General features: G+C 43.3%; 1 long non-coding RNA gene across 1 annotated transcript; it reads right to left on the reverse strand.

Moving 5' to 3' along the window:
- Nucleotides 1–2,731: 2,731 nt before the first annotated feature.
- On the reverse strand, nucleotides 2,732–15,099 carry LOC122190512. Its single transcript, XR_006182159.1, has 3 exons — nucleotides 15,015–15,099; nucleotides 14,534–14,628; nucleotides 2,732–5,264 (listed from the first exon to the last, which is right to left on the reverse strand). It is a non-coding gene; the product is annotated as an uncharacterized LOC122190512 (long non-coding RNA).
- Nucleotides 15,100–72,089: the final 56,990 nt, after the last annotated feature.

A 72,089-nucleotide genomic window follows, 5' to 3' on the forward strand; every position in this document is an offset into this window, starting at 1 on the left:
GCCCTGCTCCTCGTCGGCTTGGAGCAGGACATCCTGATGGAGAGGCTGGACCTCCACCTGCACGGCCACACAGGCAACTTGGTAAGGCAGTTCATCGCCTTCACCGTGCAGAAGTACGGCAGGGAGGCTCAGCGCTTGCTGGGCCTCAACGTCACCCCTGCTGCTGGGGCACAGGAGGTCACCGTGGAGCAGGCAGTGCCCCATGAGGAGCCAGGGCAGCCTGTGGCAGGGCCCTCTGGCCACAGCCTTCCTCAGTACTCCCAGCGAGCCCCAAAGAGGAAGGCCAGCGACTGCCTGGCCTCGGCATCGCCAAAGAAGAGGCCACCCAGCCGGCAGCAATAGAACAGCGGCCGAGCTGATGAGACTGGGGCCGGGCAACAGCTGGGACACACGCCGGCCCCAGTGGACCCTTGTCATCAGTGTCCATTTCCACCATGCAAATAAACTAGAAAGAAAGACCGCAAAAATACGTGTTGGTGTTGCTAACGGCACAGCCGTTGTTGCTTCCTCATCCTCGATGCTTTCTCCCTTTTTTCCTGGTGCCATGACGCTGCTGGCTTTGTTGTATCCCAGATAGGGACCCCACCAGCTTCAGAAGGGGAAAGGGCAAATTTCTGCACCTGGGGGGAACATCCCTGTATCGTATGACAGCTGGGGTTAGCCAGGTGGAGCGGACCTAGGAGTCCTGCTGGACACCAGGCTGAAGCAGCAAGCAGCCCAGGCTGCCTTGGTGAATGGTGTCCTGGGCTTCATGAGGCTGCATGCAGCCAGCAGATGAAGGGCGGTTATCCTGCCCCTCTGCTCTGCTCTGAGGAGGCCACAGCTGGAGAGCTGGGTTTGGTGGGATATGATGTATTTGGAGGGATGGAGGGTCAGTATGAGGAGCAGGGTTGTCCCCAGCCTTGGAGAAGAGCCCGTCCTCCACCCACGTGTGACATGCCCTCCAGCATCAGCATGACAGGCTGCACACAGCCTCTACATTATTGTGGGAGGTGTTTTCAAATCAAAATGGGACATTCCCCCCCTGACATACGTCGTACGGCCTTTTGTGGCTGCTGTGTTGTTTCAGGACTGTGCTCCGTTCGGGGCATTCTCAGACCCTGGACAGGGTGAGCATTTGTGGGTCAGTTTGTAGAAGTCATGCAGGGCTGGAGATGTTTCCTCGGCCTCTCCAGCTGTCAAAACCATGGAATTCCATGGCACTGTGACTCTTGTCATGCACCTTATCACCCTGCATCTGGTCTGTTCCAGATTTGCATAGGTTGTGCTCCATCCCTTCTGAGTGCTAGGAACCATCTCCAAGGGCTGAGTTCACCAGGGATCAGTGCAGAGTCCCCCCCTTCTCCTCCATTTAGGATGAAGCACCCCAGCACCAGTTCAGCCTGGGTGTATCCAGTCAGGTAAGCACTACGCAGAAATGGAACTGTGGTTCTGTTGGACATGGCAATGGTAGGGCCATGCTTAAGGCCATCTCCTGCTTGCCAGCTCAGTGTGGGTTTTTCACAGTCTCCACTGGTGCAAAGGCCACATCTGGCCCAGCATGCCTCTGCTTTGCAGCACGGCCATGGCTCCAGGTGACAGATTTTGAATTTCTGCCTCCCTTATGTTTCTCACCTGCCCAGGGGGATGCTGTTCTTGCCCTTGTTCCTCCTTACCCCACCATCCTGTGGTGACATTCTGGCCCTTCTTGGCCATCCCCAGAAACTGGACTTAGGAAACCCTTGGCAGTACCTCATGAGGGCAGTTGGCAGTGAGAAGCAGTTACCAATGAGACGCAGGCTTTTTCTTCACTGCGGCTGGTCCAAGCATCAATGCCAGTAGCAATGCTTCTCCATAAGCAAGAAGACCCATTTTTGTCCTCTTTCTGCTCCCCTCCCACTACTGCAGTGTACTGCTGCTTTTTAGGGATTCAGGAAATGTGGTGAGCATTGCCTAATATTTAATGTTCTTGATTCTTTCTACAGTCATTGACAAACAGGGCTGAGATGCTGGAATTAGTAAAAAATCTGAGGGCAAAGCAAGTCATGCCCTCTGGCCAGAGGAGACCAAAGTCTTGTGAACCTCCATGATTTGAGGGAAGTATAAGGGCTCAACTCTTTGGAGAAGGAATTTGGAACACCATGACTATAAGCAACTGCAGAGGGAATTTTAAATTAAATAATGATTTAAAATTTTAATATAATTTAAATTTTAAACATTTTAAAATATTTAAATAGATTGGCATCTAGTAAGAGTAGAGATTCAAGATGTTTTGACTACTCTGATTCTTTCCCAAATAATCTGAGTATAAATTTGCCACCTCATTTCCAAGTATCAACATCGTTGGTCAAAGAGGAAGTCACTAAACTACTACGTGCAGGTGATATGCTTGCAAGTTGAAGAAAGAGGGCAGCAAAAGGATAGCTCATTTTCATCCACAGGATTGAGGGAGTTTCAGCTCAGGGTTTTCTGTAATCAGTATAGGCCTACATAGTGCAAAGCTTTTCTTTACGGGGTGCTAACCAAAATAAATCTGTTCCGACACAGTACTCCAGACTGCTTTCACTTCAGAATAAAGGTTGCATGCCTAAAGCCAGAGGGATTTTTTCTGTGATGAAGTCACCATTCTCCTAAAACTGAATTTTCTTGGGGAGGAAGTCTGACATGGTTAATGATGGAAACAAAAATGTAGAAGTTCTGACACCACCCTGAACACCAACTCTGGAAAACAAAGCAAACAGTCTGTGTGCTGAGTTCTGCCAGTGTGACCTAAGACTGTGGGGTTGAGTATCTCCTGAGTGCTGCTTCACTCCAGCAAAAGCCACTGTTGCCTCACACAGCTGATGAAAACGTACTTTATAAAATGTTGTTTTTCTTTCACATGTTCATTCAGGAAGGATGATGAACATTACACTTTAAGGGATTCCGACATGCATGCTTTATTTCCTTACTATCCATTTCTCTGTTACGTACTCCGTTCTGGTATTATCAGAGGGATTACGTGGAGGCCCACATACTATCTGAACATGGAAGAGAGGGTTAGGGCACACAGATGGATGCCACGCTGTAGATAGAAGTGAATGGGCACAGATCCATTGGTTAAACTGCATCTATTTGTACTGACTGGGGAATAGGGATGTGAATGCTGCACAACTAGGTTTTATCTTTAGCTTTACAACTTGTTTATTTTGACAGCTTACAATGCAGTTGTCTCCACATAGTCTCAGTTCTGTAACTTATAATACATGATTTTTTGAGGCTTCTTGCCTTTTTACTTTCACTTATGGGGCCCATCTCACCTTTCAATATGGTTCAGTTTTATTTTCGTCAAACACACTCACATTTGTCAGTAGAGAGAAACTATGCTGTAGTGCATACAGATACCACATCCTTTTGTATTTCTTCTTCCCCTGGAGAAATAAATTACTTCATCTATTGTTGTCAATTATACTACAACCTTATTGTAAGTTTAGGTTGGTCCATAGCACTGAAGAAGCTACAACGAAGTAACCAAATGTTCAACATGTTTCTCACAGATATGTAGCCACCTAAAGACAGGTAACCTGTCCAAATTATTTATATAGGTTTCCCCTCTAGTCTGTGGATACAGAAAAATACCTCTGGTGGGAAAACAATCCAGTCAGTCTCAGACATCTAATTTTGGACAGGATGAATCATTTTCTAGAAGCACGTTTCCCTTCGCTGCCTACAAATAGAGCCCAGACCAAGACTAGACATCCAATTTTTGGATTTCTGAGGTTAAGTTAAGGAATCGTAGAATCGTTAAGGCTGGAAAAGATCTCTAACATCATCTGGTCCAACCATCAAGGGAGTCCTACTCAAAATTGCACTATCATTATGTTTCAATCCAAAAATTTGTTGCTGTATCTTCATGATATAAAACTGACACTTTGTCAAATAAAAGAAATCAGAGATAATGACAATGATCCTAGGAATAAAATGTGAAGCACTATTTATTCTAGAAATGCCAATTTTAAAATGGGATTTATCAAGCCTAGAGCAATCTCATGAAAACTAGGTGGCAATCTTAAGCTTGGCAATGCAAGTCATGCTGTGCTTTCACTTTCCCCTTGGAAATATGACAAAAGCTCTCGGTATACTCTGTACATTTCTTTGCCATGCCTCCTCCTTAGTGCCAAGTGTAGTCAACACAAATTATCTTTAAATATAAGATTCAAAGCTCTTCACATGCTACATTTATACAATTTCTTGGTGCTTCTTTGGCATGTAAAGTAAAGCCAATCAGCGTCTTGTAAACAGAGTCCCCTCTGAATTGCCTTCTTATGCAAAAAACAGAAACAATGTTGAATTTGTGTGCATCCCAAATAGGCATGCACAGTGTGATTGATGCACACTGCTTTTGTAACAGCCCATGCCACTGGGCAGGAGGCTCTGCTCCACACATATGTTGGCCAGGACAAATACAATCTGTGTATGGACACAGAAACAAGAAACAGCAAATCACGGCTTAGCAAAGGGACTGTGCAAAGCCAGGTGTTAGAAGCTCCCAAAGCTGCTGTGTGCCTCGTGACAGGAGCCTATGTGCAGCAGCTCTGCACCACCTGCTCTGGGGCTGGACCCTGGGTTTCTGTCTGTGGCTTCTGCAGGCTCTCTCCACCTCCATGGCAAAGGGGCTGCTTCAGCTGCCTTACTGAGACTCTGTATCACTAACAATAGTGGTGCCAACAATTTAAAAAAACCCACAGAAATGAAACAAAACACCTTGGCTCCAGTCACTCACTTAACAGACTCCTTCCATTCTTTCTGCCAGCTGAAGGCAACCTCAGAGCTGAAGCGTTTTCCCTTCCTCTCAGTACTGTCTTTTCTTGCCAGCTCTGCTGATTTTTTTCCTGTCTACCTGATCTCAAACTAAATGAAAAAACAGTCTTTGCAAATGCTCTCTGGAGGAACACCGAACTGGATGTGAGTTTTCAGGAGAAGGAATACAGTCCTCAAGTGTTTGACTTATATTCCAGTAGCAAATTCCCATTACTTTAGGTCAGGTCCTTTGATGGAGTAGTCTGGCAAGGTTCATTTCTGACAGCAGAGGTGCACTGGTTTATAGCAGCTCAAGGTTTCCTCCTGCCTTTGTTTACCAAATGACTGCTGAACTTCCAAAAGTTATGAGGTTAAGAGGCCATGCAGCTGCAGCCTGCTTTTGCTGGTAGAGAGGCAGAAGGGATGTCAACTTCAGCTTCTTCCTTTCCCAACAGAGTCCTGTCCCACTGATGGTGCAGAGATGGCGTTCATTGGATTTTCTACAGCTGGGGAATCATTAAATTTAAAACAAAAAATGGGTAGATCTTGTTTATTTGGTAATAAGTACACAAAAACAGGTATTGGTAAATTCCTGGAAGGTAAGTGCTGACGGTAACCATTCAGTATTTAGTAATGTCTTTCATGAGAATCAACAGGGCTGAAGAGAGATGATTTTTCTTTGAAATTAAAGAAACTCTGAAATTTGGACCGGTTGAAATAAAAAGTCCACATTTCTTCTTGAGTAGTCTGCTAAGTTCTGGGGAAAAAGTGGAGAAGACTACACCATGATTTTTCTGCTTCTTTTTAATTAAACTTGCAAACAGAGGAAGGTCAAATAAGCATCTGGCCTGTGCATTATTTATCTACTTGGAACACAAAGTCTGTTGCCTTGAAAACCACAAGTTTGTTTCTAGGTAAGAATTTCTTTATGTTAGGAGATTCTTGGAGTAAGAAGATTTATGTGCCTCACATCTCTCTTTGTGCAGCCTCACAGAGAAGGAGCAAATCAAGAGTGTGCGCATGTGCACCTGTGTGTATGCAATATCTCGGAGGATGCCCATTCAGAACAGCCAAATATATGACCCAGCATTAGTATACAGCATATCTTGTTATGTTGGTCACAAATTATAATGGAGGCGCAGAGCTACTGCAGCTGAGTGCAGATATTCACAGCCTTTGTTTACTGCCTCCCTGGCAGGAGATATATGTGGAACTATCTGTACAGCATGAGTGCACTATGCACCACCGTGCTCAGCTCGGCCATGAGAGTGCTCTAATATATTGAAATAGAGCAGCTGGGTAGCATGAAAACTAATGAAGTGAGTGATCCCACTGCTTCCTGGAACAAATCACCCCCCTGATTCACCATATCTCCATTTAGCCCATTCCTCCACCATTTAGAAACCACCTCAGTGCTATCTAAATGTAATAGGAAATGGCACTTGAAACTGAAGTTCACTGTTCTCCCATGGAATAGATCTAACTAAGACGTGTCAATGTATTTCCAACCCTGCAATGAGACTTTGTGTTATTCCTGCCAACAGAAGCAACATTCAAATTTCCCTTTCCTCCAGACAGGCTGTGCCATGAAGGGAATCCAGGCAATTTCAGCTTCACTGCAGAGCACAGCCCTCAAGAATGAACCACACTGATCGAGGCTGTTCTGCTTCCTCTAGGAAAAGCAGCTCTGCCAAGAGCTGATCTGCTAAATCCCCACAAACCTAAGCTGGTTTCAGTCAGTGCCAATGTTAGTGGCTGTGCACCATGTGCCTAATGAAGAGGACAGGCAGCAGGTACTGGGATGGCTCAGGGAAAAGCACTCCTGAGACCAGCAGAGCTCATGTGTCAATGCCCAGCATCGCTCTAAGACAACCCAGGCTGGTTCCCTGCTCACAACTTGGCCATCTGCCCAACATCCTCCCCATCAAGACCTGGCATCCAATGGGACAGGATGAAGATGTTTAAGCTGCATTCACCATGAGAAGGAGGTTTACACTAAACAGAAGTGCTATAGGCCTGTGCATTTAAAGGAGCTGGAAAATAAGAGTTTGTAGAAGTGCTCTACGGTGTTCCAGCTTAGCATTTCCTATGGTGAAAGTGGCAGAAGGGCCAAAGGATATGGTTAAGACAAAACCAGTGAAATCACGGAAACAACGTCAGTTCACTGTGGTTTGTGGTTATAGTGAGTGATGCCATCATACAATCACAGCAAACCACAGAGCATGTAATTTAGTGGAATGTGGCATAGTTATAAGGTGAATATATTTGTCATGCAGTAGCAATGGTTGAAACAATATCATGGTTTTCTGTGTGCTGAGGTTTCTCTGCAGCCCAGCACCCTGCTTGTTGGATCAATGAACTCTGCACCCACAGGTTCCTAACACAACATCCTTACAGGATGAACAGGACTAGGTGCATCCCAGCTACACAGTAGTTTTCATCTGCAATATTTTTTATGGGCCCAGACTTCGCTGAGGACACAGTGCTTTGGCCCCTAAGGACATTTCTTCGCAGTACATTTCAAGTGAGATTGCATTTGCTCTTTGGGAGAGACATAAGTCTAATTTATGTACATTAGGCATGATTAGAATATGGATAAGATTCTCATTCATTACCTACTTTCTTTGAAATGATGATCCTGGTACGTTTGTTATGAAATCCCAAACCAAGAGTAAAAGCACATTTTCAAGTTTTGTTTTAAGCCTGTATTTAGCAAATCCTTTTTTGTTTTTGTTCACCAGGCCTATGAGAATGCTGTAGATTTTTTCTTTTCTTCCTCAACAGCTCGTGTTTTTTGTTTTTTTTTCCCCACATTACATAATCTTTTGTTTCAAGCATTCCAAAAACATGCATCATTTAAACTTCACAAAGACACTGTGCCCTGGATTCAAATGGGTAAACTGAGGTAAATAGGAATCTGAGCAATTTCCTTGAGATGCTGAGCTGAACGCAGAAATCCAGAGCTTCAGAACTTCCATTCTGTTAACAAGTACATTGCAGATCCTTAAGCATCCTCCATTTTTCTGGAGTATAAAACCATCATCATAATGCCATCCTCGTAATATGCTGTAAGAAAATAGTCTGCTGTTGACACAGGCACGTTGTCCAGAGACTTTATGAAGGTGCTCTGAAGAAACGAAAACCAATACTTGAAGAGCATGAAGGCTCTCTGACTGGGGAGAACCTTTATACAAGGGATGTTTAGGAGCTGTTCTAAACTCCACCAAAATTTCCCATTGGATTAAATTAAGCTTGGCTCAGGACCTAATCTGCTATATTGTGCAGATATTTCTTGAGTTTAGGAAGTGACAAATCATCTGTGCAGAGCTTAAATGAAAGGATAAGGGCAGCAAAGGGAAATGGTAGCTGCAAAAACAGAACAAGGAAATGACAGAAGATCATTAATTGCCACTTTCTCTTTTAAAAGAAGACAGAGAAAAATTGGAAAGCGGTAACTGGGAAATGAAGTGTGCTCCATACCTGAAAAGGCAGTGTCCATAAAAGACAAGAAATCTAACAATATTCATGGATAATTAACCTCTCTCTCCCTGCCAACTTCTCTGTAAGTATATGTAAAACTTTATCTACCTGACATAAAATATACATACTTTTATGCCATTAGGAATTATAAAGAAGAGTTTCACAATTTGCCTATTCATCCACTGAGGCAAAACAGCGAACGAAACCAGACAAACATCACAGGCTTACATGAGAACAAGATCCCATGATGTTGGATGCACGACTGCCACTTTGCAGAATTCAGGGGTGCTGCAGAGCACAGCATTAGCACACTCCTGGATGAAGTGGGGAGGGACTGCAGCATTTGGGAAGGGAAGAGAGTATGCCATATATCTATGTCACCACTGGGACAATTGCTTTGAGATTAGAGGGGAGATAGATAGTAGAAGACTTTTTTAGCTGATTTAAAACTTCTGATCCTCCACTGCTAAGACATACCCAAACTTTTCCCAAAGTTTCAGTAATATAGTCTGAGATCTTTTTCTTTAAGGACAGATATTTTCCTTAGAGGGAGTATGGTCAATAGAAATATGCCTTGATAAATGATACTGCATACCATGGGGAGTTCTTTGCTTCTCCTTTAGCTGATGCTATGGTCAAGGTCACTGGTTACTTTATGGTTGTTTTTACATACACTGAATATAATGCAGAATTTATACAAGACAGAAGCAACAGCTTTTTTCAGAGAAAGAGCTGGAACTGTCAAATTCAGAGCCAGGCTCCCAGCTGGCACACAGCATACACTGAAGGCAGTCCGTTTTCAGCCAAGAATCACAGCCTTGGGTTTTTGCTTCCTTCAGGAAAGAAGAGGGGAGATGATCCGTGTCTTGTTTCTGCTACAGCGAGGGATGTATTAACTTCGCTTTGGGTTTCTCTTTATCCTGTTTTGGCAACTCCACGCTGCAGTTATAGAGCAAGACTCACCATGAGCGAACAGGACAAGATGGGATCAGGGAGCTTGCTGAAATCACCTTGGGTTTGAGTGGCTGCCCTGTGGATGGCAATATTGCCAGGACTCCCCAAAGCATGGCGAGTAACATTCTGGCCCATCACTTTCAATTAAAAGTTTGATCACAGTTTGAAACTCTCATGAACAGACTCCCTGGAGCATAAGAATAAAAGGCAAAAGCTCACAGACCATCTATAAATTGTAGGTGGCAATGCACCAGTGCATTTTTACCACACACATAATATCCTCTTGATAGTGTACCCTGCAATTCATCTATGTGTGTGACGTATCTGTGGAAATTAGGACCCGTTCTCAAATTAGTCAAGGCTGTAATTCACTGGATAATTCACTCAGAGCAAATAACTCAGGATTATGAACACATGATGCAAAAGGCTCATTTGATGACCTCTGTGGATGATCAGCAGCCCTTAACCCCACTCTTACTGCGACGTTGGTTATCCTCAATAAAATTACTGCACACCTGGCGTTATCTTTTCTCTCATGACACTCTCAGCAGAAGCACTTACAAATGAAGTGGTGTAGAGACTACAGTGTCATGATAGGCTTTCAGAACATTGACAAGATAATAAGAGGGAACACCTAAGCTGAAGTAGCATGGGACAGCCCAATTCTGGCATTTTCAACTTCCTGTGCACTTTCGTTTGCTATTTCTCCCATTGGTTACATCCCACTTTGCACTGCCACAGAAACTTCTAAACGTGCTCTGAGCAGAGTGGATGAAGTTGGTACTATCAAGCGAGTGAGTCACAAAATACACAGACAGACTACTATACAGTCATCCTTTTGGTGACAATGGCTTGAGATTTGAAAGTGAAAAGATATAACCAATGATAAACTTATTTTGGTTCATGCAGAAAGGATTTACATCCGTGCTTCTGCTATTTGGCACTGGCACCTAATGCAAGTCACCTCTGCAAAATGAATCCTCAACTCATGGGTGAACATTGTTGATGCACATGAAGGGCAAGTAGATGTAAGAACTGGTAGCTGGGAAGGCTCTTCAGTCTTCCTCATGCCATCAGCTTACTTTTCAGACTGCAGTTCTACACATCTCATTAAGCTTCTTCTGAAACAACCTCCTTCATTAAAAGGTACAACAAAATGTGGAGTGGTCTTGCCCTGTTACTTAAATGGGATAAATGTGGACAGGGGACTTCCAGGTGTGAAAATTGTGAACTGCAGCAGACATGGATGAATGATCTTATCTCCATAAGGTGCAGATTTAATTTCCCTCTTTAAAAACACTCAGCGTTTTCCTGCAGTGTCCAAATAAGCCCAAAAATGGGTGTGAAGGGACAACTTTACACCAAGCCTACCTTCACAGTGCCTGGATTCATTTAAGGGTGGTGGACACCCAGTCAGCCTGTAAAGGAATCGATATTGCTAGTCTTGGAGATGAGACTTCATAAATCCACAAATCCACAACGCAGAGTATGTAGCTGAAAAGAGTGCTTTCACGCTGCACTTCCAATTTGTCTTAAAACTGCCCCCAAGATCTCCGTGCAGTTTCTGCTGTGGTGCTGGGACTGCTACCAGCATCACATGAAATGGTGGCTTCCCTGCTGTGGATTAGACTGAGGCCTAGGTACGTGTCCCACGCAAGGTGCAATTCACTTGCAACAGCAGCTGGGTCACAATCAACCACTCTGCTGACGTACAAGTGCAAGCCTTTGCAATCCAATCCCAGTCACTGGCATCCTCACTGCTGGAGCCATTTAATCTCAGCACCAGGCATGACTGAACAGGTATCTGCAATGCAGCAGAAGTAGATGAGGAAAAAAAAGGTTTCAGTAGAGACTGTCTGCTCCATCATCTCTCTAACAGTAATCCAGACTGTAATTTGCTCCTGAGTTCTTCTGGACATCCTGAACACAATGAAGAGAATATCAACATTAATTCTGCACAAGTATGCTGACAATTGTCTGTGTGCCAGTGCCCAGCCTGTTTGAATTGTTTTGGTTTTTTTTATTAAAAAAAAAAAAAAGCAAAAAAGCAGCCTCAGAACATGACAATAGCTAAAGCAGAAGAACCAAACAGAAAGGCAATAGGATTGCCTGTCAGCCACAGGACCTTGCTGACTTCAAATTTAGATATAAAAAGTACCCGCACCAGTTTGCCAGGATTCCTCTTAAGAAAGAATGCTGGTGACTGCAATGGTGGAGAAAGAGCCAGGTCAGATGGCATCTCCTTCTCAGCTCCCACAATTCATACGCTGCTTTCTTCTCACACTGGAAGCAGAGAGCTGCACCGGCATTGAGAGCTGCACTTCTGAACTGGACCTATTAAGTTCACTTCTCAAAAAGTCTATGCTTTGCCCATGCTTATTTGAAATAGAAATGGTCACCCAAATGGTCCATTCAGAATAAAAAGATATGTTTTGATGATTTAGCTTCAAAAGCAAACCCTCTTGATTTCTGAAATATCTTTACATGCAATATTGAGAAAAATCAATTCAAGGGCAGCAGAAATTGCTCAGGAGGTGCTTAGCAGCAAAGATGAAGAAAGAAATAACTGGTTTTCAGGACTGTAAAGAGTTCCAAGCAGCATGCTGTTCCTTACTTTTCTTTTTTTAGGAATCAGACTGATGCCTATTCTTCTGTTTTGAGAAGCTGGAAATCCAACAAGTTATTGTATTCTGAAACAAGTAGATACCCTGTTGCTGTGTCTCCTCCTCTCTAACAGCTGGTGACCAGACACCACACCCCAGGAAATCCTACTGTTCCTTAGATATGCACTATAATATGCCCACAAGGGGGGCTGAACTGACTGGTGACATCTGGATTGGAGGCTGCCTGGACTGTAGTGACCATGCCATGATTCAGTTCATGCTCCAGAGGGACAAGAGACAGGTGAAGAGCAAAACTAGGAAGCAAAACTTCAGGAAAGCTAACTGCCAGCTCTTCAGGGAGTTAGTCAACAAAACACCCTGGGAAACTGCCCTCATGGACTAGGCTACAGAGCAGAGCTGACAGAGCTTCAAGGAGGCTCTTTTCAGGGCACAAGAGCTCTCCATCCCCAGGTGTAGCAAGTCAGGAAAGGAAGGCAAGAGACCAGTATGGCTGAACCAGGACCTGCTGGTCCTGAGAGTAAGAAGAAAATACAGAGGCAATGGAAACAGGGACAGGTACCACAAGCAGAGTATAAGGAAGCTGCTAGGCTGTGTAGGGATGGGGTCAGGAAAGTCACTGAACTTTGCAAAAAAGAACAAGGAAGGCTTTTACAGGTACCTCAACCAGAAAAGGAAAGTCAGGCAGGCTGGTAGCAACAGACAAGGAGAAGGCTGAGGTACTTCACTTTTTTGCCTCTTGTCAGGTCCTCCCTGACAACTGCTCACCACACAGTCCTCAAACATTTGGTTTGGCAGGAGGGGATCAAGGGGTAGGGACGTTGCTTCCTATAAATGAAGATTAGGTTTGGGACCACCTGAGGAACTTGAACACCCACAAGTCTATGGGTCCCGATCAGGACTTGGCTTACTTAACTTTACCAAGTAACAATATTTTGTTTGTGAGTGGAAAGTTTTGATAGGTATCTGCATGAAAGCTTGACTCAGCCAAGAAGCAAGGATATATCTTGAGAGCTCTGCAGCATAGCTGTAATAGCAGGCTTTGATAAGTAGCTACAAGTCAGCTAAGATAGCATCAAGCCAAAATTTCTACGTACTGTAATATGAAGTATTCTCTTAAATTCTCTTCAGTTTCTTGTGCTGAAATAAAAGCAGTCATGCCCTTCTTCTCATTTGCTCTGTCAGAACTGTGTATACAGAGTTAGTCACCACAGATATTTGAGAGCATTGTATGTCCCAGGATGAGCTTTTTTCTGAGCTGTGAAGGGTTCACACTGTGAACCAGCATAAAACCCAAACTAAGGGCTTCCTCCCCATAAAGATCTCAATTATCATAATTGTCTTTGGCTATCACAGTCATTTCATTAAACTCTGATCACCACACAGCAAATCTAGAGATTAGAAAGCAAGTCACTTGGTGGAATACTGATAACAAGCCACAAAACCCTGACCCTGTAGAACTCAAAAAGCATTTGAGAAAAAACATTAATTCACTGCACTTCTAAAGTGTCTCTCATATCAAGATAGAAAAGTGTTTTCACAAACATTGCTGACTTACAGAACCCCTATGAGATATGTCATTAATGTCATTTTACATAAAGGATAACTGAAGCAGTGATATATTTATACCTGGGAAATGAGCCCCTCTTCATGTCCACCATGAGCAGGTAGGTACAAGAAATAATCATGCAGCTTCTTTACATCTCTATTTCTTTCTGACATATATAGTCTGGTTATTCTTACTACTCATACATCATTCTAAATGCATACAGCACTTTGGAGAACATTAACCATTTTAAGTAGTATCAATACATACAAAATAATTCAATAATGATGGCTATATAATAAACTGAATATAGTACAATAGACAAAATCTATTAATTCTTTGGCTTTTTTTAAAAGAATGCAAGATGTAGAGATGGGAAATTGATTAGTATTTAACATTTCCCAAGGTATTTCCAACATCTGCATATCTATTGATATTTTATAGTGTTGATGTAAGTTGGCTTAGCAACAGGGATCAATATATTAACTTTAGGGCCAATATATTAATTTAGCAAAAAGGAATTAATGAATGATAGTTCTAAAGTTTTCCATTTAGCTCTGCTTGGTATGTGCACAGTCTTGTTTTTCCAAATCCCTTCTTCACTGAAGCATTCAAATCACAATAAGCTACGTTTATCTTTGCATCCACCAAGTGCAAGGACTTTTTCTTGGGTTTAATATAAATTGTTTTGAGTTATAGTGCACCAAGATAGAAAGTTGCACATTATGGCATAACATGCCATGGAAATTTGCCAAACTGGGGAAAAACAGCTAAAAGGTCAGCCAAAGGACACCATGATGAAGCTGAAGGAGAGATAAAGAGGAGGACGGAGGTAGTAGTACGACCACCATAGACATGACCACACATGCTCAGAGGGATGTTAGCATGTATTAATGAGTTCTTGGAAAAGAATATGCATGCCAATATATTGCATCTGTACGTCTTATCCGTTTAAATGCAGAACCTGAACTGTGTGCGCATGCGCTTGATTTCTTAAGTTGCCCAACACGTATCACAAGAATAAGGAAATGCTGCTTTCTAGCATCACATTGGAGTTAGTGAGTTTTCTTCCCACATTTTTCCAATGACAGCAAAAATAAAGAGAAAATATTCTGCATCACAATGAATCAAGCAACTGACATTAAATATCAAGAAGTTTGAGAAAGGTACTCACAACTCAAACTTGAGAGGCTACACATCTACAGAAGAGGGCTTCATTTCAGACTCGGGATCCTAGGTCTACAGGTATGGTAGTGGAAGCTGTAGGGTCTGCAAACAGATAAAAAGATATGTATAACACACACTTAATCCTTCCCTTTTTTCCCAGATGGAACAGTGTAAATAGACAGTGTAAGCAATGTAAATAGATTCCAACTTCAAGCAGATGTAAGATGCAGACAAACTTCTCCAGATTTAGACATGTATAGCTGTGACCAAATTGCAATGCCTCAACCCAGTTACTTTGGGTTTGTCATTGGTCTTACTCATAGAAAGAAAATTAAAAGCATTTCCAACAAAATAGATAAATCCTTCTATTCATTGTGGATTATTTATTTGTGTGTTTTGTTTGTTTGTTTGTTTTTTAACTATAGATCTTTCCTTTGGTTTTTGTTATTAATTTGTATTTAAAATGGAATTGTGGCAACTCTACTCACCCTGTTGACCAAGTACGACTTCTGCCCTCCCCACTCATGGAGCTGAGAACTGAAGGGTTTTTCCTCTGCCAAGTTCCTCCATACAGAGTGCCTGTTGATGACAACAGTCATTATTTCCACAAATCTACTTTAAAAAGAACGTCAATTTAGGAATCAAACATCTAACAACAAAAACCCTTTGCTTCCTTTGACTTTATGGAGGAATCTTTTTATATAAAAGTCACACTGGGAAAAACCTACAGTCCCATGCAAGGTCACTAGCTGTCTCTAAGATACCTTTGCTTTAAAGGATCGGTCCTTCTCTTGCAAGTCTTTTGGTTGAATTGCATCTCAGCAAGTACTGGTGAGCCAAAATTGGCAAGCTGTATTGGCTACCCATGTGTACTTTTCAAAAGCTTTAGCAGCCTCTGAGCATGGATCACATCATTTTCCTCCTCCCTGTCCTTTTTCCTTCCAGTCGATTCTCTCTGTTATATATCTGTTTAATAGCATCTCCACAAGTCTCACTGGAAAAATCATCAAGTCTTTGTCACTCCGCAGCTTGCCATAAATTCCTGGCAGGCAGGGAAGAAGCCTTTTACTCTTTGGCCCTGAATTTCTGTTCGTTCCTTGAGCTGTGTTCAAACCCCATCTCAGCCCCAGACATACTTTTACCATAGAATCAGTTTTTAAATGACTCTACACTTCTACTGTCATGAACACCACCTTTGAGCTAGTTCACCTGGAGATTTCATAAGTGCTGGCATTGCTATTATATGACAGCAGTTTTCAGAAGTGAATCTCTGGACTCCATTACTTCATCATACGACTCAGCCACAGACTGCACACTGTGAGGGTGACAAGAAAATAAAGGGCCACTCTTAGTCATAGTTTCTTGAAGGTCAGGTTGTTCCGCCAAAATTATCCAGAGGAGAATTGCTTCTTCACAGGTCAGCCTGACACTTGCAAAAAGAGATTTCCCAAAACAATCAGCTTGCAAGAGAAGCAAAGAGCAGTAAACATCCCTTTCATTCAGACAGCTCCGTTGATATTTCCAGGGGACTTGTGTGCTTAGAAGTGCTCACATCTCAAAAGCTCTCCAGATTTTTCTTAGTGGCAGCCCAGGGTTTGCAAGTGCCCAGTGTACTAGCACTTCTCAGGATAGTGATGATGTTTCATCTGGTGAGTGATGCTAATTAACACCAAACAGGTTTGTTCTACTGCCTCCGTATTTGATTACAGAGAATTATTTTTTATGTCTTTGATTTGTCCAAGCTTTTCCCTCCTCCAAAAGTTTAGGTCAGAACAAGTCTTTTTTTTTTTTTTTCCCCCCCTGGATCAAAGCTGCATAAATGCATTTTACATCAGTTTCTTCTATGTAGTAAACAAACAGAAAAGGAAACAATTTTGACAGACTGGCATCCTGTCTGGCAGGTAGGGAGACATACTGTCAATCATAAAATATCATGGCTGAGAAAGCAGTAAAGAAGAAACCAGAATTCCTGTGTTTCCAGTAAAGTGACAGTAGAACATTTGGTATCTAATAAATGATACTTGCAGGATACAGTCACAGCTTCCTATTAACAGAATAGTGATGGACCATTCTCTTCCACAGCAGCACTGAACCTTTAAATTCCAGATTAATTTAATCTGTACCCAGGGAGAAACTGAAAAGTTGTTTTGAGGTCTTGAAGGCTACAGAAGAATTTAAGCTGGCACAGGGCACACAAACAAGGCACAGACTGGTGGAGAACCTGGCTATCAGCCAGAGTGAACTGCAGTGAGCAAGCTGAGACATTTTCCTTTTAGTCTTAGTAGCGATAGGAACAAGTCACGGATCCACACTGGTCAATTCATCTACTGGAGAAAGGAGTTGACTTAGTTTCGCACCATGGGATATCACTGTAATACCTTGTTTGACCTCTTGCTTCTCAAAAGTGCGTCCATGTGCTTGTACATTATTTATTAAGACCAATGTTGTCTGGTGCCAGCCATAATATGTCAGAGTCCCAGGAGAAAAGAGATGAATCTGCAAACATTTCTCATTGTTTACTGGAAATTACACAGGCATTGCTGCAGACTACAGAAGACCTTCGGAAAGGCAAGAGAATGAATGCATCATGATACAAGTGTATCTCATTTCATGTGATTCTTTATTTCTGGGGTAAATAAACATGAGAACCAGTGGGAAAAGTAGAATACTAACAGGCTCCCTTTTCTTGCCGAGGGAAGAAGGTAAGAGAAATCAGCTCCTTTTCACTGAAAATTCGTGCTAAATATGTTTCCTGTCTGCACTGAAAGCTTAATTAGCATTCCTCAGCAACAGGGAAACATTCAGATTCACAAGAATGGTTGGTTTTGGCTGAGGCTTCCAAGCACTCTCTTAACAATATGCTCCATGGCTATTTTTAAACTGCTTGCAGCATTCACAGCTGAGCATTTTGATTCAAAGTGAAAGTCTTCGACAACAAAAACTGCATCAACAAGAGCGATGTGTTTCTGAGCAAAATGTATGACAAACCTGAAACACACAGAGCTTGGCTCATATGGTACCTATAGCAGGAACAGCCTTTCCCCTCCCACCTGTCAGTCTGAGAAGAAAATGGGAGTACTCAGAAGCCAAACAGATTGTTCAACAATTAATAGATACTAAAATACAATGAGAAATTAATAGCTTAAGAGTTGTTTTGTTGGAGGAAGAATTCAGAAGCCAAAGTGAAGGAACCCAGGAGGAGGAGACAGACAGGACACATCCAGAGTTACACAAGTAGAGGCAAGGCAGGCTTCTCAAAATACCATGCCACCAAATGCACTTTGTTCAGTACTAGAATGTTGCAGGCTGCTGCTATTATCAGCCCCAAAAATACAAAACAAGAACATTTGGTTACTACAGAGTGCTAGGAGCTGGAAATAACACAACAAGCATATATATATTAAAAAAAATACCATCAAAATGTCTCCTCTGCGAGGCCCATCTCTGCAGTTTTGACTGAGTCTTTGCACTTTCAAAATATGATCATATAATACACTGATTTTAAAAAGCAAAATTAAGTACCTGAGAGAAAATGCAAAAATACTTTGAATCACTAATTTGATTAACAGCATTGACTGAGTATTTCAAATGTTTATTTAAAATCAGACATCCATTTAAAAATCAGTTCAGAGCTATGTATTTTGACAAATAAACCAGAGACTTTTTCCTGCCAAATGGATTAACTCAAACACATCATTTGTAGCACAGAAACTAAGAATCTGGTTTCTACAGACAGTTGGGTGAGGTCTCATGGTCTCTACCCCTCATTCTCATGGGGGACTTCAACTCCCCAGACATCTCCTGGAATTACAATGCAGCAGAAAGGCAACAATCCCAGAGGTTCCTAAGGTGTGTGGGAGATAACACCTGCTTGCAAAGCAAGTCCTTGCAAAAACAAGATAAACTACCAAGATCAACTTCCTCTACAAAATAAGATATTTGTGGCTGTAGCCACTTCCTTTAAAACTGCTGGAATGCTTTGTTCCATCCCGGGATCATTCTTCGGGTCCCCAACACATGCCACCTCAGGATCCTGGGTTGGAACACATTGGTCCCTTAAAGCAGTCAGAATATTTTGTTGTATTATGGCATTAGGAAATTAACTATACATACTTAATAGTGACTACACGTGTGTTTGCAGAGAAAAATAAGTGCAAAGTTCACAATACTGATTTCCTTAAGTTTCCAATATTAGAAAGCAATTGTGAAGAAGCTGAAGAGTCTTTACTGACTCTTGAGTCAGGACCTACATAAGGCTGCAGGTACATGCGCTACTCCGGACCCCAGTTGTTCTTGTTATTTACAAGCTTGCCTGTTAAAAGTTTTCAAGCAAAGAAAGAAAAGCTAAAAAGAAAGAAAAGAAACACTGACATATTTCAAAAATCACCATTCCATTGCATTTGAAAATCATAATTGCACCAACATCAGAAATAATGTCTACACGCACATATAAATCTTGCCTAAAGCTCTTGTAATTTTTACTTTGTAATAAAATAAGAATGAGGCCTACATATTTTCCTTTATTTCTTTCTGGAAAAGTCCTGCACTAGTATGTACTGTACATGAATATTTATCAGAGGAAAATAATGTTACGCTCATATTTAATTTTTAATCTGAGATCTTGGATATTATTAACTTTCCTGACAGCATTAAGAGGAATAATTTCATAATTCAGAACTGAAAAGAACTGCAAATGAACCACAAGTAAATAGAACTGAATTACATTTTGCAAAGATCTGAGAAAGAATTGAAGGCATGCAGGCTGCATGTGAAAGCCTACAGAAAATCAGACATATTTAACATGTGGCAGACCTCCCTGCCTTGAGTTCTGCCCCCTGAGTTCCCACACTCTGAGGATAAGTCTGCCTCTGTGCCTGCAGCCTTGGGACATGACTGAGCTATAGTTTCAGAGGTGTTTTTGTTTTGTTTCACATTGCTTGCTCTACTGAAAGAGGTTTCAGCCTTACTATTTGCAAGGAAAAAAAAAAATTGAAAACTGAAACCAAACATAGCCTGTGGCAAGAGCACTGGTGTCCATCTGCAGGGATGTGACAAGAGACAGGAGTGCAGCAGAGAGGACAGCAGGCAGTGCCCCCATCTGTCAGCAAAAATTCTTTGGTTCACCTGAGAAGAACTGGGAGAAATTCTGTGTGTGTTTAAGTACTGTGTGGCTTAAAGGCATCCCCTATGCAGTGGGGTTGACCCTGTCCAAGCCCACTGCACTCACAACTTTAAGCAATGTTGAGGACACAAACTGGGTTTTTCTTGAATGAGAAAGTGTCCTTTAGAGTCACACCTCAAGCATTCTGGCTGCAAATTGGTGTTCAGAACCACAGAATGGTTTGGTGAGGGAGAGGAATGTCCTAGCAAGATTTCTTGCGTCTTGGTGGAGGAGAATGACATACCATTTTGCAGGAAGAACAGAAGGGTTGGTGTGAGGTTGTTTCCATAAACGTAAATCTGAGTATGAACAAAAGAGGATACGAGGGTTTCTTGCACCCAAAAATGCAGCCCAGCTGAGGTGTATTTACACTAATGCATACAGCATGGGTAACAAACAGGAGGAGATTGAGGAGATTCTGTATGGTCAGAAAACGATGATATAGTCACCACCACAGAAACATACTGGGATGACTCAAACAGCTGGAGCGCTGTGATGGATGGCTACTAATTTTCAAAAGAGATAGGCAAGGCAGGAAAGGCAGTGATGCAGCCCTCTATGTTGAGAAAAAAACATGAACGCCTGTGTAATGCTATAACAGGATGGAAAGCACCACAATAAGAGCAGAGTGGCAAAGTCTTCAGTTGCAGCAAATGAGAATAAGCTCAAGTGCAGCAACCACAGATACAGAAACAAAGGAAAAGAGCTGCTTACCTTTAGAAGACCCTAGGTAGACAGAAATCTCCAGCAGAAAGTGCCCTCACCTTCACTGCCAACCCTTAAATGAGGTCTGGGAAGGGGTGGATCCTGACTCCACACCTTCCAGTCACTCAGGTACACTGCATGCACCTGAGCTCCCCTGGGTTGGCCCTGCCTTCTCACCAGATGCTTGATCACTGGTTCAGGCCGTGACTTAGCATTTCCACTACTGTTTGGAAATTAATAATGGGGATGATAGGGTTGAGAGCTTATGGGTTACCATCAAGGGGAAGGCCAATAAGACTGAGTATTGTGGGAGTCTGCTACAGGCCACCCAACGAGGATGAAGAGGTGGATAAGATACTTTATAAACAATTGGATGAGGTCTCGCAGTCTCTAATCTTGTTCTTGTGGGGGACTTCAACTTCCCAGACGTCTGCTGGAAACACAATACAGCAGAAAGGGAACAGTCTTGGAGGTTCCTAGAGTGTGTGGGAAATAACTTCCTGACACAGATGGTGAGGGAGCCAGCAAGGGGAAGTATGTTCCTGGACCTGCTGCTTGTCAACAGAGAAGGTGCAGGGTTAGTGGTCTGCACAGGGAGAAGTGGCAGTGGGTGGGAGAATTTTGACTGTGGCACTGGTGACTCTCATGAGGGAACAGGGGTGCAAAGGTTTTTTTTTCCCTGTAAGTAGAAATTCAATTATGTTTACTGTGTATATTTCATAGAATCATGGAAAGGCTTAGGTTGGAAAGGACCCTAAAGATTATAAAACCAATCCCCCTGCAAGCAGGGCTGCCACCCACCAGACCAGGCTGCCCAGGGCCCCATCCAACCTAGACTTGAACCCCTCCAGGGACAGGGCATTCACAACTTCTCTGAGAAGTCTATGCCAGTGCCTTGCCAGTCTCTGAGCAAAGAACCTCCTTCTAACATCTTGCCTAAGTTCACCCTTTTAGCTTAAAGCCATTCTCCCTTTTCCCATTGCTATCAGAGCCATATATTTTGAGAAATAAAAGAGAGACAGTTTCCTTCCAAGTGGGTTAACTCAAAGACATTATTTGCAGCATGGAAGCTTAGAATCTGTTTTCCATGTGTGGATATCAAAAATTTCAGGACAGCTGTAGTGAAAACGTGAAGAAACACCAGTGGAATTCTCCATGAGATCCTGGAGGCAATCACTGCACTGTATCTGTACTACTTCTCTCAATTCTGCACTGACCTGAGCAAGATGTATTCCATGTCTACTGAGAGTCCAGAATAACGGGCTTGACTGAAACACATAATCAAACATTTCTGTAGAAACACACTGATATGAAGGAAAATCCATCTGAGGGCATTTGAAGACACAGATCCCACACATCCAGTTCTCCATTTCAGTTTGGTCACTACATGCTGCCCACATCCACAGGAAGCATCAAGTGCTGACTGTTCTGAGGAGGTCCAGTTCTTTACTCAAGATAATTAGAAGACCCCAGGATCCATACAGTTCTTTGTCTATGAACATCAAATGCTTTTGATGTATCTCCGCAGAACCTCTTGTAGCTTTGTGATGCTTACAGCATTAGAATGACCCTTTGAGTAAAACCTTATGTTGGAAAGTACCACAGCATATGGCAGAAGCACAGGGCATGAGTGAAGAGCTACTACAAAATTTACCATCATCCCTTCTCTGGGATGAGGATTTTGAAGGAATTCCCAACTATTTATCTTTTTTTTTTTTTTTTTTTTTTTTGCATTTTTAATTCCAAGTGAACTCAAGGTCTCTCTTTCCCCTTCAAGTAGATATAATCAATGTGCTTCCTTCCCACCTTCCTCCCCTGTAAGCATATCAGAGTATGATTTTCACCACTGGGTAAGTAAGAGAGGCCAAAATTGGGCCAAAATGGGCCCTTTATTTCCTTTGCTTCTGCCTTTATTTCTGCTCAGTGTCTGAGGAAACATAAACACTGGGAAGAGGCATCTAGAGAGTTTGGTTCTTTGACAAGCAGCTGCCCTGAGCTCTCCTGCCTTAGAGTAATGGTGCCTACCATGGAACAATAGTGACACCACAGCCACATGGTGCCACTGCACCGCCATGACACAGCAGCAACATGGTGGATGCTGCTGCTCCCTTGCCACTGTGACAAAGCTTGCAAAGATGCACTGGCTACTTTTTTATAAGTATTTAATAAAAGCCTATGACTCATCACTGTTCCAGGTGGGGGGTAAATTTGGGTAGGTAAGGTTTGGTTAGGCTGTGAAGAAACGCACGCTGTTTATTGCTGTGTGTTGCTGAAAGTGTTTAATAATTGCATTGTGGCTTTACGTAGTGTTATTACTGTGTTTTGGTTTCCTTTTTTGTCTTCCGTCTTTGCAGATATTTTTTATTTCTTCCCACCTGTTCAATTTCATTTCCAATTCTCTCCCTCATCCCTCTTTGGTAGTCTGATCAAAGGACGGTGTGGGCCTGAGCAGCTGCTGTGTTACAGCACACCATAGAGCCCACTGGCACCCAACCTCTGAGCATCCTGGTGTGTAGGAAAATGATCAGAATGCTTGTAGATGTGAAGAAGGGCTGAGAGCAGCCACACTGCTGACCACTGGCACAGAGCAAACACTCTTGCAGAGCAGAGGTGAGGGATGGAGCTCCTCAGGCCAAGAGGCGCTGCATTCCTTGCCCCCCACATTGCTTAGGCACGCCTGTTGGCCTCGCAAACAAGGCTGAATTACTGCCTAACACCCAGCAGAGGCACAGTTCCACAGGTGAAGACAAAACAGCAGCAGACAGGTGTATCGTAGTTTTGTGATATTTTTGTTGTCAGTATTTCAAAGCATAACATCACGTAAAGCAGGGGGAGTTAAAGAGTTCACATTCTGGTTCTGTGAACTGCCTTTTTTCTTTTTGGTTCTTGGAGGGTAGGGGAGGAGTGGCATTCACCAGAGGACTTCGTGCCCACAGGAAGAAAGGTGGAGCTCCTGGCAGGTCACATGTCTCTGCCTCTTTGCTGCGGAGGAGCACATGCTCTCTGGCTGCTTTTGCCTGCAGTGATAGAGTAAGGCCTCGGTTTTGGACATTTCTTGCTCTCATTTTGTTGTGATGTTGGTTTCTATTCCAATTGTACTGTGTTGTATTGTATTATCTCGCATTCTGAGATCGTATTTAGTAAATTAATGTTCCTACTCAATCACTGCTGTTGCTGTTTTTAGACCCATCTACTATGTCCCTACACTTCCTCCTTTTCCCCTCTCCCGGGGCACAGGCCTGCAAGTCCCCTGCCTAATTACTCAAAGGGTCAGGCTGGACTGGACTGTAAACCATTAACACTTTTTTTCCCCCTTTTTTTTTTTTTTTTTTCTGGTCCCGTACCCCCTGTCACGGACACAGATCTAGAGATAATTCCATGACAGAGTGCTAAAAGCATGTTTTTTATGATACTGGCCCAGTCTGCCTTCAGCCCACGTCTGAGGAGCGCTGCTGAGGCAAGCTGTGCTAAAGCCCCTGAGACAGGCTGAGGGGCAGGGAGACTCCTGAATTCAACTGAAGAGGTGCTAACACCACACAACTGGGTGACGTAGAGCCACTGACAAGGAGGGCAGCAGTGGGGGCAGGGCCGGGGCCACGCAGATGCCATCATGGGCAGCAGGCAGATGTTTGGCAGTCAACACTGCTGGTCTGCAGTCGGAGCTGCTGGTTAGCAGCTGGCAAGGCTGGTTAGCAGGTGGAGCTGCCGGATAGCAGTTGGAACTGCTGGATAGCTGTTGGGGCAGCTGGATAGCTGTTGTAAATGCTGTATAGCAATTGGAGCTGGCTGATAGCAGTGGGAGCTGCTGGATAGCAGTTGGTGCAGCTGGATAGCAGTTGGCGCTGCTGGATTGCACTTGGGGTTGCTGGTTAGCATTTGGAGCAGCTGGATAGCAGCTGGAGCTGCTGGTTAGCATTTGGAACAATTGCTTAGCAGTTGTAAATGCTGGATAGCCGTTGGGGCTGCTGGATAGCAGTTGGCACAGCTGGATAGCAGTTGGGGATGCTCGATAGCCGTTGTAAATGCTGTATAGCAATTGGAGCTGGCTGATAGCAGCTGGAGCTGCTGGATAGTACTTGGGGATGCTGGATTGCACTTGGAACTGCTGTATTGCAGTTGGAACTGCTAGATAGCATTTGGAGCAGCTGGTTAGCAGTTGAGGCTTCTGGATAGCAAGCAGTTGGTGCTGCTGGTTAGTATTTTTGCTGTTCTGGGCCTTGGTCAGCAGTACATCGGTTCTCATCCTACCTGATGAGAAGGAACAAAGGGCAATGTAGCACCGCGCAGCCTAGAGCCACTTAGGCGCAGCCTCTGCTCCTCTGAGTGCCCTTGTATGTTTTCAATGATTCAATGATTTCAATGCAAAGTAAATTTCTTGGGCCCTGTCATTAGAGGCCAAGGTGGTACACATCTTTGCAATGTCAGGTAATTTCTTAAAACACAAAATAACCCCTCCAGCAGAACCTCAAATTGGACGGCACAATTACGTATTGCATAAGTGTAGGACACAGCTGAAGAGCTAGTACAAAACCTGCCATCATCCCTTCTCTGGGTTGATGATTTTGAAGGAAGTCCCAAATGTTTGCCCAAAGTTTTGTTCGATTTTAAGTCCAAGTGAACTCAAGGTCTCTTTCTTTCTCCTTCATGGAGGAGTAACCAATGCACTTCCACCCAGCTCACTCCCCTATAAGACCTGCATCAGAGTATCATCTTCACTAGTGGATAAGTACAGCATTTGGGCCTTAAAAGGACCTCTGCTTCTCATTTAATTTCTGTGTGCTTATGGAAACAAACACTAGAAAGGGGCATCCATATGATTTGGTTCTCTGATGGGCAGCTGCTCTGAGCACTGTTCTATTACAATACTGCCTATTATGTGAATACAGAGACACAGCATGTGGTAGATGCTCAAGCAACATTTGCTCGTCTATGGAATACGCTATGCTACCTGCCTCATTTATGGAATATACTGCACCACCTGCCTCTTTTATGAAATAAATATACCATACTGCCTGCCTCCTTTTGGAAAATGGCTCTCTTTGGAACATACCACACTGCCTGGCTCTCTTTGGAATATACCATGCCATTGTTTCAGGGTACATTTGGATCTGAGAGACAGGATGTCTCAGGAACAGAGGCAAACAACCTATGCACTCAGAGCAGCACAGGGTTATGGGTTTTATTCAACACGTGTATCATCAACCCACTCCTTTTCTTTAGTCCTTCAGATCCTAATTAGCATCCATGCTAAACTATGGTCAGCAGAAGCCACAGCTTGATGCAGTAAAGAGTTGAACAGTGTGATCTCAAACTTTTGAAGGAAGTCCTGCAAGAGGGCTGTCTGAGTAAGGGTGATTTTACTCAGGGCACTCACTTGAACACTGAGCCCATAGAGAATGGGAGCACAGTTGAGGCTTGTCCTAAACCTCTCCATGCCCTTCCAAAGAAAAAGTGAGGGAGGTCCGTGAAACACTACTGCATCTACTGCCCAAATGCACAAAGATCAAGCAGTCATTACATTAAAGTCAAAACGGCTCCTGGATATTTATGTAATACACAGACTTAGTAAAAACAGCGGGTTTTCCTTCCCTTTTTTGACTTCTGTAACACTGGTCACCAATTGATCTGTGAAATCAAAGCTGAAAGAACTGTTATTTCAAGACTTACAGCTTAGTTATAGTGATTATTTTCAAGTACCTCTCCTGTGGATTAACAGAGATTAGCAAAAGCACTTTTTCAAGGTGTGATAATAAATCTGGGACTTCTTAGACTGGCTTGCTGAGAGTTAGATTAAAAATAGTCAGTTTCTTTTATTTTCTATATTACCAGGGCATGTGAAGACATCCCTGATACCTGCTTTAAAATTCCAGTCTCTGCTTGATTCTGGATTCCCTGTCTTCAGGGAGAAAAAGTCCCAGCTGAAAACCAGTTTTTTGTACTTTTATCCTTGTACAAAAGGTTTAACAATGCTGCACTTTATGACAAACACAGCTACCTGTGATCTTTATCACAAGCACAGCAGCAACAGGACTCGTTATGAATACATTTCTCTTACATAAAACAATCACAACATGCTTTTACAAGTGTTGCTCCTAAAAGATTTGCCACTTGCCATCTGTGAGAAAATGACCTCAACTGCTTCTTGGGAGCCAAACAAATTCTCATTCTATTTTAAAGGAAAAATTCCTTGACAAAAAAAAAAAGAGATTTAGGACTTCAGCCATATACCACAAGACAGCAGTGACTGTGGCTCAGCTGAGCACCTGCCTGCTTCTTGTAGGAGGGTTCACGCAGGGCTGCCCCAAACTTGGTGATGAACATGGACTTCTCTCTTTTTTTTTATTCTTCAGGGCTTCAATTCTCCTATCAAATGAAAAAAACAACTACTGGTGGCAGAAGAGGCTTTAGGTCATGCTCCAGCCATCTACTCTGGCATCTAACTTGGGCATTTTGTCTTGGTTCATCTGCTGCTCTCACAGGGAGCCGGGGCTTGAAAGTCCTGCATAGCTGGCTCTCCCACACAGACACTATTGTACAGGAATTTTAGATGCAAGAGTTGGCAATTTGAATAGAACCCATTGAAATTAATAAACCAGCAGAAAATTTCTGCTTGCATTTGCTGAAACAGCAGCTGTGTGGCCCTTCTACATCAGTCAGTTGTTCGCCAAAAAGCTCCTTAGTGGTAAAGGGAACAGCAAGCTTGAATATTACTTGAGCACTGATCAGAGTGTTTCAGAAAGGATCACCTTCTTTGTTGTATGTTTGCTGTGATGGCTGGTGCATCAAATCCAATTCAGAGAAAACCATTGCTGGGGAATCATTGCAGGCATCTTGCAGCCAGGCATCATTATCCAGTGCTGGAAAGGCTGTGTAGCTGCAGCTAAAAATGAGTTCTGGTCACATTAATTCTTGTATCTAAGTCTTCTTCAACACCATTGATCAAAGAATCAGAGAATCACCTGAATATTTAAATGAATTTTTAACATACAGTTCTGGCATGACATCAAAAGAATTCACATCATTATTATCCTTCTACAGAATAGGAAACAAAGGCACAGAATGTAATTATTTTGCCTGAAATAACTCATGCCAAAGCCAGGAACAGAGCCTCATTGCCAGACTGTTGGTTTATCACTTTGCCTGCTGGAGAACAGCTGTCCTCACGTGGTTGTTACAGGCTAGAAGGCAACTTCACATCTTCTAAAATTCTCAGTTGAGATGGTGACATCTCAGAGTGTACGCAAACCCTCACCAATGGCATGAGGGACACGTGGCATCAGCAGCAGTGTGTAAGATGCGTTTCCTTTCCAGATCCACTGTTTGTGTTTCCAGTCCAAACTTTCAGTTCACATCTTCTGTTATCAAACACTGCCACAACTGGCAGTAATCTGACAGTACAGCATGCTTTTATCAGAGCAATGGTTGGAAATGGGAATGTAAAAAGCAAGGAGTTTCAGGATAGCATCTCACTGCAGGATGACTAGCAGCTCCTTCTGAATTTATCATTAGTTGTGAGTGTTAGTCCTTCTGAAAACACAAATCTTCAGGCTAAGAGTGAGCCCCAGCTTGCCAGGCTGAGGCTGAGGAAGGCACAAGACCCCACTCATCCTCATACCAGAGTCGGCCCCATCCCGGTATCAGGGGGAAAGCGAAATTCAGCCACTGGCTTCCCACAGACATCCTGTTTCAGGAGATAACTCCCAACACTTTCCTTTTTTTTAGGGGCACAGTTCAGGATCATCATAGAATCACCAAGGTTGGAAAAGACCACCAAGATCATCCAGTCCAGCCATCCATATGTCGCCATTATTGCCCACTAAACCATGTTCCTCGGAACAGTGCCTGAGCATTTCTTGATCACCTCCACGGAAGGTGGCTCATTACCTCCATGGGCAGCCCAATCCAGCGTCTGACCACTTTTTCAGAGAATCAATTTTTCCTGACATATTTCCAACAACTTAGCCTAGATGTCAGCAATTAAAGGTAAATAAACATACTAGAGGCAGAAAAATTACAGCACTGATATTTTACCTTTTATGCCCTGCTTTTCATATGAAATAATCCATCTGCATTCAGACTGTTTACCTTTCACACTTAGATAACATGCATTACCACTGAGTTATCAGCATGCCTCTTGCATTTGTTTTTGTCTAGGTCTGCATAGGCTCCAAGGCTGCCTTGTGAACTTAGCCTGTTAAAGGAGGAAAGTTATATTTTTCTCCTCCTGCTTTTCATTGCTTTTGCCTTTCTGGAGAAAGGCAGACCTCCATCATTAACTCATTACTATAAACTCAGACAAGTTCCATGCTTTTAGTAGCCAGGTCTGTAATGCTCAACCCAGGCCTTACTAGGCAGGCTGCAAACGAAGCCTGAGAACGGTTCAGCTTTCCATGCAGCACCCCCCGCAGTCACGCTGAGCCCGTCTTTGTCTTCTCTGTGTGACCTGCTCTTTCCTTGCTGTGTTCGTCTCATTCCAGCAAGTTTAAGTCACAGACGTCTGTGTGTATAGTAAAAGCTTGGCCCAATACCGCAGACAACCTCCGCGCTCGCTTAACGCAGCAAAATCCTCAGCGACAGCTCGACGAAAGCTGCCCACCCACCCCCACTGACTCAGCAGCGCTCTGTAGCACTGAGTCACGCATGCTCACCACAGCCAGGCAGCCTGCAGCCCGCCGCCGGCGCCGGGAGGTGAGAGGGCTGGGCGGAGCGGCCCCCGCTGCTGCCGCAGAAGGCACGTCGTGAGGCTGACACTTGGCTGATCTCCTTTCTCTTCCTGCAGAGCCCGGGGACTCCTCAGTGGCCCTCCTCCTGCTCACTTCCGGACTATTTGTGCGTCGTGTCGGCGAGGAGAGTCTTGGAGACAGTTTCCCCGAGACACAAAGGGCTTTGGGAACAAAACTGAGCAGAGGAACTGGATGTATTCAAGCTCTCCCCCATTTTTTGTCTGCTTGTTTTCATTTGGCTCCCACACTTGGGCACATTTCTCTCTTCTCCCTCCTCTTGGGACCACATGCTAAGCTGGATCACTGTAATAACCCAGTGTAAAAAGCTTGGAGAGGCATCACTGAGACTTTCTGGCAGTCTCTGCAAGCCACTGCAGCAATGCAGCTGAAGGGACGGCCAGCTGTGCCCCAGAACGTCACTAACTGCTAGTGCAGAGAACGATCCTTCATGATTCTTCAGGCTGTAAGTCACCATCTGCACATACGCAAAGCAGATGTAGAATGCTGTGACTCAAATCCACTGCTGCTCTCTACATCACTGCAGTCCTAGAGCTCCAGAATGGCTCCCAAGACAAGATGCAAAGCGAAATCCCTCTCATTTTTACCATGTGGCAGGGTGTAGAGCCAGTTAAAGTCAATGGGAGAAGCCTTTTCAACCACTCAGAAGGCAAAGACCTTCGTGATTTCCCATTCTCTCCATCTGAGAGGGGAAAGTGAGGGTCTGACAAGTTTTGGGTGACAAATCTAGGACAGGAGAAAAAAAAAAGGGCAGATGGGGAAAAAGTTCCTAAAGATGTTTTTCTTTATAACATTGCAAGCAGCTGAATCCTGGCTGCTAACAGTGCATAGTGAAGATCTAGTGTCGTGGCACTTTCCTAAACAAGACTTCAGTTTGATCCTAATGAAGGCAGGGAGATTTGGGAACATCCAGTATGGCTGACGTTTTTGAAACAGCACACAGACAGGTCACGGAGCAGACAACAGGCAGTAGGGATTTGGTATTGGAAGCTACTGATGAGTAATATGTAGCTGCCAGCATGCATCAGGCCACTTGCTGACTTGCAGTAATGCCAGCTTACTCAGAAGGTCAGATTTGAGAATGCAAGGGTTAGACATCAAGGTTGGCCCAGCCATGCCTCAGAGTGAGCCTGCAAAAGCTGTTAGCAATTGCTGGCAATGGCTAGCAATAAGATGAATGGGCTTTATCAGTATTCAGTCTCAAATGCTTCTGAACCAACTGGACCCTCTCCTGTGTTAGCTCAAGAATGACAAAACCTATAGTAGACAAGAGATGAGAATACATCCTCATGCAGTTCCCCCTTACAGACACAGTAACACAGTCTTCTTCTGTGGACAACTCCCAGGGCCTGCACAATCCTAGGAAGGGCTGTTAGCTCTTCCTGATCCTGATCTAGGATTCTAAAGCAAGGCCTCTCTAGCATCTCCCTTTTGTTCCCAGGAGGAGAAGCCACCCACTGCTCCCAGGTTCAGCCCAAGATTAACAGCACACTTTATTTTTTGCCCATAATGCCCAAACAGAGCTACTAAGAACCTCTTTTTTGTTAACACATGTAAATCTAAAAAAAAAAAAAAAAAAATCCATAGGAATTGTCACCTTTTCATATATGCACAAGGTCTGCACAAAGCAAAAGAGAGAGAAACAGAAGAAAAGAGTGATAGAATCATAGAATGGCTTGGGTTGGAAGGGACCTCAAGCATTAGCAAGCTCCAACCCCCTGCCAAAAAAGGGAAGAAAGGTGGGAAAGCAGGCAGATCCCCATCTGAGACAAGGGACCTTCATGCCACTCACCACAAAACTTAAGGACAACAATAGTTCTCCCCACTTACTGGTAAGAGAAATTAAAGTGTTCTCTCTCTGACTCTCATACTGTTTCCACAGTGTCTTCCAATTTCAGTTAGTCTTTGTTGCTGCACGATTCTTTAAGTTGTAATTGGACAATCTTTCAGACTTTGGGAGATCTGCAGATACAGCCCCTATTTTTTGAAACTGAGTTACTAAATTAAAGAAGGACAAACTAAGGATACTTTGCCTGCACTGGAAGTCCTGTTTTACCAGTAACTATTCTTAAGGAACCCTGTAAAGTTCCAGTGTTGTATTTTCTGCCAAACAGTACCCTAAATGTTTAATATCTTGATCTATGCATACATCTCATCGAGAACGTGGACCTTGCCCTACATGATTCCTACCCTCAGCCTTTGGAATCCCAACTGCATAGATACCTTTGGAACTAACTTCACCAAATTCATTTAATTTTTTCACTCCCTGTGTGTACAACTGTGGCTCCTCATCTCATGCAAAAGCCATATGTGTAACAGGAGGGAGCCAGTGGGGAAACTGAGATACCCAAGACTTCTTTAAGGGCTTGTACAACCAGCTAGTCACTGGGTGGCAACAGATTTTTGTTAGTTTTAATGAAGGAATAGCGACTCTATGAGACACTCACTGAAAACTTTAAAGCCTTTTTTAGCTAGCTAGTTTACCTTTCAAAACACTGAACCAATTCCTGGGAGACAAGAGCTAAAGTGCTCAAGTGCACGGAGGAGATGATGCTGTACTTACCTCTGCAGAGTGCTAATAAGGTCTGCTGGAACGGAATCCACATTTTCTATAATGTACATGCTGCACATTGCTGAGGGGAGAAGAAAAGTCAGTGCTCTTGGTAGCACCAGGCACATGAGCATATACAGCTGTTATCTGCCATTGGGACACCAACTGATCTAGTCCTCTCTTATGTAGTAGAGGTAGCGAAAGGGTATTTAAAACCCTTAGATATTATTTAAAATAATAAATAGAATATGCATATGATATTATAATAAGGAATTAATGTCTTCCTAAGCTTCTAAGTCTTCAAGAAAGTTACAGATTGATACAGTTAGTATGGTGGGAAAGGCTCATCACTGGAAGTGCAAATCCATTTCATGTGAGTGTCAACAGATTTTATACCAGAGGAATAGAACTGGAGAAATCCTCAAAGAAAGCTCAGCTTTTTCCTTACTGATGGTTGTGAAATGTTGAACACGTGTAGCTGTGAGGCTCAGCTCAGATCCAGAGTGCTTTACAGACCACTGAGCTCATCCTTAGTATGTAGCACATGCGCTTTGTGCAAAACATATATACTGATCATTTCCAACAAGTGCACAAAATGTCATGTATCTGCATCCACTTCTATCACTTTGCACAAAACAACTCCAGAGAACACCAGATTTAACATTGCTCAAGGACGAGGGAAGGGTGAGGGCAACAATGAACTCACAGTGGCCATCCCCAACCACCAGTGCCAGGATGTGTATGCCAGTACTGTCACTCTCCTTGCACACAGCTGATAACTTAAAACTCTGATGTGGTGAGACCTGATGCAGCTTCCTGAAAATCTTTTTCTCAAGAATCATACATTTCTCAGTAAGATATTAGTTAGCAATCTAGTTAAATGTGATCTTAGAGGTGTTATAAGCATTATAATGCTTAAAAATAAATAAATAGTCTTAAAAGAAAAAAGAATGCAAATTAAAGAACAACACCGAAGAATCCTAGTTGGCCAAAACCACATATTTCCAAGTTTGCATATGCTCATACTGTGGCTTCCTTACAAATCAGATCCAGGCAAGCTATTCAACAGCTCTCTATAGAAGTATTAAGTTACGTGTTCATACTGTGTGCTCATGCTAACTCAAAGGATGGTGTATAATGCAATGCCAAATGAAGTGACTGGGTATTGTATACTACAGTGTAACTTGTATTTATTTAATGTGTATTCCAAGAAAAGGTACTTCACATTCAAAGTATGTGGAGGAAAAAACAAACAAGTACTAGTGTGCTGGCGTGGTGCAATACCATGATAGTAATGAATCTAAGGAGAATTAAAATAATTGCTTCATTTGTGCATTTAACCAATTTAACCACACACAAAGCAAACTGTCATCACCTTTTACTCTTTATCTTGAACAATTAGCAGAGCTAACGACTTATCCTGCTTTCTGCATGAGACAAGATGTGATTCAATCCCCACTGGCTAACAGTTCTTGCAATACAAGAAAATGCATACAGGGGAATGTAATCTCTTTTATCTGTTAGTGTTTATCCAGAGTGACTCTATCCATGCTCAGTCAGTGTAGTGTATTCCAGTATTTGGAAACAGCTTTAGAGCTCTGAACTCAACTGCAGCTTTCTTTCTGGCTTTCAAAGGTATGTTTCTCTGACTCTCTCTGTAAAGTCCTACGAATTAAACAGATCTACTAATGGAAACACACACATGGAGCACCATGGGTTTACAAAGACTAAGTGCAAAAAAATAAATAAATAAATAATAATAAAAAAAAATATATATATATATAAAATTCACAGAATTACCAAATGAATGAGAGATGAGAGCAGAGAGAGCAGGCATCAAAGAGCTGGGACTCAGGAAAGCGTTTGATGAAGTGCCTCTCAAAATGTTATCTCCCATTGGCTTAGATATGAATACTGTCACGGGAAGCATCTGAAGAATTGCAGACAAGGAATATTAATAGACAAGGGGTCTGTGTCTCATGTGGTCCCCACTGGGATTACGGGTAGCTCTCATTTCACAGAGCACCTCCACTTGTTATGTGGAAGTGGGAATAAAACAACTGGTTAATAAAATATGTAGATAGCATTAAGTCCAGAGGAAGGGGTGGGGGAACACAAACAAGGACAAGAAAAATAATACAAAGAGCCCTGGAGAGCTTAGAAATATGGCCAGAATTTAAGTGAGATGCAGCTCTTGGGAAACAGTAAACTAATTTATCAGAGAGCAAATAACATTCACTGGGAGAGAGAAGTATGGAGAGCAATAACGTTGAAAGAAAGCTAGAAGGGAGTCAGTGATGCATTTGCATTCTGACAGAAGAGAAAAGGCTGCTGCAGTTTTATGGCACTGTCCATGCAGAGCAAGGAGCACAAAGTGGAAGATTGCCTTTGTACAGCTAAGAAGGGAAACATGATGTCCACATGCAGCAGTGCTGCTGCAGTGACTACAAGGAAAATCCTCCTAATTGCTCCTACCTCATGAAGGTTCAAGATGCATGTAAGTAGAGCTCTCCCACTTCTAATACAGCAGTGCAAGTTCATCCACTCCTTGTGTCTTGGCCCGAGGCAGCAAATATTCAACCTCATCCATGATATTTTGTTTTGTTTCGTTTTTAAGTATTGCTGTGCTAGAAACCTTGAATTTAGACTGTCACAAGACAAATATAAAATGTCTTGGGTTCATTTTAGGATGTCTCATGACCCAAAAATACTGACAATTAAGAAGGAATCATGGAATGGTATAAAAATGATGAGGGATGCAGGGAATAATGTGGGGAAAGAACAAAAGAGCTATAATGCTTGTCTTCAACAGATAATAACAGAGATGTATGATATCAGAATGGGGATGGCAGGTGGGTAGAAAATACCAAAAAGGCAAAGGCTTTCAGCAGCTGAACTAACACCACTGAAATTATAAAAGGAGAAATGCATGTGAAGTATTGTGAATGCACTGTTAGCAAGAAGGATGTGCAAGCCTACCCCCTGAACAGTCTGTAGGAGACTGTCCACATAGGAGCCAGCCTTAAAACTGGAGTTATCAGTTGCCATCATTTCTCTGAAAGAGACAGATCTAAGATAACTGAGACCAGCCCACTCCTATTATATTGAAGCTAAGTTAAAGATGAGAAGGTCTCAGGACAACTGGCTTCTCCAGGAAGCCAGTTTCTTTGTTTTTAACTGGATTTCTGGGTCAGTGTAAACAACACAGAACCCAGTTCACTGCATTGGGGGCCTCATACAGAGTCATGCAGCTCATGTGGTAGGACCCTCTGAAGACACCTGCGGTGTCAGTTCTCTGGGACCAGTTGAAGACAAGGCCAAAACACCCCTGAGACATGACGTTTCTGCCCCTTCCTTTCACTGCCTTCATAAGCATGATATGTTTGAAGACCTTGGCTGAATATATGAGCAAGCATTGAAAGGGACACAGTTAATGAAGGGTAATTTAAACTTTCTGAGGGGAGGCAGCTGTGCTTAAAGCAGTGAGGTCCTTACAATTCAAAGCCTCTGAGGTTCTCCTATGTCCTGCTGGTTAATAACTTAACCTCTTGTCAAGGGTTTGCTTTTGTTTCACAGATCCTCTGAATGAGATACTGCATAGAATACATTCTCTTTCCTACAAAAATAAACTGAGAGAAAGGCTTCAGCTTTGCCTGGACCTGGATGAAGAGTTCTGGTAGTCTTTCTAAATGGAACATGTCTTTCCATGATTCTCCAAGCACGTGAAGCTCTAGGCAACCTTCCCTGATTCAATGGGCAAAGGGTTGAACCGATTCTGGCATTGTCCTGACACTGTCACTGCAAGGGTAAGGTTTCCTGGTGGAACAGGCTTCCAGACTGATACTCCAGCACAATCTTTGGGTTGAACTAATGAAGAAGCAAAAGGCAAAGATGCTGTTATGCAACATGAACAAAAAGACAAGTTATGAGACACAGTTCTTTTCTTTTGTAACAAAAACGAAACGTTTAATTTCCTCTTTGACTCTAATTGCAAAGTGGTGCTTAGCATACACTCCTTTCAAATCCTTAAACCTATGGCTATAAAATAGAGCACAGCTGGTAAACTGAATATTTTGTTACTGACACGTCGATTTATTACCTCATTGGAATTACCTTGAGTAACAAAAACCTGATAAATTATGTCATCAGTGATATAATTGTCATCCTGCAATTTCAGTGCTGTAGGACAGTATGGCATCGACTATGAGCAGATAATGAATATATTGCAGCTCCCTTCCAATTATAAGAGGAAAGTAATAACATCCCTTAATCCCCTTTATGTTCCTTGTTTCAAATATAAGTGTCCAGAGAGACTATGACAGACTCCCTGTGCTGGCAAAGGCTGGAAGAACCGGAGCTTGGCCAGAAAATCTGTTCTTCACTAGGAGAAATCCTCTCACCTCCCACATCAAAATCTTCCCAACAAACTAAGTGTTTCTCAGTGCCTGCTTCTCTGACTGTGTCTTCAAGACTTCCTTCAAGATTTTATCTTTTTGTATGAGACTCGCTCCATCAGGCAACCTAGCAAACAAAATGTGGTGGGGCAGCCTTAATTGTTGGGGGAAGAGTAGTCCCTGAGCTCATCTAACTCTGAAATGACTGGAGCACAAACCAGCTCCACTTCGCTGAGTGTCTGGGTCAGGGAGCATCCCTGCAATGCAGATCAGTTTCTCTAAGTATACATAACAGTCTTGGTTTTTTTTCCAGATGATTTTTTTTTTTTTTTACACCTTACATAAAAGAAAGTGTTTGAAATGCTGCAGTCCCTTCTTCCGTGGCATGGCAGTGGCATGGCATTGGAGGCTCTTTCACTGCCATTTGAGATCCTTTCCCTTGGGACACCCAGAGAAGCTCAGCTCCAGCTCAGGAACAGTGATGCTGCTTCACCTGCCTGCGGCAGTCAGTGGCAGCTGAGCATAGCAGCACAGGAGCAATAAGGAGGTGAAATGCTACAGTATGAAGAAGCAGCAGCAGCTGGTTTATAGCTTAATGGAGCATGGCTGTGGTTGAAGATATACTGAGCTAGGAAATATTACAGAATGCCATTTGGGCATTTTGTAGCAGAGAAATAGCACAAGGGGTGGTGAGCTCTTGAAGATGGGAACTGGAAATGTTGGGCTTTATTTTTTCTGGGCTGAAGCGTTTGCTACATCAAACAGAGCATCAGCTGTGAGTGGAATGGGCTGTGTTGAAGCTGCTTTGTGCTGATGTCTGCTCCCCAGATCAGACTGATGGCTTTTACTGCTGCTAGGATGAGGCGTCCTTACAAAAGGGTTTTGGGGGGAGCTGGGAGCAGAGCTGACACCATAAAATTCAGTGGGATCAAATGACTCATTCCCTTTTGCTGTGTTGGAAACTGCTGGCTGAACTGCGGTTGTGCTCCACAAGCACTCAGCAGAGAAAAATGCTGTAGGGGAAGCCTCTAGGAGAACATCTCTTGGGCAGACAAAGTCTGCTATCCTTTGGCACCCCAACCTCCAGGAAACTCCATCTCTGTCCGGTAGTGAGCTGCCCCGAGCAATTTACCCTGGGGCAGCAGCTCAGTCCTGTAGGCTGGTGAAGTCTTTGCCTCTTCCCCCCCTCCTTTTTTGTGTCATTTTGCTGTGTCATGCCTGTATTTGCTAAGCTGGGGACATCCATGTCCCAGAACTGTAGTGGAGTGGTTATAAAGCTCTCCTGAGTGAGCGGAGGCCCTGAATTCAGACTCACTCTATACAAATTGGGGCAAGGATTTTAATCACAGTTTTCCACCTATGGGCTTGTATTGGCTTTAAGGCAGGGTGTGGAGGGCAGAAGGGGTCTGTCAAGAAAACCTGCTGTCTTAACATCCATCACTGCTCACTGATATACAAGGGAATAGGAGGAAAAGACCTGGACCTGGTGGCCAGCAGGTGCTGCAACAGGAAGAACAGCAGAGGCTACTGCTTTCCACAAATGCATCCCATATCATCTATACCAGAGCTTCCAGCAGGAGGGACTGAGGGATATAATGTGCTCACTGAGTCAGTCAGTAAGTTAAGACATATCTGGGAGGACAGACAGACAAAAACTCACTTGTGCACATACACACATGCATGAAGGCCATGTCAACCTACGTACCCTAGAAAATAAACCTCTATGCCGACACCAGACAAATAAAACATTTTCACATCTTTTTTCCTTCAAACAACTGCTTATGGCAGGTGACATATGCTCCCTTGAGACAGCAGCCAGGCTGCTGTTCCCCAAGCTCTTCATCACATTGCTTCACCAAAGCAAAGTTTTTTGATTTGGTTCGATAGTCAAGAATGAAGCTTTCTAACTGAAGAATGTCCAAGCATTTTGTTTCGGTCAAATGAAACATCTCGACCTTTCTGAACACACTGTTCTCCAGCAGCTGAATTAATGAAGCCTGGTTTCTAATGACTTTTTCTCTTTGCTTGCCTTCCCCATCCCCATGCCCTGGCATCAGTGGGTTCTCTGACGGCTAATGAATGAGAAGGCAGAAAGGAGCTCTAACAACACCTCTCAGGCCTGATGGTCAGTTTTCAGAAAGTCCATAGGGCATCATCCTTGTGGAAGTTATCCCTTTGCTGACTTGGGCAGGAGAAACTGGTGTGTGTATTCCAAAGTTGTTAATGTTGTTAGAAAAATGAGTGCATTTGCACACAGATTGGTAACCAGGTACTACAGTAATAAAAATTCCAGGCCTCTTGGTTTCCCCAAAAATGTTTGTGTTTCCATTTTTTTGTTTCTGTTTCCACTGTCTAGGCTTAAAATAAATGCCACATTATCAGAATTGACACTGACTAGAAGCTCCAGTCGTAAATGTGTTTCAAGAGCAGTGCTAAATCCCCCATTCTGCAGGATATTGAGCAAACTCCTAACACGTCTGGAGTTATTGATCCAGCCTATGTCAAAGTAACTAGAGGGTGTTTTAAAATTTCTGGGGACAGATACACTCTGCTTCATCACAGAGGAATGCAACAGTTTGTCCTCTCATAAACACTCCTTACATGGAGCAGCACTCACACCAATTCTCATTCAGCAGCAGTTTTTTCTCTGACTTTCCACATCTTCCTGTGGGAGCCAAGAAGATTCTGCAGCCTTTGCCCCATCAGCAGCACCTTGCTGCTGTCACTTAGCTCCCCTCTGTCTCACATTGCAATGCTGGGAGAGAATGACATGGAGAGGGAGGCAGAGGGCACAGAACTGGATGCTCTCAGCCCTGCCTGTTATTTGGAAATAATCTCAAGCCTTCTACCAGGGAGAGGCTGGATGCTCACTGTTTAGTAGCTCATTCTGGGCTGGTCGCTGGTTCAAAACTCTGTGTATTCATCTTTCTACGAAACCTCCTCCAGATGTCAACACATTAGGTTCTTTGTATATATGTGATCCTTATTGTGGCTGTAGTCATTATGAAACACAAGGAAATGACAGCAAAGCCCAGAGAAAACAGGGAAAAAATAATCTCTTCCACCTGAGTACCACCTGCCACTTGCATGTTTGAAGGTATCAGTCACAGACAGAGAGTGGGGTATGAAGTGGATGTTGGCTGCTCTGTTCCATTAGTTGAAATATAGTTAGATAGGGATCACTCATACAAAGTCTGGCTTAGGCTAGAAGACTGTGCTGAACTGGATGACTTTGTGGCCTCCATAACAGAGGCAAAATGAAATAAGTCCACAGAACACATGTCTGAACAAGAAGTTAAACCATGTACTGTGGAGCAGTGACAGAGCCTGGAAGCAATAGGTCAGAAGACAGCTGGAAGGATGCCGTCTCTATTCTGTAAGAGAAATAGACATTTACCAATTTGTTGAGACTTCTTTTTTTGTCTGCTATATAAATACTAAAGGAGAGCATGATCTTATGTGGCGAAAAGTCATACTAATGCTAACCAGAGCAGTGACCTCTCAATTCCTCACTTTAGAATATGTGCAGCTCTGACTGAGCAGTACTACATCACAGTACAGCCAACAGTCTATCTTCAGCTCCGAGCAATAAGTTTATGCTATCTAATGTGTTTGCATGCTGAGTTGTCTACTTGTCGCATTCTGCCACCTGGGTAAGTCCATATCTGTGATGAGATCTCTGCATACCATTAGGCTACCGAAGCTGTTAGGCTGTGGCAGCTTCTTGCTGAAATCTGTAACTAATCACTCCTGCATGTCACCATGGGCAGGAGCAGACAGGAGCTGAGCATGTATTGCCTGATCCCTGGGACAGATAAACCCAAGCCCATTCCCCCCTGGAAGCCATCTTGCCATGTCAGCACAGCATGACGTCACAACTAGTATACTGCTTATCATTACACAGCTATGAAGGTTTTGGATCAGAGCTGGCTTATGTCCATGCTGCTGGGAGCACAGACAGAAGGATTTGGATTTGTCAGCTCTTTTTTCTGTGTGTGCGTGTTGCTAGTTCAGAAGGAAGACTAAACTGTGCTTTGAGAGGATGCCGATAATTTTCCAGTACAGCTGGGCCACAGGATCACATTGTCTGCAAACATCTTCCACCGAGTTCCCTGCACCAAGTCCTTCAGCCAAAAGTCTTTGTTCTTCTCTTGAAGTTAATCCTGAGCTTCATTTTGTGACATTCGAGGGATCTTGCAGAATTCCTCACTATGACAGTGAGAGTCACCGTTGCAGTCAGAACAGCAAGAGGGCTTAGGAAAGGAGGAGCTGAGGCATGGTGTGGTACCTGCTCCAGGGGACAGGATGTGGGGACTCCTCCAACAGCCTAAAAAGGGTGTGAGCTGCGTGTCTGTGTGCTGCTCAAGCATACTGTTCTCTGAAGCATAATTTCTCCTTTGCACTGTCAGTCCTTTGCATCACTCACCTGACAGGCTGTGGCAACTTCATGAGCCCTAAGCAGCCACTGAAAACATTAAGGCATGCAACTATCAGATGCAAGTAAGTTAAGCTAGGCACTTTCTTAAGGAACGTACGTGATTAAAAACATGCCTGTCAGTGCAGAGGTATCCTCTGCATACACACAGTGGCCAACACTGTGCTTCCTCAGAAGCTTCAGCTAAGAAACAAGAAACCAGAAAAAAAAAGTTAGAGTCTGTATGACATTGACACTAGGTAGGACTTTTTTAATCAGAAAAGTCAAAGCTTAACAGCATCTGTTGAAAACTTCCAAGGAAGAAAAAGTGTGTGTGCATTCATGCCTGCAAATACTACCCAGAACACTACTTTTGGCCACAGCAACACAGCTGACCGTACACAAGGCAGTCCCTGAGTCTAGTGCTGAACAAAACCCCTTCCTGCAGGGAATGCCATGGACAAGCACTACGCATAGAAATGCACTATGAAACCCAAAATACAAGTAAATTTGTTGAGGTCTTCATGCTGGATAGAACAGATGGACATTAAAATGCCCACTCCTTTGCGCTGAGAGCACAAAGCTCGGTGCTTGCATTGTGTGCTGTGACTGATCAGAGGAGGGGACCACAGGCTCCCTGCATTCAGAGGAGGCAGGTAACAGCAGCAGTAGCAGTGTGCATGCCGCATCACAGTCAAAACCACTTGAATTTGTTTTGCACACAAACCCCTGCAGTTTCCAGACAGAGATGGAAAGGATGAGCCTACGTTGATTAAAACATTTGAAGAGTTCTTATATTTAACAGCTCTTTTCTGGCTCTATCAGTCAGAAAAGAATAAACTTGATATACTATATAAATTATACCTTTATGATATGTTACATGTATGTTGCGTTATGCTATGTTACATTAGGTACACTATGAAATGATATGTGTGCCCATACTGACACCTACATATACATGTTTGTGATGAGCTCCCAGCAAGATTCAGCAGGCCACTGCTGCCTGAAATCAACAAGTTACATCACACCATTTGTGAGAAAACTTGTTTCTTGTTCCTGTAAGCTTTCTAAAAAAAAGAGAACAGGCAGGCTATATTTACTGATGTATACACAGTCCCAGCATTATCCTTCATGTTATCCATTTTCTTTGACTATGACTTAAACGAGACCTTTAATTGTGTGGGGTTTGGCACCACAGCTGATTAGTGATCCCTATCCTGTTCACTTCAGTTTGCAGATCTCAAGCACATGCAGTTTCAAGCTCTTGGGAGCAGCAAGAAGAGCTGCACCAGTGAAACTTATGCCTGCTCCAGCTACTGACTGTTACTGGAACCAGAGTGCAAACCATTCCAGTTAAGTGGATACAGAAAGCAGAACGGCCATGGTAATTTCAGTAATTTCTACCACTATTGCTTTTCCTCTGTTTTTTCCAGGTAAGTCCTTCCAGCAGCTGCTTGTGGCCTGTCTTGCTTTGCTGTAGTAAGATGATGAAGTCCTCTTTCGTGTTAAATGTGCAAGGAGGAAAATAAAGTGATGAGGGCGCAGGTTAGGAGGCTGTGAATCAACTTCAGCAGTGCCAGGGGAAGGTTACCATTCTCCTGAGCCTACTTCAGCCAGGAATATGTCAGAGAGAGATGGGGCATTAGCAAGTCTGTATTGGCTGCTTTGCCTCAAGTAAGTCTCTGCCTATGCTTACCAAAGGATTTCTGGTAATTCAGCATGCAAAGGACTGCAGGTTGGCTTGGAAGAATACAACAAAGAAGCTAGGAAGGGCTGTTTTGGGCCTTTCTGTACCTTACAAAGATACTTGCTGAATAGGGAGCTGGTATTAACACAGGTCTCACAAAGTGGAGCCCACCTAACTAAGCAGGAAGGGGAAACTCGGAGTATAGCAAAGAATGAGGCAGTTCTGGAATTAACTGATTGCTGGACTCAGGGAAGTCAGAAGCCTGAGAAAAGCAGGGATCCGATGCAAGTTCTACCACACAGCCTCATGGGTACTTCTGAAGTAAGCATGGACAAAAGCATATGAACACCCAGCTCTGCTCTGTGAGGTACAGTGGGATAATAGCAGGGGTGTCCAGAGCAGGAGAACTGGTGGAAAGGTAAAGCTGTGCCTAACGCTTGTGGTTTTCAGTGGCCTTCTGAAAACATGACAATGCAGTGCCGTGTCATTTTCTTTAAATGATGGCTTTAGAAATCTTACGTTCTTTTTCCTGAGGCAAAGGACTCATTATTTGTGAACTGTGGTGACAGAGAACTCACTTTGTCTAAAACTCAATCTGGGCCTGACATCTGCATATATAGTTGTAAGACAGATGTACAGCAAATCAAGGAGTAAGGTAAACAGTCATCTTTTCTTTTTTTTTTTTCAGTTAACTCTCATCTGTTTTGTCCTCTGGCACATATTTGCGTGACTCAGTTCCACTTTTCAGGAAGATGTAACCCTCCTGAGCCTCCTCCTGGGCATCCTTCTTGGCAAGAAGATCTCGTGCCTCCTAGGAAAGCACAGGAAATCAGGGTAACATGGATTTGAAGCCTGTGGTTGAATCACATCAGTTATGAAGTCCTGACGTGGACTTCAGATCTGAAAAAATGAAAACGCCATTCATATTTTAATCACTGTGCCAAACATTACATTGAATAATTGGGCAAAATGTGTTGTAGAAACCTCTGCAAGTGAACTGCTCTGCTCCTCACCTCAAGCAAGACTGGTTAGTGCCCCAGTGCTCAGCATTGCTATTCCACTGTCATAACTTTTCTTTTTCACAAGAAACACATACAGAGTTTTATCACAGTGTCATCCTAAATGATTTGTGCCATCAGTAACATAAACTCCAGTTTCAAAGATTCAGAGACTCTGTATTAATTATGTACACACAATAGATGGTCGTTTAAACATTTCTGGAAAACAAACCTTAAATCAGACTTGTTTGTATAGCCCCTGGAGATCTAAGCCTCCTCCACAATAAATGAGGTAGGGCTAGTGACATCTACGGGGTTTGGCTGTTGCCAAACCAGTGCATGGGAGAAGTGAGCTTGTGACTGCTGCAATGCACTAAATTTGGTCGCATGAGCTTTGTGATATAAATATTTTGAAAAAAGAACAACTATCCCAACATAAAATAACATAACTTTGGTCAGGGTCAGGGAACAAATAAAAGAAAATTTGCAATATAAAATCCAATAGTGCCATGACATGCTTATAAACAGAACTAGTCTGCAATAAAAAACATGACCCAAACACCAAACACATACTTCTTAACATATAAACAGGGACAGGAAACAAAATCAGCAGTCATGATTTCCAGTTTGAGGGAAGATGATTTATCTAGCTAATGTAAAGAAAGCCTTGCCTTTACTCTGGTTGGAACAGCGCCATTTATGACTTCATTTAAAAATAAATCTAGACTATTGTTCATATGTTTCTGAATCACTGCCCTGCTTGATGAACAATAGACATTTCTGTTTGGGTTTAAAAGTGCTGTGGGGAGGAAATGTAGGAATTCATTTAAAAGAGCATGCCTTGTTCCAGCTGTGCAGCTGCTGGGCATTTGGAAAAAGTGATGGCAGAGCTGGAAAGGTGGGTGCCCAGCTCCTGCCACCGAGCCTTGAGTGGCCAGAGAAAATTGCGTGGGATGGGTGATTATCACAGTGAAGATCACACTGGTTTTTGCACTCTCAGTTCAAAGCTCTGAAGTACCCAGACAGAACCCTCCTTACCAGGAAGTGCAAGTTATTTTTGTGTGTGCTTCTTTTCACAGCATTTATTCCAGAAATGTAGGAGTTAACCATTTCCATCTGAATTATGGGGAATGTAGGAAACCTGCCATACCCACCCTTTGTCTGCAGCTGAATTCCAGAACAGAGATTACAGGAGAACTCTAGCTCAAGCTGATCTAGCCTCTCTGTGGCTTAGCCAAAGGGTGGGCAGCCCCTCTGAGCCATTTGCACAAAGCAGCCAAAAAAGTGTGAGGACACCACACTTGGGGAAAGGGGACTCCTGGCTGTTCCATCACCCCAGTGCTACAACCTGTGGTGCAGCACCAATGGCTGGGCTGGGGGAGTAGAAAAATCCCAAAGCCCACCCATTTTTCTCTTCCTCCTCCACACTGGGGAGTCCACAGGGTGATTTCTCCATTAATAAAAGGCACAGTCAAAATCAAACTCACAGCTTCTGATTTCTTGGTTCTATACTGCACACTAACAAAGGGGACAATAATAATTAACCCTGCCTTCTAAAAGTAAATTACAAAGGCATAGGTATAATATCAGAAAGTTAATTTCCAGTGAACTCTAATTAACCTGAATGCCTAGTCTTGTTCTACATTAAGTCTTATTATTAGATAGAAGATGTTGATATTTAGATTTGAAACACATGTAATCTACACTTGTGAGATGAGTTGCAAGGTAGAGAAGTCATCTGATTGATATTTCAAGCAAATATTTTGCCTGAATACATAAATATTAAACTTTTGTTTTATACTTTTAAGTTATTATCATTGTCATCATTATTTACTATTTTTTTCCAATACTTTATTGTATACAGCACAGCTCTTGGAAGGCTCATGTGATAAGACTATCACATATATTTAAATCCTGTGTATATGTCATCACCTAGGGGCAGCTCAGGTTAATGAAATGCTGATTGAGCACTCAGTCCAGCTGAGCACTTCAGACAGGTCACATTCATCACTTCCAGAGTAAAAATTCATCTTGCTCTCACGAGCTGTTTCCTAATCAGCTGACTGTTCAATTCAGTTGATTGCTCCCTCTGACCATCCCATGGCTGACTGCTTCCTTTGCCTCCCAATCACACTAATTGACCTCTTAGTCAAAAACATTCCAGGTTTTGGTGCTCTGCTCACAGCTAACTGCACTCTAATGGATAATTTTGGCTGAGCATTTTGCAATGCGGGCACTGAGAACAGTGTGTTAGGAGACACATTGATTAGAGTATTAGTGGAAATAATCTGTATGAAGGCACCACATGTGGTCACACAATCAGACACTCACTAGCTAGACAGGCAATGCCATTTACTGATGGGTTTATACAAGATTTTGAGTAGGGGGTGCAATCTGGTTCGTATAAATAAGCACAATAGTTCAAATACCATCTTACCAACCCATTTCCGTGCCGTGCAGTGCCAAGCTAGCATCTATCCACAAGCAATTACTGACATCCCCAGCCACCTCTGCCACTTACCATCGCAAGTTCTGTTAGAAAAAGTCTCCATGTTCCCCAGGGCGGATGGAGAGATGTTTGCTCCAGCACCTCCACTGACCACTGCCGCACGGCATGCACACAGAGGTGCCAGCCAGAATGAGGATTAGCGGGAGCCAGTGAGAGCTGGCTTAGCCTATAGTTCGAAGCAGTGTCGAGAAATTGCTTGGCTGCCATTAAACATTAAAATAATGCTGCGTGTCTAATTTGCACAAACAGCAGGAAGCAATTGGAATAGCGCTTGGAAACTTATCTTTGTCAAGAAAAGTGTATGTTGTCAGAAGAGAGGAATTAATTTGGAAATATGCATTCTAGTCAAGACTCTGTTTCCATTATGTGTTGCTTGAGTAAACTAAACACTATATAAAGTTCATCCAGGATTGTTAAAGGCTTACCTGCTATCAGTAAATAGTTTCTTAACAGTAGCCCTCTCTGAAAAATAGAAATTCAGCATGTAAAAAAATGTGAACAGTTTGCTTTCTGAAAAAATATATGATCCTCTCTATTTAGAGATTTATTTAGTTGTTTTTTTATAGACCTATTTGTTAAGGCACATAGTTTTGCGTACAAGATCTTATTCCAGATGACTCTCTGGAAATGTGAAGCACATAGTAATGTGCTTAGGAAGCAGAAACACTCAAAATCTGAAAAGCATTATTTCTGCAGATCTTTCCCAAGAAATTTACTATGCATTCCCCAAGAAACAGGACTTCACACCCTCAGCAAAACTCCTTTCTTTCTATAATTCTTTCATGAAATGCAGTGGTAGCTCTTCATGGGCTCAAATTACATTTTAAAAACGATGCTGTTGTTGGTTCATGTATTAGGACAGAGGTAGAGCTTGGTGGGGATGACAGTATGAAGAGATGTGAGAGCAATCCTGCACTAGTGTGCATCATCCTGAGTGTGACCTGCTGGGAAACATGTGCAAAGAAAAGCAGCACCTAATACTTTCACTCTCATTCAGATATTAGGCATCACTGTTTAGCAATGAGCGTTCATTGACCAGAAATCAAGGTTTGGATACAAAGCTGTGATTTGGGTCAGGCTGACTTCTAAAAAATACTACTTTAGTTCAGAATATTTCTTCTCTTCTTAACTTTTGTATAATTATTAAATTAAAATCAGTAATAATAACACCAACAATATTCTGATAATACGTCTTCACTTCATTGAGTTTGAAGGGACAGCAGAGGGCATATGTGGTCTTACAACGAAGAAAAACCTATCTGAAAGAGCAGGTTTTTAGAAATACAAACTTTGGAATCTTCTGTGATATTATTCACTGGAGAAAAAGGGTTATTCTTCTCCAGTTAATTAAGACTTGGCAACAGCAGCACGGCTGCCCTTAAAGGTGCCATTAGAAACTGAAGGGACCAAACAGCTTTATAAAACCATATGTCGGCAAGAGAACAAAAGCAACACGCTACCTTGAAGTCTCATTATGAGACATTTGAAAACCCAGTAAACTACATGTGGTGGCACTTTGCCTCATCTGGCACCAGGTGCTGTGCTCAGGGGAGCTGTGGGAGATGGATGAGCCCACAGCATGCACTGGTGGTCAGTTCTACTGATGGACGGTGAAGCATCAGGCTCCTGGAGCAGAATTTGGTTCACAAAACACAAATGTGTAAAATTTGGTACTGCTGGTGGGATCTCAGAGACAGGCCGTGGCATCCTGACGTTCCAAGGCATGCCTTATCCCAGTTCCAGGCTGCCCACACGTAGCCCTGTGATGTGCTGTAGACTCAGATGTGTGATAAACTGAGGATGTAAACACAAAGAATAGGGACCAGCCAGACCTCTGTGAGGAAAAGCATTCAGGGCTGAAATAAACGCTAACATTATATTGCTGTGTTTTGTTTTTGGTTTTGTTTTTTTAATTTCAATGGATTTTCTCAACAGGTAGATACTCTAGGAATATCTCTAGGATCCAGCACACAAGTGGAAGCAGTGGCAGCTCAGGGAGCATGTTTATCATGCATGTTTATCATCCAGCTTTTCTGATGGATGTGCAGGCCCTGTGGAACTCCAGGTTGCTATAGCTACTCCCTTATCACAACCTGAGCGCTCTGTTCACAAAAGGCAGCCTGGGAGATGTTCGTGCCAACCGCAGCCAACACTGCTCTGCGCCATGGTCCAACGGTGACTTGCAAACACACCATGGAAAGATTGGTACTAGGGTCTTTCTCTGCTTAGGAGAAGAAAGCTGCAAGATTTGGATGGTTTTCCTGCCAGTTCTATTTCTGGTGGCACAGTAAGCCAGCTCCTGGCTTCTTGTGGAGAGATGTGCTGGGGGAGATGGTAATTAATGCACCAGGAGCATCATTAACAACATGCCCGGGGCACGCCTGGATCCAGGCACACTTTCTGTTACTTGCACTCCTTTTTTAACTTCTGTTTTACATAGGTGGTTCATTATCACCATACAGTGCCTGACTTGTTTGATTTCATTATTCACAGGCATTTGAAAATACAGACAAGAAACCTATAAAGCTTCAAGTCAGACTGCAAACACCATTTTCAGGTTGTGAAAACACTGTTTTCAAGACTCATGTTGGCAGGAAAGGTTTGATCACATGTATATATCTGAGTAGAAGCAGGAGCGAAACTCCAAGATACTTTGACTTTCTGCTTTCAAATATTCCATAGCACAAAGGCAATACTTAAAACTCAGAGGGCGTAACAGTAGCAAAATGTCCTATTTGTCCAAACGTCTGCTCTCTTCTGTGCATCCTTTCTGCCTCCCTCCAGCAGACTCCCTCACTGCAGCACTGAATTATCACAAGCAAGTGGTAACCATGGGCCAGGCATCTTGGAGCAACGCTTACTTTGGCATCCAAATCATTTTGATGTATGAGAACTTCATGGCACTCCATAGCTATGAGCATGTAATGGAGAGACTCGAATGGCCTCAGGATCCACACCTTGCGAGCTGGGAGGGAGCTGGGCCTGGAGACATGATTGCTGATATATATGAATATATGAACAAAACAAGATGCCTGGCATTGCCAAAGTACGTCCTGACTTCCCACCCCTACCTGACTCCCACAGCAGTTTCCCTGGATATGTAATTGTTTACATGGGCCTCCCTCTTCTAAAGCATATTTTTCTATATGATGTTGCTTTTTTTATTTTATTAGCTATCTCTCTGATGGAATTAACACTACAGAGTCATAGAAAGCTATTAAATTGTTAACATCTTGGTGCTGTGTTTGGTTACTCTTCAGCAACTGTGTTTTAAAAGATGAGAAACCTCTACTGCACTATTCCTCTGAAGATAACCGTTACTATCATTTGTGTTGCATTTATTCCTAGAAGTCCTGCTGTGATCATACTGGGCAGTTCTGAAATTCACTGTGAGACTTAGTGGTGCTCAGATGTTTTTCTCATCCTGACAGACAAAGGTAGCGAAGGCAGAGAGGCAATTTGGGCACGGAAACTCATGTAGCTTCCCCATGGGGTGGTAACTGTAGGGATAAAATCACGTGTCCTGACTCAGATACCGTCCTCATTTAATAAACTGACTCATCTCTGCTTGTACTCCATAGTTCGAATTACTTCTGATATTTTGTACTGAGAAAACATTCATCAGTCCTTTCAAGTTCAATCAAATAGCATGGAGGGTACAGATCCGTACCACCAAAATATCACATGTATGTAGTCATCACAGGTTGCTGAAACTTTCAAAGGGGCTTAATTTCAGTCACTAGAGGGGAGATGAAAGAGAAATATGTGTGTGTGAAATAAATCTGTATGAGGAGAAGTCTTGTTGGTATTTGCAGTTCCATGTGTTTCTGCCCTACTTGGTTCATTCCTTTTTCCAAGTGCAAAAGAAGTGATCAGTATAACCCAAAATGAGGTAGGCAAACTTTAATGTTCCCACGACTGCCAAGGCATGCTTCATGGTCTGAACAAAGCTACATTGGTAACATTCACAATGCAAAATTCACTGAAGCAAGAATCCTATTTCAGGAATGATTTAGGTTGACAGGAACCTAAACCCTACTGGAAGACAATGTTCCTGATTCAGAGGAACATCAGTCATTTCCTGAGGGACTCTCACGTCTCTGTGTCCACACACCCTCACCCATTAAAGGACAGCAATGTCTGTGTGCATCACTACAAAGCACCTAACAGTCTATGCAAGTATAATCTAAACGCAGGCTCCAAGCAGAAAAGCATGGGCAGCTTTCAGAAGGATGCTTCTATGTCTCTTGTGAGCATGCTTGTACGTGCACATGGGCATGCATGTTTCGGCATCAGTCCTGGTTCATTTTAATGGGTGGCAAAGTGTAATTTCAGCCAGCCTTTTACTGAACAGCAGAAATGACATTTAGAAGGCAATTTTACTTGGCTTAGGGAGATATCCTTTACTTAGTGCATGTGTGAGATTCATTATTAACCCTATGGAAACTGCTGAGCTGAATGGAAAGATAGGTTAGATAGAGAAGTTGATAGAACTGGAAAATATTTTTCTTCCAAAATTAATCAGACTTGAAATTAGGTGATGAAAGTAAAAAGAGCATGTGGAAAGGATCAGAATAAGTACATTCTTCAAAGAGCCTCCCAAAAGTAGTAAGTGAAGTTCCTGCTCTCCTGGAACTGGAACACGCTCAAATGCGTGTTACAGAAAAATGGGATTGCAGAAGTTTTCATGGGTGGCCCAATGCACTCCACCAAGCACTGACCTGAGAGAGAGCAGATGGGGTCCCATGTGAACATTGGAAAATCCCACAGCAAACAGTGAGAAGCAGCTGCTGCAGAGGAAGATGTGAGGAAAGTGCACAAGATTTCCAGCCTAGAAGATCAGGCTGCAAACATTTACTGCTCTCCAGCTCTTTGCTCTTATGGACCCATCTCCTTTCACCAGCTGCTTCTGCATGCAGAAGGGATGGGACAGGTGTGCTGCATGGAACCAGGTCCTCTGCTTTGCCACCACCACTCCCACCCTGCATGGGAAAAATTATTCCTGCCATTACAGCCATGCCATCCCTTTCTGTTTAATACTTACAGCAATCTCTTTCCACTTAATTCAAAGTACAGATCCTCTTCCAGATACCAGCCACAGACGGTATCCTTGGACAGAGATTTTCTCTGGGAAATGACCTCAATCAGAAACACATAAAAAGACACAATTTCTTGCTGCCAGAGGTTGTTATTAGTCTCCCCCACAAACCAGCACAGGCACTGCTTTTCAAGCTTTGTTCTTTAGCCAGCATTAGTGTCTGTCTCCCTCTGAAGACACACTGCATCACTGTGACGTGTATTAAGGCTGAATATACATTTTCATATGTTCATCATTCAGCATCCAGGAAAAAAAGAGTTCAGAAGCATTTATTAAAATAGCTAACACATTCGATGAAATATCTTTATCAATTAATTGCTATTAAGTAGTTGAAAGCTGGCTCAGAAATGAATTCATATTTTAACACTAATAACTTACTCAACTAATTTTGCCCCTTTGTCTCCTTTTGAAACAACTTCCCAAGAGTTATCATCATTTTGTGTCCAGGCAAGGATCTTCAAATCCCTCTTTGAAATTACTTCAAATCTTTCCCTCCCTTGAAATGTTATTACAAGACTGATCTTATATAATTTACTACAAGTACTTCACACTAAAAATTCAAGCACTGTTGAGAATTATGATGGGTGAAATGTATTGCTTTCCCCATTCCCTCACTGGCTGTCATTCTTTTCATTTTAAAGAAAGTTTTAAAAAAAGCTCTCAAATTGCACTTTTCAGGGACAGACAGCAGGGAGGGCAGAGGGAGCAGGTAACTGATGATTGGAACTTGGGAATGTGTCACAGCTTTTCCTTTCTGGCTGCAAAGGATTGGTTGAGATGGCATTACATAGGAAAAAAACAGACTGCTGTGAGATTACTGCATTTACAAATAGATACAGCATTTAGAGAACACAGTTTTTGGTTTGGGTTTTTTTTTCCCTTCTCACTGTAGGAAAATAATGGCACAATCAAAATGTGCTGAAATCACTGGAATTTTTTGAGTATTTCAGTTCACCTCCGAAGGCTATTTATGACATCCGAGATGCCAGAATTTCTTGGACAATGCTGGCATTTTAAGGGCAAATGCTACGAAAATGTTGAATATTGTATGTATATCCAGCTTCATATCAGTGTCACAGGGTCACAGAACTAAAAATGTCCTTCTTTCTTTAACCATCCTTGAGAACAGGTAGAGCTTGAACAAGTTGAAGCATGGAGGGAGTAAAAGGGAAACAACCTGAACAGTGACCTTTACGTATTGCACCCAGAGGACACTGTGACAAGGATCCATGTGCTTTCAGAAGAGGAGTCTGTGATCCATCCAGGCAGAAGTCCCACTGTTAGCAACAGAGCCGTAGGCTACAGACACAGCACTTGCTTCCAGATGAGAAGAAAATAAAATTAAACCGCAGCCATCACTTCTGGTTCTTAATGCCTGGCTTGGATTAATTTCTCCCTACTGAAAATGGTTGATCAGCATAATATTTTCTCTGGTCTGTGAGAGATTTAAGTTTCATATAACACAGCTAGCTTGGGAAGATACTGTGCTTTGATGGTCTCTTTGTTAATTATCTTAATGCAACTTGAGTGAAAATTTTGCTCATTAAATATTTCTAGAGCTGGGCTTGAGGCATGGCAGATGGAGGTGGTTTTCTCTGAAGTTCAGGAAGACTTTGCATCCAAGGTTTTAATGCCACTAGTTAGGATACAAGACTGAAGATCAACTGCTAGTCCTGCCACTGAACTGCAGCGCCTTAAGAAAACCATTTCATCTTTCTGCACCTCTGTCCATTTAAAACTAAAACTAATGATCACAATACCTCGATCATAGTACCTTTCTCTGTAATGCAAATTGGGTACCCTGAGTTTGGCAAATATGACTGGTAAATGTTCTCTGGCTTTGGCCAATATTAACTTGCTCAGTTCAGAAAAATTTACTCACAATAAATATTCAGCTTGCCAGATATGTCAGATGCCATCCAGTGAAGTCAGACCTACAGATAAATGGAGCAAAAATGATAAGCCTCACATCATATAGGTAACTTGGAACCTTGCAAATTAGTAAATAATTCACGAGCAACAGCACAAAGCAGAAAAGGATGTTATGCTCAAATAACAAGAAATCCAAGAAAAAGAAACAAATTTTTTTAAAAATTAATAGGCTGGCCAATCTAGCTGCTTACTAGAGTAAGAAAGAATTTGCTGAACTGTTGCAGAGAGCTGGAGTTATCTGTTAGATGCATTGCAGCTCTAGATCTCAAGTACTGCACAGTCCCTGAGTGTCAGCACAGAAAATACAGGTCAGGGAAAAGGTTGGACTCACAGCCTCTCAGATTAACCAGGGCATGCAAGGAAATACATCAGTTCTTCCGAGTTGCAACAACTAACTTCCATTCATCCTTCTCTCCAAGGAGAAACGGTAGCAGAGCAGCACTTGGGAAGACGGTGGGCACGGCTCTGAACATGGCTGCTCCCTCTGAGAGGCTCACTGGAGCCCAGTACAACTAACCACATGATTAGATTATCCTCTGGAGTGATTTATGTTTCTATACATATTGTGGGTGGGTGTATTCCTATAAAGATCAGTTTGATGCCCATTAATCAAACATGCCTGTGATGGATTATAAAATGTACCAGCAATTACAGCAACTCTGAAATGAAACTTTTCAGCTCTTTAAAGTTAGCTCCCACTACAGCAAAGTGGCTGACTAATTATGTATATGCCATTAAGCAGTGGTTTTGTCAGCACATAAGGCTCCAAACCCCCACTAACCACAGACTGACTTCAGTGCAAGCTGGGCACCAGAATTTCTCTGAGGTATGAGGGAACCTGAAGGTGTTTACAATCGAAATAGACAGCAAACTGAGAAACAGAGGAGACAGAAAGCCTTATTATATTTTAATTACTTAATTAAGACCTTGAACGACTCCCTGGAAGAGATGGAGTTTGGACTTATGTCTTGTTTGAACTCTCTGCTGTACCCAAAAGGCAGAAAAGGGGGTTTTCTTAGTAGGTTAAGAAGCACAAAGTGGCTCAGGGATGAGGCAAACATGTGCTCCGCACTGCTTCTGCTTCTTCACCAAGGAATCTTTCAGTGCAGTGTTTGAAGTGACTGAGAGAGTATGGAATGGGACGCGACAGGCAGGAGCTGGTCCTGAAGAAAAGCTTGGTCAAAGGACAGTCCTGAGGGCAGCAATTGTGGAAATGCTGCTGTGGTGGAGAGGGCTGGTCATTTTATGAGGAAAATAGGAAAAAGAGGAAGACAAAGTAATTGTCTGCTTGTTGCCCAGTGCATGAAGGGTTAAAGCTAAGAAGAGAATATATGAACTTTTTGAAAAGTCTAGCGGTTTGGATTCTGCTCAAGGCTTGGATCAACCCATTCCTGGCTTGAGAAAACAGGACAGAAGTGTCCACTTGGCTCAGCTGCAGACTTTATGCATTTTTATTACCAGCGACTGGAGTTCAAGATGAGTGAATTGTAAATAAGGAGAAATGAAACACAATAAAATAGCCTCCAGAGATTTACCTAGAAAACATCTGGAGTTTTGGCACTAACATTTAGAAATCTATACCAATGGAAACGTAACATATTACTGTGAAGTGTAGTAAGAAATAGCACAGATAAATGAGAAGCTAAGGTCTCCTATATATCACAGTAAGATATTTCAGCTCCTTTTGGTTGTGCAAGTTTCTAATGCTGTGCCAAGTATTTCGTTGTTACCTTATTAGATGTTCTTAGTTTACTACCTTTTGCTTTGTAAAGCACTGCTTTAGTGTCACTTAATTTAATTTTTTAAAACATATCCAGATGTCCTGATCATTTTGCATATGAGAAAACAATATCGAAAACATGTGCTTTCATGCATTCCAACACAGATACTAAGATTTCATTCTCTCTCTGAAACAATCTTGCTTCTGAAATAAGTTCCCCTTTTATCTTTGACATCAAATGCCACATTGGCACGCAACAGTATTTTGATCTCTGTAAGTCTCTCTTAATGCTTGTATTTAGCTAAAAAGACCCTTAATTTGGGGGCCTGCCTTCTGGATTCCCACTGAGCTTTTCATTTCTTTTACAATACTGACATCATTGTTTGCATGTTGGACTGATCTGGCCCACTCAGTTTAATGGGCTAAGGCAGAGGGGGAGCACTTGAAGCAAGGGGCCCTCCCAGAGCTGGAGGTAACCAAGCGTAATGGTATGCTCCACAGCCTACCAGCATTGTTTAGGTAAAAACTTTAAACACTGGCAGCACAATGACCTGGAGAGCAAAGGTTGAGGAACCTCCCAAAACTCAATCTGGGTGGTGCTGGGCTCAGCAGCGACATGCATCTCCTCTCAGGCAGCATTTAACTGTCTCTGTTCCCTTTCTGCCTGGGGTGCAATAGCATCCTGTTTAAATTTGGGAGAGGCGAGTGAGCCATTCAGCACCCAATGCAGAGAAAATGAAAATAAAATTATCTCTGCGCTACTGGGACTTTGCAATCTTTGGCTTCCCAGTGCATTTCCAAAGAAGACCAACACAAATTGTTGATTAGCAACTTTTCGGGTACAGCAATGGGCTCGCAGGGACACTGACTTGGGAGTTGTTTTTGTTTGTGGTTATAGTGTTTCCCTGGCCATCTGGGGGATTATTTAGATGGTTCACAGCCCTACAGTTTTATTGCTTGCGAGAATAATAATTCTACATTTGGCTAAACCCTCAGATTTTCTTTTTTAATAACCTAGCCAAGAATGAGTAAGCCTGGATGCTGCCTACCGTGTCAGAAACTCAAGTACAGATGAATATTTACCAAAAAGTATTTTTGTGGATGATTTACAGTCAGCAGAACCAAGCTGGGCTCACAAGATACCTGGGCCACTGACACTCTGACAGCCTGCATGGCAGTAGCACTAAGGCACCTGAATGCCTCTCTCTTATTTTAAAGCAGTCTTTCTCCACTGCAGTCAAGGGTAATCCTGCAGGGCAGCTCTTCCAAAACTCCCCCCAAGCCTGAGAAAAACCACAGCACCTCTTATGCCCAGCATCCAAAATCAGACTGCTCATCTCACAGGAGGGCTGGCTGTTTCTGGGAATCATGCCCTGACTGAGAATTTGAACAGTTTGGCTCTGACTCTGGTGACTACAAAACCGAAAATCCACCTGAGTCAATAGCCCAGATCTTCTCAGCCCCAGGCACAGCTGGGCAGAAATCCAAATTCTGTGTCCCCATTCATAGCAACCTAATGAGAGCTCAAGCCCTGCCCTCACAGAAGTGAGCTCAGCTCAGCTCAGATGTCACGGAAGCCAGCTCAAGGATCTTCCTCCTCTACTTTACTGGGCAGCCCTGGTGCTCCATAGAGCTTTAATTTTCTCTCCTAAAGTTCATCTTATTTTCTCTCTTCTATCATAACATTTCTAGTGGTTTACTTTTATTTACTCCCAAGCTTCTCATAAATCACAGGCATTATACAGAAGGCCACTGTATACACCTTTAAGTGCAGGATTGGCACAAAAGAGTCAGTGAGGTTCAGCCATTTCGTATTAAGCAACTTCTCAGACAGGCTCCACTGTAACACACAAAGGACACTGGATATGAATGACTAGCAGGAATGGGCTGTTCTCCTTAACTGTGTCTTCTTCACATTCTGGATGCTGAGCTCTCCAGGTTGAAAGTGAGCTAGGAGAGGCAGCTGGGACAACAGCTACAGGATGCTGCCCAACAACCTGTCACAGCACTGGGTGATCAGCCTCTCCTCCATCCTGTGCCCTCCATCACATGAGGACAAGGCAGGCAGGGAACTTGTGCCAATGCTGAAAGCTTAACAGGCCTTGACACTCCAGCATGCTGCTTTCTGATCAGTAGCCACCCAAGCAGCCCAGGGCAAAGGCAGCTTGTGATACTATCAGTTACCATATATTCACCACAAATGCAGAGGGGCCAGTATCTGCCTGAAAGAGGTTCTATGCAGCCGAAGGTTCAAAGTCCTTGCCAGTCCTGATCCAATCTATAGGCTGAGTGTTACTAGCATTGCTGGAGGCACAGAACAAGATTACAATAGTGAGACTCAGCATCAGTACGTTAATTACACTGTTGACCTAACAGGTAAAGTAGCAGGGTTACAGCAATTGCTAACCCACTGAGGCCTAACAAGCCTAGTAAGGTCATTTACCTTCTTGGCCGCTCTTTTCTCCCTCTGGTCTTCCTCAGCAAAACACAGAAGCAGAAACCTGAGCTGACTTCTCACATTCAACAAGCTAAAACGATCCTGAACGTTTTGTAATTACTGAAGAATTAAAAAAAAAATAAATTACTTTCTTCCCATTTTCAAACCGCCAATTAACCAGAAAATCTGATATACATCATAATAAAAAGCCTTTTCCTTTCCAATCATGAAAAAAAAATGAGAATGTAGACAATGTGATCATGTTATAAACGGTATTCAATTAATAGCTAGCTAAAAATTATACAAATTATGATTCACAGACTGAAAAACTAACAAATGGGAAACAGTCTAACTAAGCAAACAGATGGGCTAGCATTTGCAAAATAAAAAGTGATCACAGTGAATAAATAGGAAGCTTCTAGGTGGATTTACACATTAGGAATAGGGGAAATAGGGAGCTATAGATAATTGATGCTCTGCAATCAGAATACAGCTCTGTTATGAGACAAAGGGCTTCAGGTGAGCAGAGCCTACGGAAATCAGACATTACTGTTTGACTCTCAGAGCTCTTGCTGAGACTTGCAGAGCTCTACAGTGACATTTTCTATCACATCACTCTGACCTAGGACCATCAGTACCACTCCATCAAGTAGATACCTGCTTTAAATACACACAGGGTGCTTTTGCTATGATCCTACTATGCAAAAGATACATGTATTAAATCCTGAATAAATGCTAGCTAAAGGAACTGACTGGAATTAAAACTTTTACCAGATCTTTTAGACTCACTAGAAAGAGATCATTATTCCGTGAAACAAGCAGCACAGGATAGTGTGGGACTAAACACATCACTGAAACAAATGTTGTTTTAGTCTCCATGGCTATGCAATACACTTAGTGAGGAAAGACGTAAAGGACCCCGTGGGGGGGTCTCGCAGTTGCTGACAACATATGTCCACAAGTGAGTCACAAAATAATGCCAACATGCTCTAACACGACAACCTAAGTCAGTCTTGTAAAGGTTCATTCATAAATTCCACACAAGGTTATCACTCCCTATATCCTCCCACTAAGGAACTCATTTTGTTGTTTGACATATTTTCTTTGTCTTAAGGAAATGATCAGATGTTTCACCCCCAGGCCAAAGTTATGAGCATCTGGAAATGGTTGAATGACAATATTCATCTTGCTTGAAAAATAATTCTGCTAAGTGAAGCCTTGATCTGTGAGAGAAATACACAGGTATTAAGGAACAAAAATGAGCAGGCACTTTCTATCTCTCCACAGGTTAAACCTCCTCATTATTCTTTCCTTTTTTCCAGTTGTTCATTTCAACTGAATCACAGAATCACAGAACCGCAGAATGGCCAGGGTTGGAAGGGACCTCAAGGATCACGAATCTCCAACCCTCCTGCCACATGCAGGGCCACCAACCTCCACATTTAATACTAGACCATCCTGCCCTGGTCTAGTATTGGAATTATACAGGAATAATACTGGAATTATAACTGCTCTAACACAATCATTCACCTAAACTTTTCCCTTATTCAAAAGCATGATGTTATATGAAACTCCAAACACATCTCTTCCGCTGCAATAAGATGCCCTGAGCTGCTGGGGCCTGGCTGCAGAGGCCTATAATAGTCTTCTTGTTCAGAGAGATGCAGAGAGAGAGGTGACCTGCTCCATTCTGCAAGTATCAGTAACAGAAAGTTAATAGGTGGCAGTACACAACTTCCAAACAAGCAAAAAACCTGCAAAACCAGCAAAACAAGAAAGTCAGTTCCTCACATACTGTGGTTTCTTCGGTCTTCCTATTACCTTGAAATAACAGAAACCTTGCTGGTTATGCAGGAGCAGAAGTCTTTCTACTGAGTGGCCCTTGCAGTATCATAGAGCTGTTCAGCATTTTGGGGCTTGGAGAAACGGTGCCTGTACTCATATAAGATCCTCACAGATTCACAGAGATTCAACAGGAGTTATCCTGAAATTGTAGAACATTTTCCAGGGTCATCAAGTTACACGAACCATTTAGCTCTGCCTGAGGCATACTAATGTGTAAGAAACACAGATAAGCCTCAAAACAAAACAGTAAAAAGGAGGCATTTTTCTTACTCCCATGATTACTGATGCCTTGGGTTTTTGGCAGAGATTTACCTTTCATTCTTCATGTCATTTCTAAGGATATTTTAAAAGGACTTTGGATATTTTCCAGAGGCCATTACTAGCTCAGAGACCATGTTATTTTTAAGTGACGAGTTATCATTAAGATTCAACCCTACTAAAACATTGGCATTATTTTTTTACTGAAGAATAATGCACTGGTGAAACATGGAAATTTCTATCAGCAAGTTAAAGACTCCATCTGGGAGTCCAGAACAGCATTTTAGCAGTGAGCCACAAGATGTTCACCGGCTGCCTCAGGCATTCCAGAAACCTAAAATTTTCCAGAAGAAACTCTTACCCAGCAATTTTACCAGGCACAAAGAGCAGATCAGACTTCTGTGGGTGCAGTTCTTCTACATAATTGTCTACTTCTTCAACACTGCAGTGCCAAAATCATAAACCTTGCCTTCACTTCCTGCCATTTGCTTCATAACATAGGCAACCTGAGGTAACATCGTTATAATTGTTTATAAAGTTAAATGGATTTAGTTGGGGGCTAATGGTTATGGTCTATGAGACAGAAATTCCAGGTCTGAGGCAGACTTGTATAATCTTGGCTTTGTTACCAGGGCAAAATTTTGCCATCTACTAAGTACATTTCGGAGCCCACAGATATGAACCAGGGGCCTTGAATGAAGAACGTGGAGACACTGAAATTCAAACTATAGCTATGGCAGGTCAGGAGAATTATCAGGGTTCACCATGACCATAAATCAGTCTCTTCTGTTCTTAAAATCGACACAGCCACTTCACAGCCTTCTCACAATAGTTCAGCATCTCCTGTATTTGCATGTACCTCAAACAAGAGATCAAACAAGGTAACGCAAAAAGGCATAGCTGTCCAGCTCATATTTAATAATTTTAGTTGATTTTGTAAAACAAGCCTGCAAAGCATCCTTCTCACATGTCTAGCCAAGTGCACCTTATCCATAGCTGAGTATATGTATTCTGACAACAGTTTAGTTTGCAACACAAACAATGCCACCTACCCACTCAACACAGTAATTTTTACCCAATCTGTTACAGACTACAGAAAGCACAGGCACACAAACACACACTTATCAGTCCTCAGCAAACTGTTCAGAGCTCTGGGTTGTTTTCATTTCTGGAAACAAATCCTGTAGAAATTTGCTTTAGTCTGAATCACCTACCAAAATCTATCACTTCTACCTCCCCAGCTCCCTAACTTGGCTCACAGCAGTCACATTGATTCAGCTCATCTGCGATAACAACACTGCCAGTTTTCCTAACTTCATCACTACTTCACTGGTTTTTGTGCATGTGACCAACAATGTGATCTTGTTCTACAGGTATTACATTGATTCTGACCTTCTTTTGTCAAATCTTTTTTGGATGATCCCCCACACACTAAGGATAACTTCCAGGATGACAGCATGTTCTGCTGTTCTGTTCCTGGGTGCTTCCCTAACAGAGTTGGACACTATGATCATCTCAGGTGGCTTCAGTGTCCTCCCATCTATAACCATGCAATCCAAAGTTTATTCACTGCTTCCTCCTCTCTGCTTCAGCAACAGCCACTTCAGCTTCTCCATAAAATATAACTGCAGTTTTATACACTTACATCACATATAAAACATTACGGCCACCTCGCTGACAACAGGATCAGAACAAACCTTAGGCCACACTTACTCTCTTATAGATCTGGCTCAAGCTCATGACAAACAGCTCATGCCACCTACTCATGGGGCTGACAGACTGCCTGCACATACACAGTGAGACAAGCATGAGGTCCAGCTGACACAAATGTGACCAGAGCCCATCCTTAATGCTACGAATGGTTCTTTTGCGCTTACCAACCTGGAGGAGGACAGTTCTTAGGATGAAGTCAGTGGGGACGTCTGTGTAACACAGGGAGGACAACATGACAGCCATTCCCTTGGGCATGTTGCCCATCTCCTAGACTGCATGGCAACATATGCATGACAGCATCATGCTCACACAAGTGCCTGAGGGACAAGCATGCCACCAGGCATGCTTGCACAGGTAGGCCTGTGGCACTGGCAAGAGGTGGGTGGGTGCACGTCCTGTCAGGCCCACGGCTGCCTCAGAGAGTGCTTCTGAATAACCAGAAGGTGCTTGACACTGACTGTAGTGGAACAGAACTGAGCCTAAGGCACATGCAATCAGAAACAGAAATCTTTCCATAGATGGTTTTTTTTTTCTGCAGAAAAAAAAAATGAAATGCTCTGCTATCCCTCTACCAATGGAGAACATGCGAAAAATGAGCAAACTGAAACTAGCTCTCTGGTACCATCTTCAGAGTTGCTGCTGGCTGTGGCCTTCCATAACGAGCTTATGTATCAGTGCTCCTGGAGGGCAGGCCTCCACCTGCACAGGACTCAATAAAATATAATCAGTGTGGAACTTATCTCGAGGAGATGTTATTGGAAAAGAACTGGGAATACCTGGAAGCTATACTCAAATTATAGTTGCCAGAGATACAAAACAGACCCAAATCTTTATTATATGCAGATGTTTTATTTCACTTCATCTCCACAACCTGGTATATAAAATTATGCTTATGGTGTGCAAGGCACCATACGCTCCAAAACATTTCCTTCCTTCTTTCAAACTAGGTAGTTTGCTTTTTCATGTCTCTCAATTTAGATTTTACTTCTCAGCAATCAGAAGATGTGCTCTGGAGGTAGCCATCTGAGATGACAACTACCTAAACTTTTCAAAAGAAACCTCACTAAACATTTAAGAGCAGAACTCCTCCTCTGTAGGTCTGCATTTTCTGATCAGATTTACGTGGAGCAGGCAATTAGTTTACCAGCAATACCAGCAAGACTAGTGTGAAAACAAACAGATGGACTGGAATATTTTCAGGAAGAGAAGGTATTTTTTGTTTTCTCATTTCTGTACTTCAGTTAAGGCATTCTTTCTTTCTCATCCTTTCCCTGTGAACAACAAACACCGCTAAGATGATGTGTTTGTATGCTTGATATCTGTGCATGACACAATCTTGAAATGGCATGTTGGAAACAGCAGTAATGGATCTATTGCAATCCCCACACTTCCATCGACATTCATTTCCTGAAACCATACATTCAAGAGCAGAGATCATCCACAGACATTTGGAAACACCCAGCTGTATAACCAAGATGTTATAATTGCAATACAATCAAAAGAGTAAGGCAAAGCTGTATAACCAAGATGTTATAATTGCAATATAATCAAAAGAGTAAGGCAAACAAGGATCACAAAAGAGAATAAGTAGAAGAGCTTACCCTTGGGTTGAGCTCACTAGAAGATATCAAAGAGGAGGATCTCCAGAAGAGATTCTTCCCCTCTGGTAGCCAGCTCTTAAATAGGTCCAGGAGGGGTGGAGCCTGGCTCCACCCCTTCCGGTAGCACAGGTGAATTGCCTTCAGCTGTGCTCCTCTGGCTGACTCATGGCTCACCTCAGGTGATCAATCAGAGGTTCAGGCCGTGACTCAGCAGTTCCCATACACTCCACCCCTTCACGGCGTGAACCAATGATCAGGTTAACAAAAGGGTAAGCTTTCCCTAATACAGAGATCCGGTATATCGCGACGCTTATACAATTTTATCGCGACGTATGTTGGTACAGTTCAAGACAAGTGATGATTAGTGGATGTCCATACTCTTCTATGGGCCAGTGCTCGATGATGTGCCTGGAGGCATGAGGTCCTGAGGTGCAAGTCCATTCTATGTTCCATCAGTCCCATGCAGACCATCACCGGGTGTTGTACGTGATCTGACAGCAACACTGGAACGCTTGATGGCATTTTGTTCCTTCCGGTGGTCCTGAAGGCTCACAGACTCACGGGGAATAATACAGATGTTTTACAGGTACCAGGAGGGGAAGGTCTGCTCTCCAGGGCAAGATACAGGCCGTATTTCTGTCTTGGGTCAACACTTCCGCTTGTACTGGGGCACGTCCTGGCCGCCTGTACCACACCTTTTTGCCGGATATCTGCGGCTGCATAACGATATCAGGCACCAAAGGAGGTGTCCTGATCTGCCATAGGGACATGATGGGGGTCCCTTTAGCAATAAAGATCGGAGTGTTGACCATAATATCAGTAGGCCATGTACCTATTACTGGAGGGACTACTGAGCCTCCCACCTCCAATAGTCTCCCCCAAGGTGCAAGTAGGCCACACCACTTGGGTCCTACCTGCACCTTCCAGGGCCATTTTATTTTATGGGTACCTGGCTCTAAGTTTTCAGGGGCAGGGAGCAGAAGATTATTTTCATTACCAATTTGGGGTCTTACCTGATGATCAGTGCCCGTAATTTGGATCCTAAGCGGGGTGGCCCATGTCGTCTGCAACATTCTCAGGGCACTGGGTCTGCCATCTCGAGGTCTTTCATTCAGGTCCCGCAGGGTTTCATACAGTCTTTTTGTCCACCCCTGCAAGGACTGGGAGTCTGTCTTCAGGGCAGCCTTAAGAATACCATTATAACGTTCGATGAGGCCTGCCCCTGTTGGATTATATGGCAGGTGGAATCGCCATTCGATGTTATTTTCTTCTGCCCAGCGCTGTATCGTTGCACCAGTAAAATGAGTCCCTTGGTCGCTCTCGATGACTTGAGGTGTCCCGTAGGCAGACATCAGTTTAGTGAGTGCCTTGATGGTATATGCCTGGTTTGCTTTCGGTACTGGATAGGCCTGCAGTAGCCCACTTGCAGTGTCGACACAGGTCAGGGCATATCTTGCCCCTTCGGAACGAGGAAGGGGCCCGATGTAATCGACCTGCCATTGCTGGAGAGGATTGTGTCCCCTAGCAAGATGGGCTGTTGTTTCGGGCAACGATCTCGGTCTCATCTTGGAGCAAGCGTCGCAATCCTGGCATGCCTGGACGATATCAGATAGTTGTATGGGCAGTCCCCATGCTTTAGCAGCTGCCCACATTGTCTTTTGTCCAGCATGCCGTAGCTTCTGATGTAGCCAGCGGGCGATGTTCTCAGATGGTGAATTCTCAATCCATCGAACTCGGGCCAATGTGTCGGCTTCATCGTTTCCCGGTGACTGTAGGGGCTGATGACCAGAAACATGGTAGACACGTACAGTCCTGTGTTTGACCGTATTCCATATATCTAACCACATGTCTTTGCCCCAGATCGGTCGGGCGTGGATAGTCCATTCCTGGGTGGCCCACTGTGCAATCCAGAGAGTGAGCCCCCGGTACACAGCCCAACTATCTGTGCAGATGTTCAGGATACCATCACCGGGTTCCTTGGTTATAACCATCCACACGGCTCGCAGTTCTGCCCATTGGCTGCTCTGACCATCCCCCTCATCGAACCAGATTGTCTCGGTGGAAGGATGGTATGCTATTGCTCTCCACTTGCTCGGGTTGCCCTTGCTGGACCCATCTGTGTACCAGGCATCTTCAGGGATAGGATATTTTCCCTCGTGAACGGGACTCTTCTCTGGTGGAGCGACCAGTATTTCTTTTGGTGCATCACTGTGATATGTAACTGGGCCTAGGATCTTCTGAAGTTCTTCTTTCAAGGGGGATGAAGACAGACTGCTCCTTTGGCTGAGATAGGCGACCCATCGTGCCACTGTTTGTGCTTGGGCCACCCCTGTCTTAGGAAGGTGGGTCAGATCCTTCACCCACCCCTGAATTGGCAGAGTGGTCTTGACTATAACTGCAGCTGTCTGAGTTATTGGCTCTACTGCCTGTAATGCCGAATAGGCAGCCAATAACTGTTTTTCAATCATACTGTATCTTTCTTCTGCTCCGTGCCAAACCTGAGACCAGAAACCAATGGGGGTCCGAACAGAACTCTGGCGCTGCCACAGGCCCCAACCGAAGCCGTCTTGAGTAACATGAACGTCCAACTCGGCTGGGAGGGTAGGATCGAATATACCCAATGCCTGAGCTTGTTTAACTGCCAGTTTTGCTTGTTGGAAAGCATCCTGTTCGGTTTTCCCCCAGTCCCATAGCTGCCCCTTTTTTGTGAGTCTGTATAATGGCCTTAGCAGCTGCGCTAGGTGAGGTATAAAGGAACGCCAATAACCCAATATACCTAGAAACTCTTGCAGCTGCTTTGATGTTGTAGGGACTGGAAATGCCTGAACCTTATCTATAACAGCACTGGGTAGCACTTTGGTCTTTCCTGACCAAACCACCCCCAGGAATTTTACGGACAGGCCTGGACCTTGCACCTTTTGGGGATTTATAGCCCATCCCCTTTGTTGCAAATAGGCAGTTAATGAATCAGCTGCCTGTCCTACTACCTCCAGTGAGTCGGATGTCAACAGGAGATCATCAATATAATGATATACGTTAACATCATCAGGTTTTCTCCAGTCAGCCAGGTCACGCGCCACTAGATTATGACAATACGTTGGTGAATGCACGTACCCCTGTGGCAGGACCTGAAAGGTCCACTGCCTGCCTCCCCACGTAAACGCAAACTGATCTTGCGATTCCTCAGCAATTGGGATACTGAAGAATGCATTTGCTAGATCTAGGACACAATGATAGGTTTTTATCTCCCTACTCAATGTGTCCATTAGGGAAGCAATATTGGGTACGGCCGCATGAATAGGCGGCGTGACCTTATTTAATTCTCTGTAATCTACTGTCATCCTCCATGTGCCATCCGACTTCCGCACTGGCCATATGGGGGAGTTATACGGGCTGTGTGCAGGTCTTATAATGCCCACTTTTTCTAATTCCTGCACCGTTCTCGATATTTCATCTTGCCCACCCGGGAGTCTATACTGTCTAACATTAGTAATCCGGCGCGGTTTCGGCAGGCAAACAGGCTCATGTTTCGCATGGCCTCTTAATATTGCCTGCACCGCCCGGATACTGATACATCTTTGTCGAAGTCTGAACTCTCCCACAGTTGTTTGGAGAGCCAGACCCCATAGAATGTCTATGCCCAGGATGTATTCTTGGACTGGGGCAATAGACACCTTGTACTCCCGGGGTGGGAGACGCCCAACCCCCAATTTTAACCATGTTTGGGTGACAGGAATAGTCTGTCCCCCAAAACCACCAATCATCACTCTGTCGCCATGAAATTTTCCTGGATCTCCATAGATAATTGATGTTTCTGCTCCAGTATCCACTAATGCCATAACTCTCTGAATATTTTTTCGGGACCAATAAATTGTTAATTCTACATAGGGCCTCCGGTCCCGTCTGGAGGCCCTACGGGGACTAACATCCCTTGTCACGCCATGAATTGTGCTAGGGCCAGTTCTTTTGCTTCTGATGGCTCAGGCATTGTGGCCCGAGACACCTGAGGTGGCTTCTTTTTCCTGTTAGGAATAATAAAATCTTCTAGGTTCCATGTTGTTGTTGGAACCCTCTCTATAGCTCTTACCCTTGATTTCTTAGGGTAGCTCTGGAATTTTTGATTGTCCTTTAGTTGTCTCCAGAGCTGGAGAAGGACGTGGTTGGGCTGGCGGTCGATCTTAGCAAATTGGACCCCAGCCCGAATTAAATCATTAAACATTTGTTTTCGGGATACCCTTATGGGTCCCGATCGAGGAGCTCGAGTAGCCGGCATTCTGGTTTTATTTACCGGCAGGACCTCTGCTTCCTCCAAAAACCGAATATTGCGCCTAGTCCGCAGGCGTTCTGTTTCTCCCAAATCGGCAACTAACTGGGCAACCTGCTGGACTACGGCTTCTGATGCTACAAGGGGATTTAATATCGAAACTAGGGTGCCGTACAGATGGGAGGGAGCTTGTTGTAGAATTAAATCTCTCATCCCTGCCGAAAATTTAACCATATCAGGGCCATCAAATGTATCTTCATAAATGGCCTCTCTTACACCCAGTTCACGGATATAGTTCTGAAGGTCCTCCATAGAGGACCACATACCTGTATGTAACGGTATGTCTGATTTATTCGGCCATACCATACGGCAGGCCGCCATTAACCATTCTAGTATGGAATGGTTTTCATCACGATATTGATTGCCCACGTATAACCTTTGCCTAAGAGCAGGATGGACAGTCATGGTGGCCAACTTAGATATTTCTGGGCCATTCACCACGACACTTTCTGCCCCAGAATCCCACAGTCTCAATAACCAAGCCGGCACACTTTCTCTGGGCTTCTGCCGAAATCGTTGTACTAAGTCCATTAATTCTGTTGCTGTGTATGGCCGAGCTGTCACATGTAAATGAGTCTGGGCAGGGGGCCATTGATCAGGCGGCACCCCTGCCGGTCTGTCCTGTACTTTTTTTGTTTTTTGGGTTATCACAGGACGGACCTCCAATGGATCAGTTTGAATTGGACATTCAAGGTCTGATTTGGATTTCTTGTTGTCCTGATCAACGAAGTCTGTTGATTCAGGAGCCTGGTCATCATTTATTGAAATATTACGAATTTGGCTTACAGGAAGATGTAGAATTGGCTTCTTCCCCGTTAAAACGCCAAGTTCGTGCTCTAACTTTTCAATGCGATCTTTCAAAAGCTGATTTTCGGTTTCTAAAGTATTATTTCTTGAGTCCGCATGATTTAAAGCGGTTAATAGTGGCCATGCCACCATGGAGGCAGCCAATTGTCTTTCTTTGGTAATAAGAATGTCCTTGCCAAGTCCTTGAAAATAGTCTGCCATGCGATATGGGGAGAGATTGCCCATAACACGTAAGGGACCCCATTTTTCAATGATGGCAGCTAACTCGTAATAGGGCGATCCCTCAAACCCTGGGATCTGCCCTGGAATCATTTTCTCTAGGGGAGTATTGTTCTCCCCCTTGACCCATTTATAGAAATTCCACAGGAAAGACATGTTAATTTTAGTATATTCAGCCTGCCTGGCTCGCCAAGTGTATAACCAAGATGTTATAATTGCAATACAATCAAAAGAGTAAGGCAAAGCTGTATAACCAAGATGTTATAATTGCAATATAATCAAAAGAGTAAGGCAAACAAGGATCACAAAAGAGAATAAGTAGAAGAGCTTACCATTGGGTTGAGCTCACTAGAAGATATCAAAGAGGAGGATCTCCAGAAGAGATCCTTCCCCTCTGGTAGCCAGCTCTTAAATAGGTCCAGGAGGGGTGGAGCCTGGCTCCACCCCTTCCGGTAGCACAGGTGAATTGCCTTCACCTGTGCTCCTCTGGCTGACTCATGGCTCACCTCAGGTGATCAATCAGAGGTTCAGGCCGTGACTCAGCAGTTCCCATACACCAGCATATGATGAGGGAATATTATTCCTTAAAGTGTTTCTAAAACGTGCTGAACACACATCTTTATTCAGTATTTCTCACTGCATCTGCTTTAAAAATCAATTCTGGGAACACCCTTCCTTATGGGCAGCAGAGCACAGTTTCATCACAGGCTCTGCAAACCACATCTTGAGGAAATTGCAGCAGATATCACCAGTCCTCCTCTGCTGCCACACACCAGGGAAAGCATCTCTGGAGACATGCAGAAGACACAAACAGCCACTGATCCCTTCTGCTACTCCTTGTGCGGGCGCTTGTCCCCTGCCTGCATAGAGCTGCTTGAGCACCATTAGCAGGTCTGTGAAGGAGTGTGAGTGACTGCTTGGCAGCAGCACAGCAGTGATGACAGCCCAGGTGTCCCCACCTCATAAGCACACTCTACCTCATCACCTTAAAAGTGAAGATTAACAGCAACATTCTTGACTTACATGAGCAGTCCTGAGGCCAGGGAGAGCAGTCACCACTTCCCAGCCCACTGGGCCAACACAGCACCAACCTAGGTGCCTGCCCAATCCCTCCTAACACTGGTTGCCTTTGTGCAGGACTGTGAAAGAAGCATTCAAATTGTTATGCTAGGTAATACTAGCACAACAGCAATGTGAACGGCACGTTTTCCACCAGCTCTAACATAAAAAGTGATCATGTTACAAATTGTTGGGACACCTTTCTAGAAGTTGCTGTGCTCAGGCCATGTCCCAAGCTGAAGTTCAGAACTGGGTATTTCATTGTCAGCAGCCACACTGCAGACCTCCAGCATTAATTAGCATTTGGGGGGGCCTGCTGCCAGCAGGTTCTCTGCAACCATGGGCTGTTTTCCACAGGAATATATGTGGGTTGTAAATTGGATACCGCTCTCAGGAGAGCACTGGAGTCCAGCACTGTGTTTAATTAATCTCAATGCTTTAAGGCCTGGGGCAGGCTTGTGGCAAGCCAGTCTGGTGTGGGAGACCCTGCAAAACAATGGGACACTGCATTTAAATGGAAGAAGCAGCCCTTTCCTTATTGTTTCCCACATTTCAGTCTACATAATCAAACAGCCAAATGCACCCGTGCTCATTGGATGCTCACTTTGAATTCTGGTCAGGAAACACTTCAAGGAAATAATGTTTTATGAGATTACCAGTCACAAAGTAATAGCAAAAAAGCATTAAATGATCTTAACCTTTTCCCATAGCCATTGAAATGTACATTTCTACAAACATATATAAACACGTATATGCACACACACACACACTGTTCATACCTCTCAGTACAAATTTCCCTCTTCTCATCCTTTGAATACACAGTTATATGTATGTGAACTTTTACCTAAACCTAGGAACAAATTTCACTGAGAGTTTCTTAGGAAGTTCAGAGTATTTTCCTTAATTCTTCTCTACTGACAGTTTGCAAGGCATAAAAATACAGAGAAATAAAGGAGTCTGACTTGGGCAGCCAAACAACTCCTTTTGCCAGACTGCAGACATTCTCTTTAACCTTTTTCTTTCCTTCATTAGGATCTCTCTTTCTTTCTCTAAGATCCTCACACCTGTTTTGAGTACGCCCAGGTAAATGCCTCAGATATAACTCTAACAGTTTGAGAAATCCTCAGGGATATCTGTGAACCTAGTAATGCCAGAGGTAAATTTATTGATTCATTCACTGAAATGGGCTAAAATTGCTTAAAGAGTAAGTTATGATGTCTTAATTGGAAGAATAAAAACTCTGAGTCAGCTTGAATTGTGTTTAAAGTACTTGTCTGACTGCTCCTGTGAATAAAGTGTAAAAGTAGCACTGCAACTCTTCTACGGACACAGCTTGTACCACCAGTCAGAGAAAGATAATGGCTGCGAGAAGTGGCCTGAGTTTCTATCCATAGGTAGTAAGATGCTAAATCCTCATAGGAACAAATTCATTGTCAGAGATTAGATAACAAGAAAGATCCCTCTCTAAATATAGGCTGGGGTTTCCATAACAGGCAATAAAGATTCTCAGTAGTCCTGACTACAGCCAAGCTCTTGGGTGACTTATGGGCTGTGGAACTTCGTATTTGAGAGTGAAAAAGTACCAAGAGAAAAGTATTGGAAGGGTGCCAGAAGCTTCCAGAGTTTGAATCATCTATTTACCTATGAGTTCAGATAAGATAAATCTCTAACATGCTTTCTGCATCTGCGGTATCTCCTGTCCCTCTGGGTGCCTGTCTGCCAGTGGCATTCACATCATGGGAAAAAAGCATACAACACTAAGCTGAAACCCAGCTGGTTGTAGCAGCCCCTCCACATTCCCCAGTGCAGAGTGGGATGAACTGTGTGCTGTTCTTTTAAGCCCAACTGAGAGCATAAAGGGAACCCTTGCCCAATTACATTTCAGTCAGATGAAACCCATTCTGTAGCATAGAATCATACAATGCGGGATATTCTGAGTTGGAAAGGTCCCACAAAGACCATCGAGTTCAATTCCTGGCTCCACACAGGACACCCAAAATTCATGTACAAGAGCACTGTCCAAATGCTTTTTGAACTCTGGCAGCTTGTGGCCATACCCACTGCCCTGGGGAGCCCGTTCCAGGGTCTGACCACTCTCTGATGAAGAACCTTTTTCCTGACACCAACCTGACCCTTCCCTGATGCAGCTCCATGCCATTCTCTCTGTCACTGTCACCAGAGAGCAGCAATCAGTCCCTCCACTCCTCTCGTGAGAATCTATAGGCTGTTATGAGGCATCCCCTCAGTCCCCTCTTCTCTGGAAAACAAAGTAAAAATTTTTACTGAAGTGCTCCATGTTGTCATAAGCAATTGCCCTAAGTACTCATGCCTTTTTACATCCTTCTCCTTTCTCACTTGTTCCTTACACATAAGCCTGAGAAATTGAAATCATCATAGTTCATTTTAAACAATGTCAGAAACACTGAAATGTCTTTAAAAATCCTTCAAGAACATGTGGAAGACATAAGCAAAGGAAGGGCTGTGTCTCTGTGTCTACTTGGGAATGCATGTTCTCTAACAACATAAAGCCACTGTCCCATGAGGGGAAGACTGATCTATATGCTAGCTGATGCAGTTAAGTTAGCAGTTAAGGTTATTTCCTTGCCAGGGGACATTTTCTGTCATTTCTACTAACAAAACAAAACAAAAAGAAAAACGAAAAACAACAGTTGGGACCCATAAATCATCTAAATTGATGTATATGTATGCTACCATCTATACATCCAGACACCACCACCGCATTATCCCTAATATATGCACGTACATGGACTGAATTAACTTGATAAAAAGAAATCATGTATTTCCCCAGCAGTCCATCAATTTCTATAAAAAATGTAAACTACTATAAATGATGACATTTGAATCCAGCAATGGTCAACCCTCATCATTTTCAGGTTGCTTTAAAATGACTCTGTTATGCATGTTAATCTCTCACTGTCAAAATTCAACGTATCTTATGCACCCTGACCGCTCACCATATATTCTCTCATCAAATATTTTGCTATTGGAACATTTTAAAAAGGCAGGTTTGTTCTAATCCCTCTTCTTTCGTTAAGAAGATGCAGCAGTACAGATAATACCTTCCATGTGCGAAGGCACGCACAACATATCTTCAGATCAGCAGAGCAGTGCTCTGAATACCACAGGCCAGATGTTTCCAGAGGAAATGCTCAGCGTCCTCGCAAATTACTGTGAAGGCCTTGCAGCAGCCACCCCAGCCACCTTCGTATGAGCAAGCACCAGGGTACGGGCTTTGCAAAGCTTGGGTTCAGCAGAACCTGTTGCTCTGCTGCAGGAGTGACAACTTAGTTTATTGTCACCAGAGTCAGTGAAAAAAGGTTGCACAATTAACTGACCCATTTGTGCAACTGTAGGGCTTGCAAGAGGGGG

Source organism: Lagopus leucura, unplaced genomic scaffold (genome assembly GCF_019238085.1).
Source record: "Lagopus leucura isolate 7727_CA_CO unplaced genomic scaffold, USGS_WTPT01 Super-Scaffold_100159, whole genome shotgun sequence".
Taxonomy (NCBI): Eukaryota; Metazoa; Chordata; class Aves; order Galliformes; family Phasianidae; genus Lagopus; species Lagopus leucura.